At 37.7% G+C, this 72,089-nt stretch overlaps 2 long non-coding RNA genes across 2 annotated transcripts; one reads left to right on the top strand and one right to left on the bottom strand.

The window, feature by feature from the left end:
• The first annotated feature begins 16,653 nt into the window (after nucleotides 1-16,653).
• LOC138844857 (uncharacterized) lies at nucleotides 16,654-55,158 on the top strand. The gene is made up of 2 exons (XR_016219500.1): nucleotides 16,654-16,897; nucleotides 52,502-55,158. It is a non-coding gene; the product is annotated as an uncharacterized LOC138844857 (long non-coding RNA).
• Nucleotides 36,623-48,960, bottom strand: LOC149122486 (uncharacterized). Its single transcript, XR_016219499.1, has 3 exons — nucleotides 48,777-48,960; nucleotides 46,556-46,653; nucleotides 36,623-36,966 (listed from the first exon to the last, which is right to left on the bottom strand). It is a non-coding gene; the product is annotated as an uncharacterized LOC149122486 (long non-coding RNA).
• Nucleotides 55,159-72,089: the final 16,931 nt, after the last annotated feature.

The following is a 72,089-nucleotide window of genomic DNA, read 5'->3' as shown; positions in this document are numbered from 1 at the left end:
CTTTTATTTAATTTGCTTTTTTTGAAAACTTTTATTTAATAAATATAAATTTCAAAAGTACAACTCTTGGCTTATAGCGTTTTTTCCCCCATAACCTCCTTCCCACCAGCAAACCATCCCATCTCCTACTCCCTCTCCCATCCCACCCCTCATTAAGATTCATTTTCAATTATCTTTATATACAGAAGAACAACTCAGTATATACTATGTAAAGATTTCAGCAGATTACACCCACACAGACACACAAAGTATAAAGTACTGTTTGAATACTAGTTTTATCATGAATTTGCATAGTACAACACTTTAAGGGCAGAGATCCTACATGGGGAGTAAGTGCGTAGTGACTCCTGTTGTTGATTTAACAATTGACACTATGAGTTCAACTTTTTAAATCCCACATATAAGTGAAATCAGGCACATTTTCTCTTTCTTATGTCCCTCACTTATTCCATTGTTTTCCAGGTTCACCCAGATCATTGTAGATGGCAGAATTTCCTTCTTTATTAAGACTGAATGATACTCTATTGTGTATGTATCTGTTTTATACTGTGAATATTCTAGCATGAGTAATCTTTCAAAGAACATGGGAATGTAGACATCTCTTAAAGATTCAGATTTCATTGCATTTGGCTATATATCCAGAAGTGAAATTGTTGCTTTATATGGTACTTTCTATTTTTGATTTTTTTGAGGAACTTCCATACTGAGTGACTTCATCAATTTATAGTCCCACCAACAATACATGAAGATTCCCTTTTATCTACAAAACTTGTTATCCTTTGTCTTTTTGGTAATTGACATCCTGAAAGGTATGAGGTTACATCTCATTGTCATTTTGATTTGCACATCACTGATGATTAGTGACACTGAACATGTTTTTAAAAAGTCTCTTAAAATCCTTTGCCAATTTCAATTGGCAAACATTGTTTTTGGCTATTGAGTTATGAGTTCCTTATGTATTTTGAATGTTAGCCCCTTTTTGGATTTGTTTCAATTACTATAGTTTTTAAAGTTAATATGAAATAAGAAAGTATGATACTTTCAACGTTGTTGTTCTTGCTCAAGATTTGCATATATTTGTGTGTGTGTGTGTTTCATTTAAATTTTAGAAACCTTTTGTAATTTTGATAGGGATTTTATCAATTCTGTAGATCATTTTAGGTAGTGAGGGATTTTAATGATATTGATTCTTCCAAGAATATTGGCTGTACTTCTAGCTATTTGTGTCTTCTTCAGTTTCTTTCCCCATTGTTTCATAGTTCTCAGTGTATAGATATGTACCTTCTGGCTCAAATTTATCCTTAAGTATTTCATTCTTTTTGATACTATTGTAAACTCTATTTTTACAAATTTCTTTTGAAGGTACTTTGTTGTTAGTAAGTACAAATGCAGCTTATTTTTGTGGATAATTTTTTATCCTTCAAATTTGCTAAATTTATTTATTTATTTTTAACTGGAGGACTTTTTTGGTGCAATTTTTATGTTTTCTATATCATTTCTTTGCAGAAAGATTTTAGTTTTCTATGGCTGATGAAATAAATTACACAAACTTGGTGGCTTAAAGCAATGTACCCTTCCATCGGTCTGAAGGTCAGAAATTCAGACTCTGCTGTTGGGCAAGAATCACGGGGAAAGTGCTGGGTTTCCTTGAGAGTCTCTGGGGCAGACCTCGCTTCTTCCAGCCTCTGGTGGTTGCTGACATGCCTTCCCACGTGGCAGGTCTCTGCTTCCGTCTTCACATTGCCTCCTCCTCCTTCCATACATGTCGAATCTCCCAACGTCTCTCTTCTGTTAGAACACCTGCGATTACATTGGACCCCCTAGAAAATCTGGGATAATTTCCTCATCTCAGGCTCCCTGATCACATCTTTTATGACATAAGCTCTATTGACAGGTTCTGTGTTAGAACTAGTCCCACTACATCACGACATCACCTATCACAAATATTTCCTTACGTAGACAACACACACACACACACACACACACACATACACAGAGCAAATATTTGTAAAGTCTACCCTAAGAGAACCTTGGCATTTCAGTCATTTTTCAAAGACCAGAACAATTTTATCCAGGATTGCTAAGCAATATTCAAGAGTAACTAAAATGAACATGCAAAATAGCTATCTTATTAATATTTATGGACTATTTTGATTATTTTTAAATTTCAGTTTACACATTTGTCATTTTAAGTTGACATATACAAAAATCTTAGTTTTTTTCAAAACTATAGCATGATGAACACCATGCTTGTTTTCAAATAGAGCTATGTATTTGGATAACAAATTGTTTTCAATATCAATTATGTGTTAGGCCCGCTTTTAATTTTTACCCAAAGATCCTGGCAAGTGTTACCAATTGTTTTTCATAAATTTCAATATAAATGAATTAGATTGACTTGTCAACATCCCTTATAATCATGACTTGAATTAGCATATTCTTACTGAAAATGTTTTATTGAATGCTATGTATGTCTCAGTGTTTTGCCATCTTTGATAAATAAAGGATCATAAACTATTGTCAAGAAATTACAGAGCAGTGAAGAACCAGAGAGGTGATCTAGACACAGACCCTTGGTCAGCACAACAGATCTAAAACAGGGCATGTGCTAGTTTGGCTCATTTGTCTTATAAGACCTTATTTTGTGTTTACTCTTTCATGGAATACATGGGATTTAACATTCATGAAGAAATGGCCCACGTGAAGTAGCAATTTAGCCAGGCAAGGGGGAGTGAGGTTTTGGATTCACTAAGCATGAGCTGATTTCTTGACTCAGTCACATTGTAAGAATGGGCAAATCATTTATTTAGCTCAAGGGACTAAGCTTCCCACTCTATGACAATGGGTATCAGAATCAAGAAAATGTACCTAAGGCACATATTATGTGGTTAGAGACTACGCCTATGAATGCAATAACATTTAAAATATGACAATCTGTTGTTTTTAAGGGACTGAGAAGATCCTAGGAGAGTCTTCAGCTTTTAAAGACTGAAGAAAAGGCACGTGTGTGGATAAAGGACACTGCACCTGCTTTCCCATCTGCACACGTGTGCACACACACCAACAGGAGAAGGAAGAGGATATTTACAATGGGTGACCCCGGCATGGTTTGTTTTCATGACAGTGAGAAGTACTCCTGACTGCATTAAAAAGAATGTTGGATAATACTGGGAAATAATGTTTCATATTTAGAGTAGGGTCCAAGTACTATAGATCTTGAACATCAGGCACAAATGGTTACTGGCAATATGACAGGAGATGGGGGACCACTGGAGATTCTTGAGCAAAAGAGTGACATGATGGAAATAGTCAATAATTTGCATATATAGTGAAAGAGTTTAAAGAATACTAACCAAATGAAATTGGGAACTGAGAAAATACATCTTCTCAAACAGACAATTTAATGGAAAATTGTGACAGGATCCAAATAAAAAACATAACCAAAAAAAGGCTTTGCAGAATATTGATTTAATGCATCACTTAAGCAAGAGAATATCTCAAACCTGCATTATCTATGCTCTATTTCCTTGTACCTTGGACAGCTTATCTATTTACCTCCCTTCACAGAACAGACACAGTTTTCTACATGAATTGTTTGCTTATGATGTATAGTATTTAACAGTATGATAAACCACATCTCAACGGGAATTCAGCACTTTTAGAAGTTATGTGTTCTTTAATATGCCATGGGTTAGAATATCATGAATAAAAATGACTAAAATTAAATCCAGGCCAGCAGAAGATAACTGCCATCAACATCATCTGTTGAAAACTTAGCGCTGCCAAGGAAATCACTCTCAACATGCACAAAAGTTTGTAAATTGCAATTTGACCCCATTGTATAAATTTCAATAGTCATCTGAAACATAGAAAGAACCCATTTAAAATAATTATGTTGATTCTAAATTGTGCATTCAAATGATATGTTCAGTTCACAGTTTAGGGATATGACAAGAATATATGCCACAAAATGAAGATGAAATGTTGAAGTTAGTTATCAAGCCTATTGTTAATTTTCAAATGTAGGTGAGGAAAATTTACCTCTTTAAAAGGGCTAAAGTAAAAAATACAAAAATTGTATGGTTATATCTATATAGTTACTGTATTAGAGGAAAAATTAGCCTTTATTACCATGAGAATCCTGTGGAAATCCTTTAAGATATAAAAATGGATGTCATTCCCCATTAAAATGAAGCAAGTGCCTTATTTGGTCAAGGCAGCATGCATAATTTAATTAGATGCTCTAATATTCTGGAAAATGGCATGAAAGGGCAGCTCAAATGTGTGTAACAGTTCCGAATTTTCGAGGCCTTTTACGTAAATAGTATGTGTTCTTTCAGAACACTTCCTCACAGCATCACTTCTGCTTTCAACTACAAAGCCATCTTAGTAAATTTCCTCTCCTGTAACTGCTAGGCACAGTAGACTCTGGAGCACCTGAGGGTGAAAGTAGAGAGGAGCAGAGCTTGATGAGTTTTATAACAAAGACCCGAATGGACCAAGGCTTGCAGCAATCCTGAGCTAGTGGAACCACAAGGGATGTGGCGTTGCAGGTTGCATAGTGAGAGAAATCTTTCCCATTGAGAATCGGGGTAGGGAGGAGGATTGATCTTCATGAATTGGCTTCATGAATGCAAGCCAGTAAGAAAAGTGGTACCTTACTATTTGTGGTATTTGGACAAACCTCCATTTATCACTGGAAGTCAGAATCTGATGAACTACATCAGTGTCACTGGAGTTCCCCTCACTTCTGTGGAAACTGGTTTGGCCATAGCTCAAGGAAAGGCTCAGTGCATACGAACTGATGTAGATGAATTAAAAATGTTGATAAAAAGCTAACATTAGAACCTAATGCAATCAGACTACTGGCAGGCACCACAGAACGCGAAAAGTATCAAATAGGAACAGTCATAAAGAGACATCTGCAAAGCAGGGGTCTTGATAGTTTTGGTGTTAATGTTGACTGGGCTTTTATTTTCTTAATGTAAAAGATTGTTTTCCTTGGCTCATATATATAGTATAATATATATAGTTTATATAATATATTTATAAACCCAATAAATTAAATAAGCCTAAGAATCAATACCATATTTGTTATTTTAAAATATTCATTTATTGTTATTTCAGAGGCAGAGGGATACAGACCAATAGAGTACCCATCCACTGGCTCACAACCAAAATAAATGCCCACAAAAAAAATGTGTTGACTGGCTGATTCAATCAAACTATGCATATTGTAAATGAAAAAAGTATTTAGGATTCACATGGTGCCTGAACCAAAAATTAGGTCAATTTATCAGTTATTCCAGAAAAGCTGGAAGTAACTCAGAGAGAGGGGGTTGTTTTCTTTTTTCTTTTTTTCTCTTGAAAGGCAGTGTATTTAATAAGAAGTAAAGTGAAGCCTATTAATGTATGATATGATAGTAAGGATTACAAGTTGCTCCAAAATCTGTCTTGTCCAAATGTTTCTTTCTGGAACCAACCCATGTCAGGTCTCAATTCATAGAATCCTATGTCTTTGGGGATTGAAAAAGAGCCAGAGCCAAGTCAGCACTGAGACTGAAATCTGATGATGACTTTGTAGAAAACTCAAAGATGTTTACCATCCATCCATATCTTTATGCTCTTCATTACTCTGAATTCTTGCTAAAGATTGAGACTTTTTAGTTTGTACTTTATATTCTTGCTGAACAAGGACTTCTTAGTCTATAGGATGGAGTGAACTCTCTTAATCATAATTTCAGATTTCCAAGACAAGGAATTTGATTAACGGTGCTTAGATCAAGCTGCAAACTGGGACTTGATTCATTGTGGCTGGCTAATAGGAACGTGACTGCCCCAGTTGTGAACATGTGGGTGGAAAATCATACTGGGGTTTCCTGGAAATGAGATCTTAGAAAGCGATCCAATAGGTATCTACTATGTTTGTCTATCTCAAGCTGCTGGCGGAAATGCCTTCCAGTGTGATTTCAATGCTTTTCCTTGCTGCCATGTCCAGAAACGCCTCCATATACCCTTTGCTGGAATGAGTCAATGGATTATTATTGAACCATAATTTTCAACAGAAGTGCCAACTCTACATTCATCTTAGTATCAAACTTGAGTTCCACCAGTCTCTGTTTTGCATGCTTCACTTCTGTTAATGCCCACCAGATAGTAGTTTTCATCCCCACTGTCTCAGGAGAATTTTTTTTTTCATTTACTTTTCATTCTCTGAGCCCATCTCCAAAACTAAAACTGGAAGTTTTCAAGCTAATCATTTGTTAAAGCAACCAACTGATGTTACTATTCCTCACCTGTACTCCTTTTAAAACTAAGTTTCCCTTGAACAATTACTAAAATGTGCAAGTAGAGAAAATGAGTTTTGGGGGATGGAGAATGACTGTGTTTTCTATATTTCTTTCAATAATGTTATTGTCCCGATTTATATATTAATTTAAGACAAGTCACTGATAGGCCTCTCAATGTCTTTCAAGGCGATCTTTGAAATAGTGCATCCAATAACATATTTTCTAATTGATATATTCACTGCTGCTTCCAGAACTGTAAAATTTCAAGCTTCACTAGTAGAACTTTCTACTTAAATTATTAATTCAATTCAATTTAAATTTTCATAAGTTATTAAAGAAGATTGCATGTGAGTTGCCAATTTTCAGATTTGGCAAGTTCTAATTCTAGACAGTGTTAATGTGCAGCCTTGGGGTATTAACTTCCCTTAAGTAAAGCATGAAATAATTTCTTTCATCCAAGACAAAATGTGGATGGCAGATGCTTTTCAAAGGGTTTAATTAATTATCTCAATTTTAGACCACCCAAGACTTAGAAATAGAGTTGGAATTGAATCTATAGCTATAAGCTCAAAAGTAACAAAGTCTAACAGTTTTCATAATTGAAGAATGTAATAGATAATTTGTTATGTCTTTGGAAGCCCATATATTCGTCTAAGTTAAGAAGCTAAAGTTGTGGAATAAACTAGTGTTTCTTGTGCTTTCTCCTCTAGTTTTATAGGGACAGTAAGATAATTTCCTAAAGTTAATTGAATGTAAGGTACTTACTTTTATTAAGTAAAGTGAAAAGTCAATGATTATCACTACTTGAATAGTTTTGAAGAGAAATAAGAAATAACAGCAGAGGTGTTAGAAAAAGCAGACCCAGATCTTCTGTATATAAAGATAATTGAAAATGAATCTTGATGTGAATGGGATGGGAGAGGGAGTGGGAGAGGGGATGGTTGTGAGTGGGAGGGAGGTTATAGGGGTAAAAAGCCGCTATAATCCAAAAGTTGTACTTTGGAAATTTATATTTACTAAATAAAAGTTAATAAAGAGAATGCTCATCAGAAGCTTCCATGAATGTGGTACAGTCCCTCAAAAAGTGTTAAAAGTAGTTCCGCATTGACATTTTTGCGTCTCACAGCCCTTGCTTACTCAGTTTCAATCAAAGTAACCCAAAGAGGCTAAGTTCACCTTATGTGTGATGTCAGAAGAAACAAATTCAGAATCAGAATGAAGTAGGTAGGTATTCAGTGGTGTTATTCGAGGATCATAAAATAAACTCCAATTTTATAAAAACATTTTCTCTCAAAGTAGTTGTAGCACCTAAAATTTTCAAAACTGGATACCAGAATAGGATAAGCGTTTTACCTAATTATATTTATTCTTACTGGTGCTGTCTAGTAGAACATGAAAATGTTGTTTAATAAAATTGTTCACGTAAAACACTGAGCAAAAGAAAAGTAGCACATTGTTCTCTAATTTCAGCACAGAAACACAGCAACGAACAAAAACAAAAGAAAATTAGTTATTATAGTTTTGAGAATAAAATTAAGAGGTAAGTGAGAGCATACCAGGGATGAAGTTGTAGATGAAAGACAAATGTGATACCTTGAATAAATAAATAAGGAACAGGAATTAAGACTTGGATGGGCGTTTGATTAGGTTGTTTTCAGCTTAACTTCTATGGATACTCTTTTGGTCATGTATAGCTGATAAAGATATAAGAATTGCTGGATCCTTTTTTAAAGGTATCATCTGAAGTTCAACAACCATATGAGATACATGTGGTCGGATTATAGCAAGATATCACAGAGGGTGAATGTTGGCATGGGTAGGGAGAGAAAGGAGGGAAAATAGGAGGATAGAAGAACTCTCATTTGGGCGGTCATGAGGCCATCATTAAATGGTGGATCTCTAAAGTTATGTCCTAATGTAAGACTTTTTTTTTTTGACAGGCAGAGTGGATAGTGAGAGAGAGAAAGGTCTTCCTTTGCCATTGGTTCACCCTCTAATGGCCGCCGCGGCCAACGCACTGCAGCCGGCGCATCGCACTGATCTGAAGCCAGAGCCAGGTGCTCTTCCTGGTCTCCCATGGGGTGCAGGGCCCAAGGACTTGGGCCATCCTCCACTGCACTCCCAGGCCACAGCAGAGAGCTAGCCTGGAAGAGGGGCAACCGGGACGGAATCCGGCGCCCCGACCGGGACTAGAACCCGGTAGCCAGCGCCGCAAGGCGGAGGATTAGCCTAGTGAGCCGCGGCGCCAGCCCCTAATGCAAGACTTCTAAGTGGTATCTAGAGCCTTGCTAACAAGTCAGCGATACAAGCGTCACCTCGGAGATTGTCAGGTATGCAAAGATGCAAACCTACAGAATCAAATCTGCATTTTAATAAGGTCACATGTGCTTCATAAGCACATTAATTTTGAAGAAATATTGCTGCTTGGTGTCAAGGTATAAGAGCTCAAAGAATGTATTGGAAAGCAAATTTAAACTGTTAATAAAATCATTGTTCCTGGATGCAAATGGGATTTTGTTATTTTAATCTAAGGCTAGCAATATCGATAGTTTGTTTCAGTCAATTTAGTTCTAACGATATCTGCTCATAGGTTGTATGGTATCTACACTGATATGATCAAGGAAGCATTGGAAATTGAGAGATTTAACACAAGGCGGACACACCTCCCTTTCTCACATGCTGCCAAAATAACAACAAGAGAATGAAAACCAAACTGTTGAGTGACTCTGTTCCCTATGAATCATATCCATATTTGGGAAACACGCTGTCTCAGTTGGTGAACCTTTACTTACTTGTAGGAAATGTGATGGTCATGCTCAAACAACAAGACAGCAAACCAAGAAAAATTAAAAGCATTTAAGCTATTTGGAGGTAAAAATCTAGGTTCATCAACAGATTTGTTTCCTAAAGAGTTCCACAGAACAAAAGAGACAGCTTCTCAAGCATGTTTGGCTCCACTCCCTGCGATGTGACCACACATCCTGGTGTGTGCTCATTGTAAATTCAGAATGGCTGGGAAATTTCCTGCTCAGATAGCTCTCATTTTCATCTGATTCCAATTTTCCCAAGACTCAGACCACCCATGGCAAACCAACAAATTTACTACCAAAAGTTAGTTTTATGACACAATTTGCTTATAACTGTGTGAATGACATACATTTCTAAGCACCCCTCTCTCCTACAGAACACAAATGTTTTAGACCAAGTCACAAATCTTAATCTAATAATATATTCACATGTCCAGGGCATAAAACATTGTTACTGCCATCATTGTTGTGAAAGTTGGAAAGGCAGAGACTTGGTGGTGCTCTTATATTGTGATCTTCCTAAAATCATAATGTTTTCCAGATCTCAGTTTTTGAGTATGTGTTTTTTTTTATTTGGAAGACAGAGTTAGAGAGAGAGGTAGATACAGAGAGAGAGGTCTTCCATCCTCTGGTTCACTCTCCAGATGGCTGCAACGGCCAGAGCTGCGCTGATTTGAAGCCAGGAGCCAGGAGCTTCTTCCAGTCTCCCACGTGGGTGCAGGGGCCCAAGCACTTGGGCCATCTTCTGCTGCTTTCCCAGGCCATAGCAGAGAGCTGGATCGGAAGAGGGGCAGCTGGGACTCGAATCAGCGCCCATATGGGATGCCGGCTCTTCAGGCCAGGGTTTTAACCCACTGCACCGGCCCCTTGTGTATGTATTAAAGAAAAACAATATTTGTACCACCTTTCTCATTGTAGTTTTGTAAATATCATACCCAATAGTGAAAGTTAAAGAACTTTGAGCTATGTCAACTGTTCTAGAAATGTAAAAGATTGTTATTGGCAAGTGAATTTCTGTAACGAAATTTTAGGATTTATAATATGTTATGTATTCTGGGATTAATTAATAATATGTAATTCAGGATGACCAATTCTGCCATCAATAACATTCATTGTTCAATAGATTTTCTTTCAGAAAGCTGAATGTAGAAATTGACCTTTTTAATGTAGAAAGAAGTATTTTTATGGAGCAAAAGCAGGGACTTTTTAAAATTCATTTTAATGGTATTGAATAGTGATTTTTAAAAGCCCCATGGAAGGATTAGCTCTGTGGTACAATGGATGAAGTCACCACTGGGGATGCCCATATCCCATACCAGAGTGCTGGTTTGAGTCCCAGCTACTTTGCTTCCTTCCTAGCTCCCTGCTAATGGATCTGGGAAAGCAGCAGATGATGGTCCATGCCACCCATGTGGGAGACATGTGCGAGATGTGGATGAAGTTCAAGTCTCCTGACTTCTACCTAGACCAGCCTCAGTTGTTTGAGCATTTGAGGAATGGACCAGTAGATGGAAGATCTGTACCCCCCCTCATTTCTCTCTCTCTCTCTCTCTCTCTCTATATATATATATATAATCCTCTTTCCCTTCCTCTTTGCCTCTTTCTTTCAGTCTGATTTTCAAATAATGAGTAATCAGTATAGCTTATAAAATTCATATAGATAAAGCTTCAAAGGATTGAGGAATATAATCTTATAAATAATTTATTAATCTTATTTTATTTTCATTGCTACCACATTAAGTAACTTACTCATTTTCTCATCCAATTCCTTTGTAACTGAATATAGTTAATCACTGTTATCCACTGTATTTAGGATCTATGCATTCAATTTTTTACCACAAATACAAAAAATTTCAGCCAAAATTAGAATGTTAGTTCAACAAATTTTAGTATCAATATATTTTGATTAACTTGAACATTGAGTTTTAAATTTTGGCAAAAATACAATAGAGTTTCACTATCTTTTCACTATTTTTTATTGTGACATTTAAGTGCTTTTGGCTCTTAAATACACTACATGACTTCTTTTATAATTATTGAGGCATTCACTTGTTCAACAAATTTATCAATACCTAGGACATGTAATGCAGTGTTTTAATCACTGAAGAAAAATGACAACAATATTCTCTCAGGAGGTTTATATTCACATGGGAAGGGAGAAATAATAGACAAGTAACTAAACAAGTGAGATATTTCCTGACAAGTCCTATTAATAAAAACAAAACCATGTAATGAGTTAGATAGGTAGTAAGGAGGTGTGCTTCCAGAAGGAACGTTTTTCTGAGCGCTGACACTTGAAGAAATACACAAGTAAGAAGCCAGCACATTCAGAATGAGGGAAGGGCATTCTAGGCGGAGGAAACATCTAATCATACCTTGTAGAATGTCTGAAACACAAAAAAGGCCAGTGTGATTACAGTGCTGTGAAGTAGGAGTGGATAAAAATAAGATCAGTGTGTTAGGCAGGAACGACAATAGGGTGCTGAGTCTATAGATCAGAGTAATGAATCAGGCTAATAAAAATACCATGGGAAGCCATTGGAGAAGTCTGAACAAGAAAAGGGCATAATGCATTTTCTGTATTAAAAGCTACCTGCTTTTTAGAGAACATATTGTGGTTGAATTGAGCACATGTATGGAATTGAAGTTGAGATAGAAGATGATTACCTTAATGCAGGTGAGAGATCCAGTGGTTCGGATGTTCACAGTAGCAAAAATGATGGTAGGAAGTAATTGCATTCAAGATCTGTTATGAAGATAAACCCCAGCATATTCACTCAGCCACAGCTATGCAGAAGAGAAAAAGAGGGAACCAAGAGTTATGTCTTGGTTTCATACTGAGTAATAGTTTGAATGGGGGGTCACTAACTGACTTAAGGAAACAGTGCAGAGGAACAGAATGGTGAAAGAAGAGAGGCAAACTCAAGAAAATGAGAAAGCCATGTGACTTGACAAAATTTATTATTTCTGTTAGTTCTTACATGCACAAACCCCTGGAAGAGGAAGAAGCTATCTAAGAAAACTCTAGATTTTCTAGAATTCCTTTAGAATATCATGACCACTGCTTTTAGGCCAGGGGAAAAGAATCAAGTCCCTCTGAGGATGTTAGTGGAAAAAAGGAAGAAAGATATTTGATCCATTCCTTCTTCATATCCTAGGAATATGTTAGTTCCTTTGGGAGTTCTCCTGGCCATTGGACAATGTGGAGCCCCACTGAAACCTAAGTTTTACTGGAATATTTGAAAGGTTGTGATGGTAAACTTATGGTACTCAACTTTCAGTGATTTTTAGCAGGATTTGTAAATTATGAAATAATGAAATATTTTCATGTGGTTTTCTGTATAAAATATGGGATTATAAAAGAAGGCTCTTCAGGAACTTTGAGGTTTTGCCTTTAAAAAATGAAGTCTGCTGAAGGGTTTTAAATGCAGGAGTAAAATAATCAGGTTGCCCCTTTAAAATATTCATTTGACTGCCACTTTGAGGAAGGATTGTTGTGATAGTGGAGATAATGAAGTAGAGCGAAGCAAGACCAGAGACAAAGGAGACCATTAACTATGATGCCAGCTGAAGCAGACGTACCAGCATCCGTGGGACATCTGAGAGGAACAGTGCTCTGCGATCTGCAGTTTGGATGGTTGGAAAAAGTCTGAGTTGCAGACAGAGATGGCAGAATCACTGGCAGAGAGTTGTAATTGAAGCCATGGAGGTTAACAGGATGCCTGAATATCTGTGCAGTGAGAGGAGCACAGGGCGTGTGGGATTCGGAAAAACGCAAATGTATGAGACAACTGAACACTCGGTTCACAGAAGAGAAGCAGAAGGCAGGGAAAGACAGGACAAAAAGAATTCGTGAGGTCCAAAGGAGAGAACGCTTCGGAGTGGTCAATGCAGAAATGTTTTCGAGAAGCCACATGATAAGAATGCAAATGTCATGGGCTCTGGCAGCAAGATGCACTTGGTGGTCTTGTCAGAAAACAGAATGGAGACCAAAATTTGGTTGATAGGTAGAGAAATGAGAGCAAGGAAGTCGAAATAGTGAATATCACTAATAGTGATCAGAGTAATGAATCCGAGAGATCTCAGGAAGGGGAAAGACGAGATTGGGGACCTGGAACCTGTGAAAGGAACTCTCAGATTCAAAGAGAAGAGATTTTTAAAAGCTAATAAAAATGAATTAGTGCACAGGGAGCTGTTGGCAACTTCAGAAAGACAGAAACATCTGAGAAAACATTTCTGAGTAGGTGGAAGGAGTAGCCATCCATGTACACAGTGAGTGCTCTGCCTTGAACCAGTTGAAGTACAACTTTTCCATTGTAACGGGGAGGTGTGAAAAAAGGATGAATCTACACTTTGGAAAGTTTATTGGTTCTCATGAGATTTAGGAGGCAGTGCAATCTCACGAGAACAAGGGGGAAGAAGAGATAAAACACTAGATTAAAAATTTATGGAAAGTGATAAAAAGAGCCACACAGAGAAACATAGATCCTCAAAACAGCACCGTGTAACTAGTCACATCTGGAGACTAGCAGCTCAGGGTAACATCCTTCATAGACTTGTGAGAATTTTATGCAGCAGCTTTTAGAAAGCCTAGTTGGATAGCAGGATCGATCACAAATTGGATTCTGAATGGTGAGACTGATAGGGGGAAGGGTCGGCTGCAGAAGAGAAAAACAAGCCTATGAAGTTGAGGCCAGACACTGTAGGAGACTGTAAGCCATGGATGCTAATAGAGAATGGATTATGGGAGCAAAGGGAAGGAAAAAGGAAAGAGGCTGATAGATATGGAGAAAATGGATTAAAAATACTGGGGATACCAGAGAGGTTGAAAAGCCAGTGACAGAGTTGGAAGAATTGACGATGGTGTTTGGAAAATAGATGGCTTAATCTTACAGTTAAAAAATGTTCTGAGCTCTAGAGAATGAGCCTGTGTGATGAGAGTGGAAGAACTGAGATCAGTGAACTGAGATGTTAGGTTGTTGAATATGTTGCCCCTGTGAACATTCAGTAAACCAGGGTATGGCGGCACTCAAAATGCAAAGGGAATCTGAGAGTCAGATGTCTGGTCTCCGATGAATGAGGACTGAAGAAGTTAGATGACTGCAGAGAGGGCTTCGGGAAATGCACGCTAATACTGGAACTTGAGTGTAGCCAGTATCAAGTGTTGGATGTGCTTGATTTAGACCAATATTGAGGAGAGTCTGGGGTCTCACAGTAATTTCCCTACTGGTTTTCCGGTGTCAGATTGACTTATTTAGACTCTATTTTGAAATTTTTAAACATGTTAACATTATCAGATTAATTTCCATTCTAATGAGTACTAGTGAATAGCTCACTGCAAGAATGAAAAAAAGTCATTTTCCTCATGTCTTCTATGATATATACATTAGTGTGTATTTATAAAAATGATGAGCTATAGCCCAGTCCTTAAGATATTTACAATAGAGTAGAAAATGTATTTGATGAAAATATGGATGACAGAATATAGTTGCATATGAGAGAGTAGACCCAGAAGTATTCTCCGCAGTGTGAAGTGCTGGATAATGTAGGAAAGTGAGTACTACTTATGGAAAGAAAATAAGAGGACTAAAAATTATCTTTAATTCTACCCTGGACCCACTTAACATACCCTAGCTTAACCTATTGAAAAGTCTCAAGGCAGCAATGTGTGCCTTGGGAAGCACCCATGAAGATGTAGTCATACCTTCCTTCCTTCCTTCATTACCTCCAGTCTACAAACAAACCACACGAGGGTGGAGGCAGTGAGAAGTTCATTTTAATTTGTATGACTCAGGCTGTAGGATGGGTTTACTTCAGGAAATTCTGTGTAGATTCTTGACACTTCCCTAGCTGAGATGGGGTTTTGGACACCATTTTTGAAAGGGCCCAGGGCTTGTCTTACCTTAGTATTTAATGAGTTTCAGACTTTCACGGAGGCTTATGGCCCAAACTGGTGTTCTGGGAGAGTGTGTTCCTTCCACGGAGGTGGCAGCTCCTATGGTTGCAATGCCCCTTCCAAAGCCTCTTGTAGGAGCCCAGTTGTAAATACGGGTTCACAGCTGCCCGGAATGCGTATATCCAGTCCTGTGTGGACCATGTAGTGGTATGATCTGAGCCTCAAACAAACACGCTTAGATGACCACAGTACATGCTACATTGCTGCCAAAATGTGTTATACCAGAAAGAAAATAACCCAACCTGATCCACCCAAGCTGAGACTGGAGGTGGGATGTAAAATAAATGGAAGCAGCTGTGAGTCACAAGGCAGCGAGCCTCATTCCCTCATCTGTGAAATGGGGACAACAAAGGAACTCCCTAGTAGTTGCAGTGATTGAACGAGACGAGGTGAAGGGCCCCACCGTTACCTGGGTACAAAATGAAGGTACCTGCAAGTGACATCTGTTATTATTTTGCAAGGCAACATACCTAGTTGAAAAAGTAGACGTGAAATCTGTCACAGATAAGTTTAAATCCAAGCCTTACTGTGTTATCAATATATCTGAGCGTTTGCCACTGAGAAATGAAGTAACACTGACACTGTAGGTCGCGATGACGATTAAATCCTAGGAGAAAGTGACGGGCTCTTAGGAGGGATGGAGGAAAGTGCAAACTGCTGTTAATTTCAATGTGTCCTCCATTTACTTTGCACAACTCTCAGTATCTGCGTCAAGACAGTGCCTGTGAGAGCCCATCTTTCTCACACTGAACATTGGGAATAGGGGATTCGGTGACCTCTGAGCTAACGTAAACCTCGGAATTGTTGCAAATGCACTGAAGATTCTTTAAGGAATCAAGGGAAATAAATAATCTTGGGATAACTAAAAAATAGCTGATGGTTTTTGGACACTCTGCGTCACCAAAAGAGGTAAATTAAAGGACGGCTTCGAGTGGAAAAGTGTATTTCCTCTCTATCCTGAATTAGCTGAAACCCCCTTTTAAATTAATTTCATATTATTTGCATTTTAATGTTTTCTGGTATCATTTTCGCCCTGCTCTCTCCAAACTATAGTAAGTTCTCAAAAAAAAGTGAACTGTGTCCCTGGTGTCACCTATGAGTTTAGAACTGTAATAGAGCCTCTTTATGTATTAACATAAAATTTGAAAACTCATCATTGAAAAGAAAACCACATTTCTGTGCCTCCCACCAAGGCTGAGTTCGGCAAAGGAATGTGATGATAATTTACTTTCTGTCACCTCCAAAGTTAACCGAGGGGGTTGGGGCAAGTAATAATTTCCTGACAGGCAAACAGGCAAATCACAGAGAAAACTGCAGGGCAAAGGAATAAAAAAAAAAAAAAAAGGGAAAAAAAATCTTGAAAAGGCTGGGCTTCCAATCTCCTCCCACCAGTCTCTGTGAAGGATGACTTCAGCCCCTTTCTTAACTAATTCTGTCGCTGTAAAAACCTACAGTCATCCTTCCACACATGAAAGACAACTAACCTCAGAGGAGAACCTAGATGCTTTCAGTTTTAACTCTTCACCAATAGTGGAAAAGGCAGAATGCCTAAGCTCTGTCTTGGTGGCCAATAGGATAGCCGTGTATCTCTCACATGACTCGCTGCCCCTGTCTCACATGGGCTGTAATTTAGTTCAATTCAGAACTGCAGATAGTACAGCTTCCACAGGAGCGAGGAATGCCTGCACACAAGGGGCTGAGTTCCCAGTGACTTTCCGAAGCACTTTTCCACCTTCCTCCGGCATGAAAACCGATTCTGCACCTGCACCGGGGACAGCCTGGCAGAAGCCTCTGCTCTTCCTCCGGGAAAACAAGGAACTAGAGCAAATGACCATTTTGAAATTGTAAGTATACCTTTCTTTCCGTCAAGTGTACTGATTAAAAATAGTTTTATGTTCTCAGCACCAAAAAATGTGCGGATTTTTTTCTAGCCTAGTCTTCTCTGAGTGTGAAAGGGCATTCAATGGGCAGGAAAATATTCCAGGGGTAATTGTTGCATGCTTTATTATGTTAAAGATAAAGAATTGAAAATAAAAGTCAGGCATTCCAAAGAGTAGCTGCAGGAGGCTGCACACCGGAACATTGCTCCAGTGAGCTGCATTGTTCGTAAGGATAAATGAAGGCACACACATATGTACCTAGTTCACTTCTTCTCGCTCTTTATGTCTAATCAGATTTGATCTGTCCCCAGGAAAAATAAAAGACAAACTTTGCCGACTCCCCTGACAAGGGCACTGTAGACTGTCCAGACATCTGACAGTTATTATAATGAGCTGTGAAAGACTGCAAAGACACTTGGAGGCAAATAGCTCTTAAATTCTGAACAATGGCTTCAAGCCAGCGCTCTCCTTCTATTTATTTTTTTTAACCACCTCTTTTCATTTTATAATAATGATAGAATCTGAGTTGGTCTTAGTGTTTTCCTCCACAAAATGTGAAATGCAGTCCTCGTGGCAGGGAAGGTGACTGAAGTGTCCAGTGTTTAGAAGGAAAAGACAGCTTTCTGTCTTCGGATCCAGCCTTCCGTGTATAAAGATTTTTTTTTTTAAATTCCTAATAGGGTGGAGTGAGGATGTGGGGGTGGGGAGGAAACACGGGGAAGCTTCTTTATAGAAGAATGCTAGAAGAATAAAATAATCTGCGGTTTCTTGTCCTTCGTTAGCAGGCAAAAGATACGGTTAGCATCTAAGTTGCGTTCACGGTTCAGATTTTTTGAAGGAGTTTCAAATAGAAGCGGCATAAATCAGGTTTTTTTAATTTATAAAATAATTGGAAACAAATGGGAGAAAATGTTTCTGTATCACTGCTTTCTTGTAATAGCCAGCTAGGGTAATCTAGCAATGCCTTATGCCTTTACTTCCAGAATCATCCAAATCCTTAAAAAGTTATAAGCTAAGTCTCATTGGAAATTAAAAGGCAAATCAAATCAGGGTGATTATGACTGATCAAGATTTTGAAGGACAATGCCTCTAACCAAAAGAGTTTGTAAGAAAACATTACCCTCCCCATTCTTAAGAGAGAATATTAACTCCATCAATTATTGAAAGGAATTATTCAAAGGCTCCAGACATAACTAATTATGGCTTAAAGAGAGCTGCCAGAGCAGAGCTCGTGTGCTAATTATAAAAGTCCGAGACGTTAGGATTCATTTTTTAAGGATGGGTTTGGACACACATTTTCGCATAATCTTTTAAAAATACACCATTTTTTTTTCTTTGTCTGCTCTCATGTTATCTACACCTCCCCCCACCACCGCCCACTGTGTGCTGAGACACCTGAAGGCTAGACATAATGATCAACAGAGCTCCAGCCCGTCTGGACTCTGGCCAGGTTTTTTTTTTTTTTCCCCTTCTACAATCAAGGAGCCTGCACGCAATGCATGCCGAGCCTATTCCACTGCTGTGTGCAGATCCGGGATGGAAGTCTTACACATACTGCGGAAAGATTAAAGACAACAATATCCCCTTTCTCTTACCCTAGACAGCCTCAATTTTTAACCCTTTCACTACTTTTGAAACCAAGACGTCTTCTCCGTTCAAAGGCGGGTCTCAAGGGACCGTGCAACTCCTGCACCATATTCTACAGATGCACATGCCTCATTCGGTGGAGAAATCTCATCTCAGCAGATCCCATCGGGGTATTTTAGGATTAACAGCGTGCTAACTAAACAAAACCTAATTTGCTTGTGCCGGGGTGGCCTTTTTGAATGAACTTAAACTGTATGGAATCTGGAAAAAGTCAAAGGTCTGTAGAAAGGTTCTTGCAAATCTTGCAGAAGGTTATATACCATTTCTGATGATGCTGTTCTTTTAAGCCTAACCCTCACACACACACACACACACACACAACACACACACACATACGCACACACACCCAAAACACACGCGAGATAACACGCGCGCGCGCACACACACACACACACACACACACTGAGCCCGGCGATTATATCATTCTATCACAAGAGAAACCCAGATTAGCTGGTGATGTCATCATCTATAAAATTTTGCCTTTGTGGGCAACATTTTCAATCACCTAATCGCCAGTGTCTGTTGGGTGTGTGCCCATAGGAAGTTCACATGTTGGCAGGGTTAACCGACACCCACAGGAAAGGAGTATTTTATTTGTAGCTCTGTCTCTTCAAGATGTGTTTATGGGGCAGTATGGGTGTGTTTATCAAGATGCATGTAGTCAGGCAGAGTTTCCTCGTTCTAGGAAACCTTGTCAATATGCTGGTTGACCATTTCAGAGGTGACTCAATTTCAGTCGGAATAGGATATAGAAAGGATGAGCATTTTGAAATCATCTAGATAAAAATGCTACAATAGCAGTATTTCTTATGACTTGGTGTTTCTTATTTTCTGTTTAAAATGTTAGAGCCCTTCAAGCCTTTTTATTATTAACTTGTTCCTTAAGGGAAGAATAATTTTGTACAAGTAACTTAGAAGTAATGTTCATTTCATGTGCTTTTATAGGACCACATCTCTGAATTGCATGATAATTGGGTTAATTTCTTGTGCTTCGGTATACTGTTTCTATTTATTGTTCAACTCCATGGGTCTTACATTATATAATTACTCACCAAACAAGGGTTCAGATTTTTATTAACATATGTTTTTAAGCACATGATTTTATGTTTCTTGAATCAAGTAAAGTTTAATACCCTGACCAAGACAGGGTATTGCCACACTGGAATTGTAAATATAGGATGACTGTGTACACATACTACTTCTCAACTGCCAAAGTTTTATATATAATTGAAATTAATATTCACTAACATAGAATGAGTACACTTACTAGCTCCTGTATACCATGTGTTTGATTCATAATTTTTTGAATTTTAAAATTTGTTCTTAATACTTCTTTATTCTTACATCTTAAAAAGGAATTAATTTTCAAAAGATTTCAGGGGATGTGAGTGTGAACAGCACTATTTATATGTCAACATACAAAGTAAAGAGATTCGTTTTGCCAGGATATTGTGTGACTGTTTTAAAACAAGTGAAAAAATATTTCGTTCTTTTTTGCTTTCATGTTGCTATTCAGCTTAAAGAATTCACACATTTTGTACTTAGAAAAAAGTAAGTTAGGTGGCATTCTATGAGCTAACAGGCTGCTGTGAGCTAATAAATAACTTTTTCGAGAAATTCTTGGGCCCAACACTACAATTTTTACAGACACAGTTTTTCCAACATATAGTGGAGTTCTTGCCCCATGATGAATTATCTAATTTCTTATCAAAGATAAAAAGTGAGTAAATAGTTGGATTTAAATTTCACCTACTTTGTAAGAACAATACAGGGCACTGCCCACTAAGGATACAGGTTGCTAAAAAGGCATCTTTCAAAGACAAGCAGATAATGGACTTGATTGAAATAGTTGAACTACGTAACGCCAATTCAAGAACAAATGGTTTTTCAGAGCATAACAGAGAAAGAACAGTTCACTATAGTACAGTTTATTCTTCTTACACAATGCTAATGATTTATTTGAAATGGCAGAACAACCATAATAGATACACAAAAACAACGATGAATGTATCATGTCAGAGATATACAAAGATTCTTGCATTCCATATATTAGAATATTCTAAATCCAATTATTATTTGAAGACTTATTTAAAATCTGTACTTAGGTAGAGCATATATTGAGGTTATGATCATGTTTGTACATGCATATATGTGTATATATGTATGTATTTAATATATTTAAAGGTCCTATGACCTGAAATAATTGCTGTAATTATGTAATAACCAGTGTTTTTTTAAAACACTCTAGAATATTGACACATTTTAATACAATGAAATTTAGATGGCAGTGTCAACCAGCTATGTCATTTCTGTCTGGCAGAGAGATATGCTCAGATACTGAATCATAAATGTACTGATGTTGGAATTATGACAGATGCCCCATTTCAGAAAATACCTTAATCATATAAAAAAGATAGGAGTCTATTTCAGCCAACAGTATAAAATAATATATGTATTTTTAAAAACCATTCTGTTCCTGACCACCATGAAGATGATTTCTATAAGCAGACTCAACACTCATAATCTCTCTTTATGAAAAAAAAAAAAAAAAAGCGAGAGAGATTGGTGTTTTTGAGCTTAGCCTTTAGGCACAGGGCCTGAGTTACTGTGCATAGAACTCAAGTCAGTTGATAAAAGAAGGGGAACTGGTTTGGCTGCTTCATGCTTCAGATTTTGTTCTCCGCCCCCTCCCCAACACACACACACACACACACACACGCATACGCACAGAAGCCTACATGCAGACAACACTTAACATTAATCGAGGGAAAACTATCCAAGTTGTTTTCACAATTGCACAATTGTCAAAAGCTGCACGATCCTGTTGACACCCCATGCAGGAGAAGTGTTGGGAGAGTGATTGAATATCTCACTGTCTGAAACTCCGTCAAACTCCATGAGGGGCTGGGGTCAAATGGGCTCATGAATCCCAGATAGGAAATGAACTGTGCATTGCATATTCGGAGGTTGAAAAAGAAACATTTGGGATGTTTTACGGTAAACAGATTTGGGTTTGATTTTTGGCACACCCTTTTAAACACGAAGCCTGCAGTTCAGCTGAAATAACTTTCTATATGTATAGCTAAGACCAGATGGCCACGTGCTCCTTTCTTATTTAGATGAGACTTTTCCTTTCAATAACATCTTTCTTCCTGACCTGCTTAAAAATTCCAGCGAATGAAATCAGCACAGGATTTTCAATTCTAATTGCCCATGTGCAGAGGGAGGGCCAGTAGAGGAATCACTAGAGGCATTGTAGAGGGCCCTGCCTCAGTTTGGTCTTTGTGTCTTATCCTTTCTAGCTGATCTAAACTAATCGGAAGCATTTAATTTTTATTAATATTAATTTAGCTGCAAGATTAGTCAGTGATGAAAATTATTTGAGTTGGCTGTTTCTGTCATTTCATCACAAATAGCCAAAAAAAAATTCACTTATACAGTCATTCACTTATACAATCTCCACCGGGCGGTAAGCAATTTATTGGTTAAAAAATATATTAAATATGGGCATAATGGTTCAATGATAACACTAACTTTATTGACCTGTCCTTAAATAAATCATCATTATTAGAAGATACTCCAATATATGCTTTTTAAATTTACCATGAAAATATTCACCGTCTAAAATTCTTGGTTCATTATACGTATAGTCATTTTTAAAGAAAAATATTTTTGCTGGAGATTTCATTTGAACTTGATAAGTGAACTGAATCAAGAATGGAAGCTGATCTACGTGTTCAGTATAGCTCAGCAAATTCTTTATGCTATGGAAGTCAGCATCCAGGTTTCTCCCTTTTCCTCCTTTTTGACAGATTCTTGACTCAAAAAATTATCCTTATAATTTATTACTGAGAGAACCCAAGGTGTTCAATTTTTAAAAGGTGAATTCTCAATTGGTAGAGATGTTAGATGAAGACAAGTTACCCTGATGCTGGTGTTGACACTAATGAACCAAAGGTACATCTGTTAAAAATAAGAAAACTCCAAATTATGCGTATCATTGAAAGATATTGAAGTGGCCTCACAGAGTCATTATTCTTTGCTTATTCTTCTTCAAATAACCTTTATCTCAAGTAAACCTACTAGTTGTCAAAAATGTGATGCCACGTGTGAAAAACCACACTAGTAGTATGGTTTGAAAAACCGTAAGATCAATTAAAATTTCTTTGCATCAAAATTACACAAAAGTTAAATTGTCTTAGCCCAAGGGATTAACAACTATGAAACATGTGCTAAATCACCAGCATATGAACTCAATTCATTATGAGTTGTAAAATTTTAAATTTCTGAGATCGAATTTAGATACGGATATACAGGTATCTGTGAGGCAACTTATGCTACCAAAATTTGAGAACACTCTTTATGCCTCTAAGTGCCTGTGTGGATCAATACTTCTCATCCTGGATGATATCCTCTCATTCATGAATTATAAAAATCTATTAGAAAAATAAATATATAGCAACGAGTTAGCCAATTCTTGTACTTCTACCCGAAATGAGTAAAGTGCTCTGAAGAACTTCAAAAAACCAAAGTATAAACAAAAACCCCAAGCACAATATGGAGTCTAAAGCTTGGCTTTACTTTTAAAGTGATAGATTTTAATTAGCAATGAATCAAATCCTGTAGACAGGTGGTGATAAACTATGGAATCTTGGGAAAATGTATTGCAATTACATTGGCATTATAATTTTAGACGTCTGAAACTGAGAAGCCAAAAGCAGATTTAAATAAGGAATAGAACCCTGAGCTACTCCCATTTTCCTCTTTTGCCATATTACTCTAAAAATATTTTGTCAGGCCTCAATTCTTCAAGATCACAGATGATCAGAAATATATAAGGACTATTTTTAAAAACCTATCTCTCAGTGGGCTTTGATATGTTCACCTGTGTGGGGTCATGGGTGAGATTCAGCACCCTGCCTGCCTTCCTGTATCCTGACTCTTTGGGTGAACCGCACAGGAGAAATTCTACGCAGCTATGGAAGCTCTGCGAGATGTCTGCCCAGCCCGCCCCCGTCCTCCTTCCTGCCCTGTGAGAGTGTGATGATCCGTGGGAGGCAGATCTTTGAGAAACCCAGGCCCCCTCGGACTCTCCTGGGGCACTGTGTCTGTTTGCACGCTCCCCCTAAGGGACCTTGCCACAGTTTCTCACCGGGCCTGCTAGTTCTCAGCCATTTCTGCTTACTAAGGACTTTGCCTCACTCCTTAATTGCGTGGCTTATGGGTCGCACCGAGAGCTGTTTTGTTTTGTTTTAATTTTATATTTTTAACTGTAAAGGGAGTGGGGTTAAAGGGCAAGGCATGACATCTGAAGGATAAATGCAGAGGCAGATGCAAATGTCTTTGGTCTTCTGCAAACAGGCGGTGTTGTAAATGGAGTAATGCAGTTACAGAGAGTCTGATTGGGCAGCTCTGTCTTCTTGCTCAAGGAGTGAGCGCTCTAGAGTGGAAGGCGACTCTTAGCCAATGCACTTGTGGGGCATTCCTGACTCATTCTTGCGGTTCATACTTGATTTGATATATTTCCTGTGAGGAATTTACTAGTTCGACTTAAAGGGACTACTTTTTTCAGCAAAACACAAGTAGGAAAAGAGACCATGTCCACACGAATGAGAGTATAAACTGGATCAAATCGTGTGAAATTAGGAGACCATCTCAAAGAATTGGTTCTAGGTATTTTCATCATACATCTGGGTTATCCAGAAATCCATATGGAAGTGTAAACCTCAGTGTGGTAGGAAACCAAAAGTAAACGTTTCTCTGAGGATTTTAATTATAAATCTAAGTGTAAGATGTATACATAAAGCAGCATTTCACTCTTTTGTATAATTGATTGCCTCCTTACTGTTAGGCATCTATTATTCAAACATTATTCAAAATATCCTGGGAGAAATGAAAGACTCAACACTACTCAGGTTATTATAACCCACTTCACAAAGTGCCCCTTGCCCTGAAAGGAATGACCGATTTAAGCTAAGGACAGTGACTGTGAGGAAATCCATTCCCTGGTTAGTCTGAGGACAGAAAGGGTTAATTTTGTAATGCTCTGGGTGCTGGGGAGGTGGTGGGTGGGAGGGAGCTGGGAAAAAAAAAAAAAACACACACACAACAACAAAAAACCTGGAAGGTAAAAACCAAAGGGAAGACTAGGCTGCTAGTGATGTGGTTGTGTTTATGGATTATACTACATGTTGAGAAGAGGAAAATCAGAGTTGTAAGGTGACGCTGCGGGGGTCCCCTGGACTTTTCCCTGAGTCTAAAGTCTGTGGAGTCCATGCTTATTAAGGTCTGGTTCTGACCTTTGCCCTCCTCACTCCTCCCTGTTCCAGGTGCAGCATTTTTGCAAGTGCTCTGCCTTTATTGGGCACTGCATGCAAGCCTCATAACATAAAAAAAAAAATCCAGTGGTTAATGCTGGCCACACTGTTTTTAAAAAGTTTTGAAAAGCTCTCCAAGTTTTACACCCACCTCATAAATGGTGCATATAGCTCCTCTCCATGATATAGCTTCAGATATTAAAATACAAGTTGCATTTAAACCAGATTGGTATATTTGCTGTTATAGTGAATTTTGTAAGAATATATCTAATACATGATTTTTATCTAATGAATTATCTTTGATATGGAAATAGAAAACTTTATATAATCATTTCTTTTAAATTTTCCTACTATCACTCTAGAAAAGGAAAGCCATTCAACAAACATACCCACTTTTCTACCATCAAGGGTCAGTGTTTTTTAATATTGTGCTCTATTTATTCCAGACCATTCAAATTATATATACAGTTGAAAACCCCAGTCTCCATTCCATTTCCTGAGTTACCTCTAGCTATAGAAGCAATCAGTATCTGAATGGGTGGTAGAACATCTTCTGTATGTTCATTTATACCCTTCAACAGTGACATATATCAAAAACAATTCTAAAAAAAATGAAGTATTAATTATGAGATTCCAAATTAATAATAAAATTTATCTTAATAAATAAATAAAATTTAATACAATTTAGCTTAATAAAAATTTATCTTAAAATTACTGGACTTTTTGCAAATGAACATACTCACTGAAAACTACTTACTTGCTTATTTTTAGTTTAAAAGCCATAATGTTGATTAATATCCATTTAAATTAAAAGACTCTCCTTCCCTCAGTTGATTTCCATGGTTGCAGGAACTGAGAAAATATATCTCCTACCTCCCTTTTATTCAAACTCTTTAGAATTGAATCTCTTACATTTTAACTCTTTTCTTAATATACAAGGTTTTGTTAATCTGATTGAAACATTATGTTTTAGCACTGTCTCAATTTCTTCCATTTTTATTATTTTTTATAAATGGTCCTGTGATATACTTACTTCATGCCTGTGTATTAATTTTTTTGTATTCCACCCTTTTGTTGTCTATTTTATGTTGATGCTTATTTATAAATATTCTGGGAAACCACACAGATGGCCTTGAGTTTGATTTGCTAAGATGATATAGGCAGTAGCATAGAGGAATGAGCATTGACTTTAAGATGGTTTTTGCCTATTCATTTGATTTCCCCTAAGAAAAAAAAAAGACCAAATGCATTTCTGAAAAAGTGTACTGAAACCAAGATCCTCATTTGAATAAGTATTACTAGATATTTGCATAAACTATGTGGTGGTCATTGCCACACAGACCGACCTCTTAACAACACTCGTGTCTGCCAGGAGAGCCAATCTGCAGGAACTCCTTCACTCTCCTGTGCTTTCCCAGACTTGATCCGCAGAGAGAAGTTCAGTGGTACCCAGAGTAGATGGATTTTTCCCATATAGTTCCCTTCATAATTAGATTATTTGGACAGCAACAGATGAAGCAACATATTAGGTCAACTTAAATCTTAATTCAAAAACCTTAGTCCCTAAAGGAAAAGATGCAACCAAAGTACGTTGGTTAAATACTTGAGCTTGCTGCCCGCCTAAACTATTTTCTACTTGCATTTCTGTACTACATGTTATTTCAAGATTGGACAATTAATATCACATTTACTCCAGGCAATGATTGGGCTAACATGGTCTAAAGATGAAGACAGATGAGTGTGAAAACTCCATTTTTTTCTTCAAATTCAAACCAGAGTACATTGTAGCCCTCAGTAAAAATAAATCCTGATCTTTTATGTACATGAACAAATAAAAACCAATTACAAAAATTTCGGCTATGCTATTGCTTGGGATGTTATAAGTTATTTAAAACTGTTTCTCCTGTAAGTTTTATATGACAAATCATTTATTCAAAATCATCATGTCTTTTCTATAAAATACATTTGAGAATATGGAAAGCTGCCCTTTCAAGACTCATATTATAATTTGGCCAGAAGAACTGCAAATGTTGTCATTAAATTATTGTTGAACTTATTCTTTATTTTCTTTTTCTCTGCCATTTGTCATCTTCATTAGCCTTTAAGCTACCAGTATTATTCTCCCCCAGATAATTAGAGTCAGTGTCACATATTTGGGTTTTGTTCCTTATTGTTTCTCCAAAACTCTGGTCAATTCAGCTATATCTTTTTCAGAATCCTTGGCTATTTTTCATTATGGTAAGACAGTAAATAAGAAAATCACAGGATGAGGAGTTAGAAGATAGGTTACTGAATAGTTGGGTGTCTCTCTTCCAACCTCACTTTCATAATCAGTCTCTGGGCATTGTAGGGTTCATAGACTTGCAGGGGTCTAGACCATGCCTCTGCATGGTGAACTCAGAGTGAGTCCCTTACCAAATGCTGACTTGTAAGCTCTCAAAATATTCTCCATACATATGCCAAGTGGTCCATCTTTTTTAAGATTACAATCTTCCTTCCACTTACTCTAGATTATCCTCTTTAAGTATTTCATTTCACTTTTCAAGCTCCTTCATATATAACTTTGATTTCTAAATGTGACTCCTATTGAATAGAATCTGCTGACTCTTCATTGGAATTTGCGGTTTCCTGTATGAAGTCTTCCATGTAAAATCATACAGCTCAAGTGGATTTTACGTAATTCAGCTAATGCCTTTTACTCAGAAGTCAAGTGCAGTCGTGAAACAACATGGCCATTTATTTGTAAAGACCTTTGTTGGGGGGTGGGAATCATTCTGCACAACTTTGTAATGATGTAGAATCATTGGATACCACAACAGAAGGGAGAATTCTCTGCAGGCGTCTTATTAATGCTTATGACTGAAACCACATGGTGAGACTCTGGGAATCCCCAAGCGCTGACTTAGACGTTAATACCGAGAGTCACAGAGTGAACATCCTCAAGGTATTACCAGATTTATTCTATTTGAATTAGCTCTGCTGCTAATTTTATTATAGGAAACTGGGTTTTTGAGTGACTGTTGAGGAAATCTGCACACACTTTTACCCTGAATTTTATCAATTCAAGTTTATTCATATTTTTTTACATATGAGCAACTTAAACTATGAATTATTTGCTAATTCAGACTATGATATAGATTGAACGAATTTGTAACTGGTGAGCGCTTACTGAAGTCCTATCAGGAATAACTTCAATTTCAAATGGCTTAAGCGGAGATACTATTAAAATCCCCAAAATCAACAGTATCATACAACTAATGATAGCCGATAAGGAAAATATCACATCAAGTTAGATAATAAACATAAAATGAATTATAAAAATGTACTTGAAATATAGTTATAGCTATAGTAAGAATATGTTTCTCATGAAGTCTATATAAACAATATAACTAATGTGTTGAGGAAACGTTAATCACAAGTATCATATCATCTGAAAAAAGAAAACTAGAGAACAATTTTAAAAAAAAAGATTATTCACTTATTTGAAAGGTAGAACTACAGGGGTGGGGGCGCAGAGAGAGGTCTTCCATCTGCTGGTTCACTTCCCAAATGGCCGCAATGGCCAGAACTGGACCAATCCAAAACCAGGAGCCGGGAGCTTCTTCTGGTTCCCCCAAGTGGGTACAAGGACCCAAGATCCTGGGCCATCTTCTGCTACTTTCCCAGGCACATTAGCAGGGCTTGCAAGTGGAGCAGCTAGGCCAGACACTCATATGGGATGCTGGCAGCACCGCAGGTGGCAGCTTTACCTTTTCCACAGCACCGGCCCCAGAAACCAATTTCTCAAATGAATCAATTTATCCACCAGACTATCTCTGCCTCTAGAGTATCCTATAAGCAGAATAAATAGAAATTGGATTCCTCTTGTAGCTATCCATAGAGTACAAAAATCAAATGTCATCGATCTAGCCATAATATGAAATAATAGAAAATTCTGTGATTTTATTCATCCTTTTTTAAAAAATTGTCAGTTTATTCAAATAGTCATATAAGAGTAATATTTAGACAGGGGGAATGAAGGAGAAAATATAAGCAGCAATAGATCATATTAAATCATAAAGTAATTTCTTAGTTGAAAATGTTCATTATTTGGTGAAGATCAGGTAGACTTTCAGTAATATTTGCTCATCTCAGATCTGGATATTGTTTGTCATTGTAGGAGGACGGGATGCATCTATACCATATACACATATTCATGCATAATACATTGTCAGCAAAAACATTTGGACTCAATAGGAAAAACTTTAGTTCTATAATTACTGTCAAAGTTAACTTGCAATTTTGGATCTGAATTACAGTTGCAACATTTTCTGAACTGGATGTTCAACTGCAAGAACTAACTTAAAAAAACATCAGCCTGATTAATATGTGTAAGATAAAATATAACATTTTATTATCAAAATGTGGATTCACTATGTTTTCATTTAAGGCAATTTTTCTTTGATCAGAGTCAAACCTCAGATTCCAAAAATTTGATGATAAAGTTTGCAAAATAATGGGACATTATTTAGCAGGAAAGACCCTCAGAGATTACTAAACGACAAAGGGGAACCAAAGCCCTAGGAAACAAGCAAGTCATGCAAATGCTTGGAGTAAATTATGTGGAGTGATGAGTCTATCTCTTTCAATTTCATGGCTGTCTTCTTTAAAATGACTGGAGAAAGAGGAACAGAGGGCACCATGGGTCTATTTGATTCACAACAACATGAATTATGATAAAAGTTCTGCTAGGAATAAAGTTATTTGCTCTAATAAGAAACTTTGCACTTCCTAAAGAAGCACTTCACTCCTTTGTTGTTCAGTTGCCTCATAACAGCACCTACCTTTCATATCCCAGAATAGTAAGGGTATTTACTAAGTGCTTACTACCAGTGAATCATAGTTCCATGTATATTGTACCCAATGTTCACCAAAATTTCTGTGAGATAATTACAACCAATATCCTGTTTTGAAAATAAGGAAATTTCGAGAGAGAGTACCAAACAGTAAGTCCCAAATGCTGTACTGTCCATGGGATATGGTTAAGATTTGAACCACAGTTGAGATGTCATCCCACATCCAACTGCTTTGACTCATGGGCTTTCTCCCGATTTTTCTATATGGAATAATAGGTGGGAGAAGAATGTCAAGGTAACAAAGCATGTTTTAAATGCAAGATTGTGTCCACTCTAGAAAGGATATCAGCCCCTTCTGACATTATCATGGTCAATCAATACCTCGACATCCAGGTCAAATATCTCTAATGAGTTCCATCACAAGAAAGACTGAGATAAAACATATAGAAGCACCATGAGAAAAGCCATTTATTGTACTAATTTATTGAAAATTTCTGTATACTGAACTCTATTGAAATCCATGACAATAAGATTTGACCTGTGTGTATAGAACACTTTTTATTCCTGCATCAATTATACTCGTATTTGTTTTATGAAATAAGTTTGTTCTCAGTCATATTTCCCCTGATCCATTAGTTTTATGTTTATCTCATTTACCTATTCAACATGTTATATTCTGCCTCAAAAAAGTATATCAAATGATTGAAATTTTAAAAAATCAATCTCATAACATTTTAGTAAATATGCTGAGCTTGGCTACAGCTTCCTTCCAAATGAGTATAACCACCAATAATCCTGACAAAGGGACAATATTGGATCCAAGGGTAGTGCTGTCAGTCATACAATCTAGCTGTTTTACAATCAAGCTCAATTGTTTATTGACGACCAGCTCTGAGAAAGGCATGGGGCATCAACATAATTCATGTTCTCATGGTTTAAACAAGAAAATCTAGACAGTCTCACTCTTGGTTCAAAGTTAATAGAATCTGCATGAATTATAAAGATGTTCATAGAAATCTGAAAGTCTCACACTTTACTTGTTTTTGACATTTTCTAAAGTTTCCATGATACTATATGTTGGTTTAGTTGTAGACTTGGTTGGACTCACAAGACCTGTTATCTTGTGACTCTAAGCGTTAATCAACTGAATGTTTCTAGACTGAAACTCTGACTCAAATCCACTTCTCCCTTGGAGAAAAAATATAAATCATTACCTAAAAATTTCCTAGTTAGTTCTCAACTTTCTAAAAAGAACAAATCATTCATAATTTTAGGTCAGATAGTAAAATTTGCTATAGAAACTCATTCTGGAAACATGAGAGCATTTTTTATTATATTCTATATCTGATAGAATTCCTACTGCATAGATTTTTTTTCATTCACTTGAAGGTGTCTTTGAAGACATCCACTATTTTAAAGCTTGTATCTTGTGAGTCTATGTGTGATCTCAGCCTACTGTGGTAGGGCTTTACCTAAAGGTCAAGGACAGCATAATAGCAGGGACTTGAGCTAGTATGGCAATGTTTCCTTCAGCAGTGTTGCCCTCCAGTCTAGGAAACTCTTCAGTGAATTGGACATTGTCTTCTAAAATCATGTTGACTATCCTGAAGAAGTTCCATTATTGATCCATGAAAAAGAATGCTGCAATTCGTCTTTCAAATGTTATTAAATAGTCACTTCAAAGGCCATTAAAGAAACTCTTACTCTTAATTTTATAGTTCAGTAGTTTTTCACAATTTTCATCTAGTTTTTGCTTTACTCTTCATAAGCGACTTTTAGTCATTCATTGAAATATTCACACATCATCGTGGATGTTGTACTATATAAATAAAGAGTAAAGGGAATGTTGACCAAATTGCATAGTTTGTCAGCAAGGTGGAAAGACAGAGGCTGGATCACTGTGTTACTTTAATTCAATACCTACTTACTGAGCTCTTGTTTAAACACAGAATTGCACAGACAAGAGAATATCAAAAACATGAGAAAAATTGATTCCTCACCCACACTGATTCATAACCAACTTAATTCACAACAAAATGTGTAAGTACACAGGTCATTAAATCTCATTTAATTCAGAACACATGTTTTAAAAAGAAACTTCTGTATGTTTGCAAAACACTTTATCATTAAAAAATCTTAAATTTGAATATAGCTAGCTTCTATGTCTGCACAATCCTAAATGAGCAGTATTTCAAAAATTTACATTTTCAAAATTATCCTGATTAAGTAGTTTGCAAAAAATAATTGATGTTCATAGTGATGATCAGAGAAATAAGTGTCTTAAAGTTTTAGGTTTATAAAAGTGAATGCTGAATTATGTTTGGAATAGTTTTAAAATTTATTGATTGATTCTTAAATTCTTTGCGAATGGGAATCTAAGAATTCATCTAATATATCAGTACATTTTCATGAAAACATAGGCACTACTGTACTGGTATATGTTGTTCTGTGTACTTTGTAGGAGTATTTCGTTAAGTCATGTGTTTCCTGTTTGCATGTGTAGGATATAAAAAGGTGGTGTCGTTATTAGTTGACCAGAATCCTATTTTTCCCAGTTCTGGAACATGCACCTGTCACGGGAGGCAGGAAATCACCAAGCAGGGATGAACGTCTCCTGTGCCGTAGAACAGTAGCTTGTGTCATAAGGAGTTTGTTCCAATAAATCTACAGACATTGGGAAGAACTCAGATATACTCCAAATAACAACTGGATCTTTTTTTTAACTTCTATTTAGTAAATATAAATTTCAAAAGTACAAATTTTGGATTATAGCAATTTCCCCCCCCATAACCACCCTCCCACCCACAAACCAGCCCATCTCCCACTCCCTCTCCCATCCCATTCTTCATTAAGATTCATTTTTAATTATCTTTATCTTAAAATTCACTCCTGTCATTCTCTGTGTTCCAAGATCCATCTTCATCAAAACAGTGATGTCACTGAGGGTTTTAGGTAGGCACAGCGTAAGCACAATTAACAAAAGTACTAATCACATACTTGGGGTCAGGGCAGCTCCACCTATGAGTGCCTCAAGAATATTCAAGGTCAAGACCTGGCTTCCCCTTGGGACTTATATATCCTAGACCGTGTAACCTTTCCAACAGGCCCTAACAACAAGAAAGTCATAGTCTCAGAACCATTTCAGAGCAGAAATGAGACAGATGAAGACAAAATCCCTTCCGTAAACTGAGATTTCTGGGATGCCTTCAACTTCTATAGTAATCATAGCTCAGGGACATGATTTGAGAGAACTGGCCATCTGACCACCTCCAACTGACCAGGGTGTTCTCTCACTTGTCACCTTTTGTTCCCAAAAAAATTATTTATTTATTTGAAAAGTAGAGTTACAGAGAGAGAGAGGGAGAAGGAGAGAGAGAGACAGAGAGAGAGAGAGAGAGAGAGAGCGAGCAAGCGAGCTTCCATCTACTGGGCCATTCCCCAAATGACTGCAATAGCCAGGGCTGGGCCAGGCAGAAGCCAGGAGCCTGGAACTCCATCCAGCTCTCCCATGTGGGTGGCAAGGGCCCAAGCACCTGCACCATCTTCTGCTTCCCCAGGCACATAAGCAGGGAGTTGGATTGGAAGTGGAGCAGCCAGGATGCAAACTGACACTCAAATGGGATGCCATGTAGCAGGCTGCCATGTTACATTTGGGCATGTGTTTGTTGGATCCTTCTTCTCATCATTGATACTCATACTAATTCTATATAATTATATTACTCATACTAATACTATACACTAATACTCGTACTAACTCATGCTAATTTCATCACTATCACCATTATTTTCTATTTTTTAAAAATTATTTATTTATTTGAATGGCAGTGTTACACAGAGAGGGAGAGACAGAGAAGACAGAAATCTTCCATCACTCCCCAAATGGCCGCCATGGCCAGAGCTGGGCTGGTACAAAAACAGTAGTCAGGAGCTTCCTCTGGGTCTCCCATGTGGGTGCAGGGGCCCAAGCACTTGGGTCATCTTCCACTGATTTCCCAGGTGCAGGGAGCTGGATTGGAAGTGTAGCAGCCGGGACTCAAACCGGTACCCACATGGGATGCCAGTGTCAAAGGCAGTGGCTTTACCTGCTCCGTCACAATATCGGCCCCTCTTTCTTTTGGGTGAGATTTACTATCTCTATCAATTAGTGACTTTGGAATTTTTTAAAGTTTTTTTAAACATTTTATTTCAGAACAGTTTTAAAATTTACCAAATAAAAATTGTTATATATTTATACAAAGAGTTCCTGTATACCCTCTCTCATTTCCCCACTAACATCTCAGATTAGTATCTTTGTCACAATGAACCATACCCAACTTCCCCTATTTTTTTAATCCAAACTCCTTTTATTGCTCTTTGCCTTCCCAGCCTCTACTATTGAGCATCCTGTGTTCAGATTGTGATGTTTTGTTTTTAATTTTCGCTCCCACATAAAAGGGAGAAAGTACATTATTTGTCTTTCAGTGTCTGGATTATTTCACTCAAAATGATGTCTTCCAGTCCCATCCATGTTTGCTGCAGATGATACAATTTCATTCCTTTTTACAGCTGAGTAGTATTCCATTTTATATATACCACATTTTCATCATCCAATATCTGATGATGGACAGCTTGGTTGATTCCACATTTTAGCTACTGTGAACATTGCTTCTAAAAATGATAGAGTTCGTATATCTGATACAATGAATTCATGTCTTTTGGGTATATACCTAGAAGTAGGATTTCTGGTTATTTTAAATAGATTGCTAATTTCTGTTTGTGTTTGTTTTTGTTTTAAGAAAGTACTCTTTTTCCACAGTGGCTGCACTAATTCACATTCTCACTAGAAAACTTACTTTAGGCCAGAGCTGCAGCTCACTAGGCTAATCCTCCGCCTGCGGCGCCGGCACCCCGGGTTCTAGTCCTGGTTGGGGCGCCAGTTCTCTCCCGGTTGCTCCTCTTCCAGTCCAGCTGTCTGCTGTGGCCCGGGAAGGCACTGGAGGATGGCCCAACTCCTTGGGCCCCTGTACCCTCATGGGAGACCAGGAGGAAGCACCTGGCTCCTGGCTTTGGATCAGCACAGCACGCCAGTCATAGCAGCCATTTGTGTGGTGAACCAACGTAGGGAAGACCTTTCTCTCTCTCTCACTGTCTAATTCTGCCTGTCAAAAAAAAAAAAAAAAAAAAAAAAAAAAAAAAAAAAAAAACTTACTTTATTTTTGTTTCTTGGAAAGGCAGAAAGAGACAGAGAGATCTTCCACATGCTGATTGATTGCACACAACAGCCAGCCTGAAACCAGGAGCCAGGAACTCACTCTGGGACACCCACATGGGTGACAGAGGCTTGAAGTAGTAGAACTATCACCTGCTGCCTCACAGGGTGCACATTAGGAGGTAGCTGATATCGGAGCGGAGCTGGGACTCAAACCCAGGCACTCTGATTCAGGAGGCAGCATCTAAGAGGCACCTTGCGCACTGCATCCAACGTCTACCCCCCATCACTGTTTAATTTCTTTCTGTGTGCCAGCAAATGGGAAGGGCCTTATGTTGACTGTTTTCTCATCGACAATTAACCTCAAGGATATTTGAGCCAGATGGCAGAATCATGCTCCCTAGTAATGGGCCACAATAGTTTTTTGTTCTTTCTTTTAGTGGACCTGGGAAAATGTGGTAAAGAAAACTGCTGACACATATATTAAGCAAAGATAGGTTTCAAGATAATGTGGGTGGAATTGTTTTTTACAAAGAGGATGACATTTCAAAGGGCTAGCAAAGTTCTTAGTTGTAGGAACTAAATGGGAGGCCTGCATGTCACGCTGGCTTGGAAATCCAGATGAAGCAGGCAAAGCATTCAAAACAATTATTCAAAACAATTGCCAACACTTGCATTGTGGTCATACACCTCCGGGTGGGCAATGCAGAGCTAAAGAGATTTCAGGGGCCACAAAAGGCAGGCCTTGGCATTCTGTGCTTTTCTCGGTTTTGTTGTTGTTGTTGTTGTTGTTTTGTGGAGATGAGACTGTTTTAGGATTCCCAGCGTCTGTCGTAACAGCTACCACAGTGCTCCCCAGAGCATGTCACCCTTTCCTGCTAACAAGGTGGCTGTCCTTGTCGAGTCTCTTGGTTCCATTGAGTCTTTGTGAGCCACCTCTGAAGTGTTGACCATGGCATTCAGGTTCTCAGATTATGTTCTATAACATACAATAGGACATTAAAGGCAGCCAGTGAGGGATTAAACATGACAATAGGTCTGATCTGATTTCATCATCATTTAAAAAAAAATCATCTATTATTTTTCACTTTATGTTTCTGTGTGGGAGCAAACTGTTGAAATACTTACTTAAGGTATACTAAGCTGATCTTCTGTATATTAAGATAATCGAAAATGAATCTTGATGTGAATGGAAGGGGAGAGGGAGTGGGAAAGGGGAGGGTTGTGGGTGGGAGGGACGGTATGGGGGGGGAAGCCATTGTAACACATGAGTCGTACTTTGGAAATTTATATTCATTAAATAAAAGATTAAAAAAAAAAAAAGGCAGCCAGTGAAAGAGTTTGGACTGAACTGCGATGGCTGAGTGGTTGAACTTTAGATGCCAGTGTGGGGTACAGGCTCCAATTACTAGAGCCTCAATGAGGAGGTGCATTGGGTCTTAATGGTTTTTTCTCCGTGGAGAAAGAAATACCACCACGGAATTGCTGGGAACCCTGAAAGAGAATACAAGACAAGGGTAGAATCCATAGCCTCTTCGTCAACGCCTTTTGTTTCGTGATGTCATCATGAGTTCAGCGGTCTTACCATGGTGGTGGGTCTGGCAAATAGCACAACCATGACAAAACATAGAATGAAGTTGTTACTGTGATGTGTTTCATTTTAAGTAGTATATTCCCTACAAAGAAAGATATAATGCAGGTGTTTGCCATCAAAAGCCCTAAACTTTATTCATTTGACTTATTACACTAATTTAGCTACAGATTATCATTTTACCTCAGAGATACAAAATAATAGCACATATAAATGAATAAATTGGTCCAGGTTGTTCAAACAGAAAAATTGGAATATGTCAGCCTAGGCTCCACCACTCACATACTTCCGAGTCACAAATAGAACAAGAAAGGGACATCTTCACCGTAGCACGCAGAATCCAACGTGATGGCAACCCTTCACTGCCACGCAGGCATCCCAGACAGCGTTGTTTGTTTCAAGCTTGAGGCTCTCAAGGCAGTCCAGAAATAGCCCCCTGAGGTCCTCATCTGTTTCTGAAATAAAGAGACAGTCAGATCATCATCTCCGCCCCTGCCTCAGGGGCTCATTCTGATGAATGTGGCACCGGCTTCCAGGCACAGGGGCTGAATCTGCATGGCAGAGAGAGGGGCATCTGAGAGCAATCTCATCCCACAGGCAGAATAGCTCCTCAGGGAGAGGGGCGGAGAGAGTAAAGGAGGGAAAAGGATGCAAGGAGATAATGCAGGCCCACGTGCTCAGCTTCTCCTTCCATGCCTGGCCGATGGAGAATGAATCAGAGAGCTAAGAGTGCTGCATTAGGAAGCATTCAAAGTGAGGAGCAGGAAACTAGCATTTTTCCACAAAGACATATCTAAAAGAAATTAAAGGCACTATGGGGTGGACATTTAGCCCAGTGTTTAGGATGCTGGTTAAGGCACTCAAGACTCACATCAGTTTGATTACTGCTCCTGCTCCTGGCTCCAGCTTTCTGCTCATGCAGACCCTGGGAGGCAGCGGTGACAGCTCAGATAACTGCATCCTGCCACCTACTTAGGGGATCTGGGTTATGTTCCTGGCTCCCGGCTTCAGGCCTAGTCCGGCCCTGGCTGTTGGAGGGTATTTACAAAGTGAGCTAATGGAAGGGAGTTCTCTCTCTCTCTCTCTCTCTCTCTCTCTTTTTCTCTTTCACTCTAAAACTCATATAAGTTAATTTAAAGAAAAATAGCCAACAGTGGAATACAAACTAGAAATAAAGGACAATTTTGAAGTAAACGTGGATTTAATATTCTATTCTTTACCCGAATTAATATAAATAAAGGCAGCGAACAAATAACCTACACATATATGGTAATAAGGAGAGAATTGTTCACAGGGAAGAATTACCAGTGGTTGAACTGATTGATAGAAATTTCCAGTGGTCTTCCACCCAAACCAGCCATAAGAGAATTGCCTCTCATCCTCCTGTCTACTCCTCTGAACTACTTCAACTGTGGTTTCACCACCAAATTAAGCAGATCCTTTGAGATAGAACATTCAATTCAGCATTTCTATAAAGGCGCCTTGTATATTTTCTTAATTACTGAAAATATTTTAAAACTAGGACATGGAAAGTATCTAGAAAAATATTTGTCATGTGAAAAAAATCTGCCTGAGATCCACATTAGATAAAAGTCTTGTAATAATGATTAAAGGTTCATCATCTCATCACAAGTAGAGAACACCTGCCGTGCCATTTCACCATACAGCATTCAGTAAATTTTGCAGAGAGTACAAACAATGTTCCTCAAAATGATAATGGAGGATTGGAATTATCGTATGCTTTTCCTTCATCATCTTCTGTTTTGGGACCTTCCAGTGAAATCAAGTCTTTGTCTTCCAGGACAACTAACAGTGGGATGCCTTTGGCATAACAGCAGCAATAACCTTCAGTGCTGACCCCTTTCAACACAGACATACTAGAGATGTGGACTGACTACTGGGAAAGCCAGCCTTGTGTATTGAAATAATTTAGTAAAATTAGTAAATCTGACACACACACACACACACACACACACACACAACATATTTCTATGGGCCTAGTTCTGAAACAAAGAGAAAGTCTGGTTATATTGCCATTTATAAATTGACATTTATAAATTCACCATCCCGTTATCAGGGATCTGATTACAGTCACATTTATACACTATCCCACACTCAATCTGAAATTCACTATTTCTGTGGATCATTTTATTCTGGGAATCCCAAGTAGCTCCTGGGAACCATGGTTCATTGACACAACCAGTTCACTGAGCACTTGCAACATATCAGACAATCAACAGTCATTTGAAGATTAGAAGCAAAAGTGTGCCAGGACCTAATTGGCATTTCAGAAAGATAACTCAGGCATCAGTTAAGGTGAGGTAACTTCTCCTATAATTGCCAGAGATGATCTGTGGGCTTCGGGCACAACACAACTTGTATTTTTCCAAAGCTGGTTATTCTACAAGCAGAAGACCCAAAACAAGGAGGCATTTCTTTTCCACAGGATCTTTGTCTTTATTTACATAATTGGGGCACACGCTTAAGTCAGTGCAGCTTCAGGCCAGATATAATTTTAATATTTGAAAGTATCAAAAGCAAGTGCAGCCCATGTAAGGACCCTCGGTTGTTGGCCTTTAACTTCCTGTGGACACACACCTAATCATGAAGGCCTCCAGCTCTCACACTCCACATAACTGCTCTATCCTGCTCCAGATGCACTTTGCGTGGGACTATTGATATTTTTCATGCAGAAAAGAAATTACATCAAGGGAAACAGACTTTCAGATGTGGAAAATGGAGAATGCTGACACTGCAGCTAAAAGCAGTGTTCCCTTTTTGGCCTTGTCTTGGCTAGTCATGCAACCAACGAAAGTTCAAGAAAGTACATGAAGCCGTCAACTGTACATGAGAAGGAAAATGCTGACTCTCACTAAAACCACACAAATGGAAGAGCAGTTCCACCTTTAAGTTTCTTAGCAGGTTAGCCATGTTTATGTTCTGAGCACACATCTTGTTTATGTATAAGCACACAAAAACATGAAAAATACTTCATAGTGCACATGTAGCCATGTATCTCCCCATTTAAGCAAAGATCAGAGGATAGGAATATGTCCAAATATTAACCTAGTATGTGTAGCACATATCCTGTCTACACTGAATATAAAGAATGTTTTAAAATGTATGTAACTTTGTTCTGCAAAGGTTCAAAGTTTCATGAATACATTCTGTATAATAGAATGTGAATTCTTACTGACTTTTCTAACCTGCTTTGATAAGTGAGATTTTCATTTCAAGCTATAAGACTACAAAAATGGCAGGCATTTTAAAAATTTTTAAGTGCATATTTTCAGGTGCATCTTATACAAGTGCATTTGAATTGAGATTATTCGGTATATTAGTAATAGTGGACTTTGACATGGAGACTTTAAGGGCATAAACAATCATAGCCCAAGATTTCCCATTATTATGTGAACCCATTGTTTGGTTTTCCATATACCTCCCAAGTTTGCTTATGTTATTTCCTCCTATTGAAATGATTTTTCCTTATTTTCTGAATGTCTAATTGGAGTCCAACTCAAATGCCAGGTTCTCCAATATGCCTCCACTACCCATCACTACTGAACTTAATTTCTTCTTAAAATTTTAAGATTTTTCTGCTCTACTCCTTACTCACCATTTTGTTCCTTGTGTTATTGTCTTTTCATGCTTACAAGATCCGTCCTTGAAGGTAGGGTTTCAATAGCTCAACAGAGTGTTCTTGATCTCACAGGTGCAAAGGGAATATTTCTTGAAATGCTGAATTAATGCATAACGTCTTGGGAAAATCCTTGCAGAAATCCAAGAGCTTATTCTAGAACTAAAATATCTACAGAAATTTTAAGATTTTTAAGTTGTTTCTGATAAATTATATTATTCAAACTGACCTTTTAAAAAACAGGCGATTGAAGGAACTCAGTTAGGAGTTGCTGAATTTTTATTATACAAATTGCATTTCCTTTGATTGCATATGATTTGCAAATCTATGCTTAAATAATAAATGACCAATTCAGATACATTGCTCACTTTTACAGATTTTGACAGGAGTTTGCCCTAGGTATTAACTTTTAAAAAGTACGGATAATGAACCCATAAAAGAATAAACCCTGAGAAACAAATGAATTACATAAAACAGATACTCCATGACCAAAAGAGGTGAATACAGGTGTCATCTTAGATCTTAACTATCATGGGGCTGGTTGCTCTCCACTCTCTCTTTTATTTGACAAATATGTGTTGAGACTGGCATTCTTCTACTTGCTAGGGAGACAATGGAAAACAGACACATTTCCTGCTCACGGCAAACATATATCCATCAGGTCACAATAATCACTAGGAAGAGAATGAAAAGAATGATCGAAGTGGGGTATGGAAGTTTGAATAAGGCATTCAGGAAATGCCTCTACATTAAGACAGTGCTTGAGCTGAGCCCTGAATTAAAGGGTGGCGGGATTAATAGGAATATCAAAAGAAGAGCTTCTGAGATCAAGGACAGAGCAAATATAAATGCCCAAGGCCTGAAAAGCCCATTTGAGTTCTTCAGAGCAAACACAGAGACAGTGACAGGAGATACAGTGAGAGAGTGAGGTGAGAAGATCGTGAATGGTCCTGCAGGCCCTGATTAAGATTAAAGATTTTATTCTGAGGAGGATGGGAAGCTATTGGAGAGTTTAAGCAGTGGACATACGTGATTTGACTGTAACATTAAGAGTCACTCTGGCTCCTGTGTGAAGAGTACATTGGCCAGGAATGGTTGTAACGAGTAAGGATGAAGCATTAGTCTATTGAGGATAGCCTGGCCATGAGCCAGGCGAGAGACACAGGTGCCTGGGGTGAAGGCAAGAACAATGGAGATGGTGAAGAAAAGCTGGATTCTGGATATATGTTACGTTAGAGCCAAGATTGCATTATTCTTAAAGACTTTTGCCAAGTGAGATTCTACCAGATATAGACTAAAGATGAGTCTCTAATTTGAGGGGCCCCCATTATGTCATATTTATAATGATAATTATTCCCACACTTACTCTCTAGGGAGCTCATCTGTTAGGATTAATGCCAGCTTTCAGAGAGGCCTTAGTGACATGCTTTGTGTCACAAGTCAAGCCAGATCCCACAGCACCAAAGCTACTTTTCCTTTCACTAAATTTCACATTTTCCCTGTTTTTTTTTTTTTCTGAATACTCAAGAGATATTTTGCTTTAAGTATGCAAGATATTTTTAGTATTAGAGGAAAATTCTAAATATCGACTAAATGTTCAGCTTCACATAAACGTTTTAGTGTCTTATTTTCAAAAGATTAATTTAGTCCATGTTCTTTGGTTAAAGATTTGCTTTATACTAGATTGTTGCGGTACCTTTTTCTGGCAAATTTTCTAGCAGAAATAAAGTAACAATTGGCAACAATCATACTTAAATAATTCAAAAAAGATTAGTGTGGTGATTTTTAGCAATGTTTTGAATTTTGTAGACTAAAAACAGATATGCAATAATCCCTTTTTGAACAATTTTAACAAGCATGCTATATCAACAAATATTGACATTCTATTAGTGGTATTTTCTGTTGCTTTTTAAAAAACATGTTCATCTAAAATTTAAATATTACTGAAAGCATACCTAAAGATATCATTTACCAGACCATTTCTAAAAGTAAAGGAGTTTTTGTTTCTAGTTCTAATCATTTATGTATTTGTGTATTTCGAAACATTGACAAATAACCTATTTTTAACAATTCTGCCATGTTTCCTGATCAGCATGCATTTATTCTACCACACTGGCCAATCAGCTTACAAGTTTTGTTATTGACAGCATTGTGCTAAAGAATACTTTTCATTAGAACATTAGAGTTCTATCCTTTTCTCCCGAGGCTTGAATAAGAATTAAAGATTCTCGGGGGTTCTTAGTTGCTGTTAGGTTTAGAACCCTGGAGCATGCTGTGATGCCCAGGTTTTAATCAGCAAGCATGGACGCTGACATGAATAAGGCTTCCCCCACACGTGGATATGAGCCATTTTTCCTTCACCGGATTCTTTTCTACATTATTTCCCTAAGACCTACACCTGATTCAAATAGATCCTTGGCTTCTTGACTCAAGCCTTCATTTCTCTTTTTCCCACCTCCTTCTTCGGGAAATTTATTGAGAACTTCTGTGCAGTGCATTTATGAATAGCATCTAAAATGCTTGCTATTCTGGTCGAAAGGGAGAAAAGATTTCAGAGATCCTACCCTGTTTTCTGAGGCCCTAACTCCTGAAGATTCACTCAAGTTGAATGATTGAAGCAAAGAAAAAACCTACCATTATCCTTGAGACACTAAATAATTGATAGTCTGGGGACTCCTACCAATTGCTTATTCTTTAAGAAAAAAAAGGGACCATTTTTAATCCCCCCCCCCAAAAAAAAAAGAACCCTTTTTCCCATCAAAGATAGTTCTGCCATGTCTTTTAAGGACTTTTCTCTTAGTGGTCTTTTCATTTCACTCCTCAGTGTTCTGCTAATCTTTGATTGTAGGGAAACTTGCATATAAGTACGGAAGAAGGAAGAGAGGAAGAGACAGGAAGCGAACACTTCCTGTGTCTAGGATTGCTCATATTTACTGGATTAAAGATGCACTAACATACAGAAAAACATCATCTCTATTTGAGTGTATAGCACCACCAAGGACAATCCAGGTGATCCTGTGTATTTATTGGGAATAATGTCATTGGTTAAATGGAGCTAAGTTCACTTGCAGAAAGAAAACACAGGTTACATAAATGTGAAGAGGCACAAGTGGCTTGTCTTGGCCTACAAGATGCCATAATGGAGCCACGCAGATTTACAAAAAGTAGGATGGAGTAATTTATCCCTTCACATTGGCTGGTGCTCAATTCTATCTTTTGGAAATAGGATTCATTCAAAGTCAGGCATGCTTAAACCCTAATGGCAAATTTTAGATGTTTTCCAAAGATTATATAAGAGTAGAAATTAGAGTGCATTATCCTCTGTCTTCTATTTAGTCTCATTCTGTTCTGTTTCCAATGAAGACAGTAAATATGATGAGAGAGTATAATGAAATGGTTACTTGGTTGTTTTGTTAGGATTCAGGGTCCAGAATTGTCTAATCCCATTAACAAGAAGAGTACTCTGTCCCTTAAAACCACAAACATCTCAAACATTTAAGTTTATTAAGATTATAATTACCATAAGAAATATTTTCTCATGGAGCTTTAAACCATAACCAAGTAATTCTTCTTCAAATTATAAATGAAAACCTAGCAACATAATATAAAAAGTAAAATTCTCTTGTTTAGACTATACTGACAAGAAGTTTCAAAATCTATAGTCATAACTTTGTGAGACCTCATTATTTTTTTTAAATTGCTGCATTGTATATAATGAAAATTGTGCCCTGACTGCTAATGGACAACTTAATACATTATCCCTCATAGTAAAAAAAAAAAAAAAAAAATTGTGTACGGTGCTACAAGAAAAATAAATAAATATTGAGCGGTTTGGCTTCATAAATATTTTTAAAGGGAGAATTTTTATTATCTGAAATTACAGGATTTAAACTCATGTAGCAAGTTTGGCTTGGTCACTGTTTTCTACCACAGAATTTATAAGAGAAAGTGCAAAATATACCAAAAAGAAAATAAAATCTGTGGTTTTCCTGTTCAATAAATCTTTCTCCCCAGATGTATAAATGACTGTGGATTTTATTCCTACCCCTATCCTGTGATATGTGGAAGCCAATGAAGAGATAGGATCTGCCAAAGAGAAAGGACGCACACCCTGTTTCTAGGAGCAATGGATGCTTGTTTAGGGAAGGAAGAAACAGAGAAGCAGGCAGAACTGACTTGTGTCCTATTCTCTGTGTACAGATTGGCATAACTCTTTATCACACTTCCCTAAAAGTGAGCTGAAAATGTAAGAGATATTGTATCCCATGCAGATAGAAAGGTAGAATTAAGCAGGATTAGTTCCCTAAAGGTACATGCACATTATTCTAGTTTTTTTTGTTTTCATAGAGAATTTATGTTCCACATTTAAGGATTCAATAAACCCTCTATCTGGCAGCAAGTAAAATTCAACAAAACATATCATGTATACTTACGTTTTCTAAGCAATCTGTAAGTAAGTCCATAAGTTCTTAAAAATCAAGAATCAACATCATTCAAGATTTTATTTAAATAAAAATGCAACAAGCAAAATTATTTTTATTTTTAAATATCCACAGATTCTGTAAAGCAGAAGTAAATCAATTTCTGAATATTTTATGGGTTGGATATATTATGAATGCTCCACTTGTTAAACCACCAAGACAAATGTTGTGCTTTTACTTTCTAAAATTACAATTTATAAACATAATTTTCCCTCTAGCAAAGCAGATTTAATTTCTCTTTATAAGTGGTAGTAGGCAAAAGAAGAAAGAATGCTAATTGGAAGGCAGTATTAGTTCGTTATTTAGTCCTTGTTTTTTTTTTAAAGATTTATTTATTGTAAGAGAAAAACCAGGTTGATTTTTACATCTTAGACGTGTTCTGTTGTTTATTTTAGAAGGACCAGCATTCCTGATATTTATAGAAAATGTGCATGCCTATTCTTGACCTATATTTATACTGCAAATAAAATTGTGTTACTTCAGTGTAGGTCCCATCACACCCATCATTTATTCACATTTGAAAAAAACTTTTTTAAACTGCTCTTCAATCTTAATAATTTCTGCTGTTAGCACATTATTAGGAAAATAACATGTTTTGCTCCCCTGGGCTCTGGGTATATTACAGGTTGCAGTGTTTAGAAGGATGACAATGACAGGAAATATATTGGAACGTTCTAACTAAAGCACACAGAAATGTAAGACAAAGAGATCTTCAGAGCCTGCTTGAAGTTTGAAAGAACTTCCTTGTTTGGGGAAGTATGGAAAGTCCGACATTTTGCTTGATGATAACAATAAATCTGACGAAGAAGCAGGGAAGGGAGTGTTGAAAGTGCTAAGTTCCCTGTCAAAGAATTCTACCAATACTCCAACCACTGCCTAGGGCTTGCAGAACCCTGTTGATGGGCCCTCCCAGCCCATACCTGACAGTCAACTCAGAAATAAATCTCCCTGCTTGGCACTGTTCAGGCAACCAGCAAGAAAGTCCACAGGGGCTATGCAAGGGGTTCGAAGGCAGATCTCCCCAAGCAGTCAAGCAATACTTTTGTCAGCTGGCATTCATACTCATACATTTTATTTCTCGTGAATGAGGGCTCCTCAGAGACAACCTGCAAATGACTAAATACATACACAACAAGGGGGAAGGCAAAATTCTGGCATCAGAATTTCCGTCTTCACTGAGGCAGGTTACTAAAAAGCCAGTGGAAAGTGGAAGAGTGGGACAGAGAGCCCATCAAACACATGGTTGTGGTGCGACGGGCAGAAGATTCATGTACCACACACAAGCCACTTGAACATGGACATGGCCGTGGGGAGATTTGCACAGGTCGCACTCAGAACTTTGCTTTATGTATTGTAGCTCTTCAGCCAAAATGTTGGTGCAAGCCCAGTGGCACGCATGCTAGAGACACAGACCTCATTTTCAAGAAATTAAATTTTAGTTAGTGCCTTCCTACACAAGCTAGATGCTTTGCTGACTCTGATGATTTGCACAGGGTTCACTGTTGTTCTCTTTATAAATATATCCTTTCCCTAATAGGTTCTTTTAAAGACGAGTACATTGTGCTCTACTGGAGCCAAAGAAAGGGGCCCGAGTTGGGGGTGGGGGCAATGTGCTTTCTGTTGGGCACTGGGAATTCTATTCAACGAACCCTACCCTACCTGAGAATCAAGCCTGTCCAGGTCTTGGCTGGCTCTGGATCATAACCTTGAACAATGTAATTCATCTCATCTGCACCATTTTATGACAAGTCATTTCCAACAGCAACTGTAAATATCAGGATATGCATGCCCTATAATGAATCTGCCTGTGAAAATGAACCTTTACTTACTTGCTTTGCATTTGAAACATTCTCATATGAAATATATAGTTAGTAGTTAAATATTTATAGTTTATACCCAAAAAATTTTCGAAGGAGATCTTTATACCTGAAATGTTTGGAGACTTTCTTTTTTCAGAGCATTCGTTCTCCAATGACATCATTCTGGTAACCAACCTCAGGGGTTTGGCTTTTTCTGCAGGGATCCTAACAGAACACAAGTGCATAGGTATTTCTTGTAATTCAGGATTCATTAACTATATTTAACAAAAGCTCTCCTAGTAACTCTCCATCTTATACTTAATAAAAAGTCATATAGGCACACTTTAAATTTAACCACTTCAAATTTTTTATGTATTTTTTAACTCACTGGCAAACACATCACAATTGTTTGGCTTTCTCTTCCAATTAGCAAGCCTCCATTCTGATCATTTTTTTTAATTAAGCTGTTCCTTTAAATTCAAAATATTCCTTCCAGCTTCCATGGTAAATACAACCTGCTGGAAATAAATTGCAGCATTTATTTCTTTTCCTTACATATGTGTAAAACCTGAAGCACTTCATATTTATTTGTAGTTGGAGCCACTCAGCTGTAAGTAAAAGCTCCCTGCCTTGAACATTCTCTGCAGATTTGGCTAAGAAAACACTGAATTCTGTTTTCAGCCCTTGGGTCAGCTTCATGGATGTAAATCCCATATGGATGTAAATCCCATGTAGATGCTGTCACACAGAGATATTTAGCGCAGATAGCTATATATAGCACGTGGTCAAAAATGGCCACCCAGGACACATTCTACTCTTGTTTTTGTAAGGGTTTATAAAGATAGGATTTACTGAGAACCCATCAGAAAGGTAGAAAATTCCTGCTATGCCACACAGTTAAACTTTCTTTTTATGTTACAGTAGTCAAATGTGTCCTTTAATTTTTCAGTTTAGTACACCATTAAAGCAAAGCCCTAATTTTTCCATCATTTGTTATTCTCCTGTTCATTCTACAAAATCTGAAAAAAGGTTTGATTAAACTTAGTTTTACATTTAGCAATCCTCCAATAATCAACTTTAACACTGAATTTAAAAAAAGAAGAGGAAGAATTGAGTAATTCAGTTCTAAAAAGTAACTGTAAATTAAACAGCTAATTCTGTTTTTAAAAATCAAAAACTGAAAGTGGAGCTCAGTGTTTCTAAGAAGCAGAGACATCTGCTCAGTTTGCTGCTGCCAAGGTCACTACTGAGATCAGAGCCACCGCCCCACAGTACAATTGGAAGATGAGGACGCATTACTTCCAGGGCGAGCCTTTGTCCAGAGCTTTAGGCACAAGTGGGTCAAGTTGCCCAGTGATCTGTCTAATTAATGACTCTTGGCATTTAGTTTGCCTGATACCTCATGAATATATCCTACCCGACACTCATCCCTGACCCCCCTCCTAAAAAAATAAAACAACAACAACAACAACAACAACAAAAATAAACCTTACTTACACCTGCACTATCCAGTCAGGAGTTCTCATTTCTAGAAGTGTGCAACAAGAATAGGCTTTTTAAAAAATCTCATGATCTATACATTTTAAAATTGTGCTCTTTCAGGTTGACTTGAAGTCTGCAAAATCTATATCCCTGGAATTAATGCCTCTCTGCCCAAATGTTATACATATAAATAGCCCGAGATCACTTTCAAAGACTGAGCAGAGGGGGAAATGATTACATTCTACAAGTATGTGTTTAAGTGGTCAGAAATGTAAAATTAATAATCATTACTCCGGGGTTTTATGTGAGCCTGTGCTGCCTAAGTGTATCTGAACTGAACCACTCTTCTGGCGCAACCATACAATGCAGCATTGTTTCTCATGTTTCTGTGTATATGTTACTCTTTCAGTTTCATTTGTCCCCTGAAGTCTGTTTACCCAGGCTTCCTGTTATTAATTATGGGAAACAGGTTTTCTTGAAATATAGGAGAGACTCTTTTAACTCTTGTCCAGACACTTCAAGGCAAGATATTGATGATTCCTTTAATGTCTGCCCTGTGCCGGAAACAGAGTTAAAATACATTATGCTTGACCCAGCTTACAACTTCTTTCCTCTCACAGAAAAAAAAGACAAGAAAAAGAAATAATAACAAAACAAATCTGAGCAGCTTCTTTCCCAGTTACTAGACACTGAGATACAAAGTTGGGTGCTTCCGTCATCTGTCACGACAATTACCAGATCACAGTGTGACTTTGAACCCTAATAAGCCCACAAAAACAAGTTGCAAAGACTGACTCAAATAGCAGAGCCAAGACAATAAGATGTATTCTAATGTAAATATACCCATAAGGAGACAAAGTACTGACCTGATTATTGGTGTATTAGAAAGCTTTTCATATAGAAACATCTGGTCAGTCCCTCTAGCTGGCTCCTGTGTTTCTCTCTCTCTCTCTCTCTCTCTCTGAAATGGAAGCAAATACACTTGAATGCATTAAAATCAGAATGAAGCCAAAACATCTGGAAGTTTTAGGAGAACAGCAACACGGTTATGGGGAGGGAGGAGATATCCAGATTAAAAAATGCAGATGTTTAATTGGGATGTCAGTTTTGTTATAAGGAAATAAGAGCAGAAATAACCAGGAGCCACTGGTGGAAAATTAAAATAGTTTCATGAGCTCTTGCCAAGCTAAAAGCAATGAAATTGGTAACGCAATATGGACAGGGGCTTTCAAAACTGAGATCTGAAAATGTTACCATGTGCAATTTTGTAAATTAGCCATTTCCAAAAAATCTTTTTCATTAAAGCACAATAAAAGTTTTTGAGACCCTCTCTCTTTGGTCATTAACATCCGGCAGTTATTCGGGGGGTTTGGCTTTCATCAATGACAAGCTCATTCCCCCACCCCACTCACCCCCTTTCTAAGACCCTCTAATACTGCTGAGTGGCCAGAAATTACAGATGCAAGAAAAGCTGACAAATGACTGCTAGGCCCCTCCCCCTCCCGCCCCCGCCCCGTGCCTCAACAGTCAAAGCCCCTGCCGGAACATGCTTGAAAGACAAAGACACAAAGATCCCATTTTCTCAGTGAAAATAGATTTCATGTGTAAAACACTAGTGAGAAAAAATTGAAAGCTGACACATATGTGCAATTTCAGAGAGGCAGGGCTGAATATTTCAAGAAGATTGAAATTGCATTTGATTGCATCAAAGCCTAACAAATGTTGTTGAACCTAAAAGTCTTTTCAGTCTGTAAAAAAGACATTCAGTGGCAAGATATTTTATTTTCTTAAGCGCATGGTTAGAGAGGAAAAGGAATCTTGGGCTCAGTAGAAAGATGTTGATTACATACTACTGTTGCATAAAGAATTAACACTTCTGGCTCGCATCACAGGCTCTACAAAATAAGGGGGGAAAGATTTTTTTTTAATCCCTATTGAATCAAAGGGTTCGGTAAGATAATATTAAATCCTTATGAGTGTGTTTCATATAAAAAGAATCCCTTCCCAGGAGCCCCAGGGTATCATTACTGGAGAGGCAGCAAGTGGTTTATTAGAGATTCAGACCTCGGCATCTGAGCTTTGCCAGGCATGCAAGTTTTAGCTTGTGTGCCCAGGGCCTTGCCTTCTTCAGTCTCTTCTGGCTTCTAACAGTGCGGGCCATCTTGTCAACCTCCACACCACGCCTGCAGTGTGTAGGGCAAAGGCTAGGCCTGGGAGACAGAGAGAGAGAGATCCTCACTTATCAAGGAAGATTACGCTTTTCTTCCTGCCTACCTGCCCACCCAGTCCATTCCATAGCACTGTGTTCCTAATAGGTGGACTCAAAACTTGCAAAGAAAAACCTTGGCTTAATATGTTTTAGAAAGTGTTAGACCATTAAGAGGTTAAAATATAATTAATAGTAGCTGTCAAGGGTAATAGACCAAGAAATTGCACTGGGGATATTTTAATTAAAAAAAAAGTTTTACAACAAATTAAAAAAAAATTGAGAACACATTTTCTACTCTCCCAACTTCTTCCAAGCTTTTGCAAATCTTGAATTTCTTTAGCCAATAGGAACATCAGAGAGAGTGAGAAAATTACTTCATAAACTATCAGGAGATGACTGAAATAAAAATGAGAATATTAAATAAACCCTCTGGCCATTAAAATGCTTTACATAAACTCTTTATTCCTCCAAGCGTATTCATGTAAGGATACATTCTAGCTGCCACTTCCAGCCTCAGGAGGATGCAGTATAGCATTTAAGCAAAAAATTTGCAACATTAACTAATGAAACATGTTTTATTTGGGGTTTTAAGAATCTTCAAACTAAGTGCTCAAAGAATTCATCTGTTTGCTTGTTAAAAGAAGGCACTTTCCGGGTTCTAGGCCCAGTTGCTCCTCTTCCAGTCCAGCTCTCTGCTGTGGCCTGGGAAGGCATAGGAGGATAGCCCAAGTGCTTGGGCACCTGTACCCACATGGGGTACCAGGAGGAAGGACCTGGCTCCTGGCTTCAGATCAGCATAGTGCGGTCCATAGCGGCCATTTGGGGAGTGAACCAATGGAAGGAAGACCTTTCTCTCTGTCTCTCTCTCTCACTAACTCTATCTGTCAAACAAAATAAGAAAGAAAGAAAGAAAGAAAGAAAGAAAGAAAGAAAGAAAGAAAGAAAGAGAGAAAGAGAGAAAGAGAGAAAGAGAGAAAGAGAGAAAGAGAGAAAGAGAGAAAGAGAGAAAGAGAGAAAGAGAGAAAGAGAGAAAGAGAGAGGAAGGAAGGAAGGAAGGAAGGAAGGAAGGAAGGAAGGAAGGAAGGAAGGAAGGAAGAAAAGAAATGAAATCAGCCCAGAGCTATGTGGACGGAACACAACCTAACAGTTGATTGTTATAGTTGTTCAATTTTCAGAATGTCTCAACATTCTGTAACATTATATCTAATGCTCTGTGATAAAACATTATCTTAAAATAGTAGTTGTGACATGCATGTATTTATATTAATTCTCCTTCCTCTTGTTAGTCATTAAATGGATGTGCGCAGAACAGCTAAGTGAGCCAGGGGTGAATCAGCATGGTGTGAAATTCCAGGCAGAAAATGCAGTATTGCTAGCCCCCGACACACACATTGGCTCACCCCCTGCCTCTACCTCGGAAGATAGGAATTGAGGGGAATACGAAACATGAAGTGCAACACACTGATCCCAGTTTCAGCCAACAGGGTCATTCACGCCTCTTTACATGTGCTTCCTAATCAGTCCCTGGAGTTTCACACCAGGTGCCAATGAACATAGACTATCATGGAAGAAAATATATTGTAATATGGAAGGTATTCAAGAAAAATACTTCTGAAATGAAAAAGTAATAGAAATACATTCCTGAAAAGAGAATGCATAGTGACTCACCGAAGCTCAACAAATCTATACATTTTCAACCACATAATATATATGTAATATACAAGAGAGATTGTATTTTTATACAAAATATACAATAAAACTATTTTTATAAAAGGTATTAGAATTCTCTAACTCTACATGAAAAAGAAAAAATACAATTACTTGTCTTCATTTAAGCCTAATGGAAAGGGGAAAACTACAGTCATCACATTAAATATTTTCTCACTTGAAAACTCAACTATTATACTAGAATGAGATAAAAGTATCATAATCTATTAGATAAAATAGTCCTCTTAAATAAGTTAGATTATTAAAAACAAAGCAAATACATTTAAAATGTTTGGGAATAAAAATCCAAATTTTGTTAATAATTGCATTAATGTTATTTAATATTTATAAACATTTTTTACAAATGGAATATGCATTTAAAGGGAAACCAGTCCTTCCAATTAATTGGTATACTGGAGGTATTTCAAACCTATTTAGTTTCTTTTTTCAGGATTTTTGTGTTGTTATTTTACAAAGTTTTGATTCGCAGAGGATAAAAACCTTGATTAATGTTTTCTGGGTCAAATCAGTATCTAAAAATATAGAATGTGAAAGGCAAATCCCTACAGACTGCTAGACTGGAAACTACCCCCATAAAAGGATGAAAAATAAATTTTAGCTTATTTTCTTATCATAGACTGAGTTTCACGTAATACCTGTTTTTGTTTTGCATAGGGATCTTGGCAAAATTGCCAACAGATCCATTAAGGCAGTTGGATCTACATCTTCGATGACAGTTCCATCAAAGTTGGGGAAACATGTCATGACTTCAAGGAAGAATGACGCTTGGTTGGTTAGACCCTAAAATTAGGACATGACTAAGGTACGTCATTTCTTTGAGTTCCATCAAAATGCTTTGCTCTTTTCATCACAGATAATTTCTTTTTCTTTTCAAATCTCTCTCTCTCTCTCTCTTTCTCTCCCCCTCTTCTTTTTCTTCCTCTCATTAGCAGATGTCTTTTATAATTGATGCTGTTTGCTGTCCTTTCATCAAAGGCATGCCACATCATTTAGGCAAACCAGCAGACAGGGTACCTAAATACACATTAGAGGGGCCGGCAGCCAGAAGACGTTTTGACTGTCTCATCAGGCAGTTAGAATAAGCATTTTGGTGCCACTGAATGCAGTGCTGTATTCAAATAGTAGCTTTCATCTTCACTTTTCTAAATATAAAAGTCAACCTTGAAGCCCTTTGAAGGACCCAGCCAAACAACACGCATATAAAAGCAGATCAGTAAGGCTTGGGAAAACATCCTCATGTCAAATTTGTAGGATATCTTAGTTTGTTATTGTTGTTCTTTTCCAGAAAGACCCACAGGTAAATGATGGCTCCAAGAAGACACATGACAGTGTCATTTAGGAGAGTCACGATTGTGTGCGCTGGTTGCCATTTTATGTTCTCAGCAGAAGTACAGATACAGATATATAGATATAAAACTAGTTATATAGAACTAGTTATATAGTTGAATGTGTGCAGATATATATATATATATATATATATATATATAGTTTCCAGGAATGTCTACTTTTCTCTGTATGCAAAGCATATTTAAAGTGTCCCTCCAAAGCTATACTCATTTTTTTTTCTAAAGAAAGAAAGCAAAAGAGAAAACAACACCAATAGCAAAAGAAAACCTTTGTCAAGTGGTCAGACAGACTGGAACTAGAGGATTATAGGTAAGGGGGTAAAATGCAGGGTTGAAAGCTATAATTTCTGGTTCTGTGGTGGCAACCAAATCAGCTGCTGGAAGGGAATACAAAGACCCGGCTCCTTGAGGCCAGAGGATGGGGATAGGACACTTGCAGTCTGGCAGGCATGTCCCAGCATGCAAGTTGTGCTACGTGGTGGTGAATCCTGGTCAGATCCCTTCCCACTTAGTTCTTGTCCCTCTGCCCCTGGTCAAATCCCTTCCCACTTAGTTCTTGTCTCTGTCGTCCTGCCTGGGTCCCTTACTCTCCATCTGAATTTATCTTGGTTGTTACTGATTCCAGTTAACTTTTCTTCATCTTCTTTCTTTTCCTTTTCTCTCTCTCTCTCCCTCTCCCTCTCTCTTTTCTTAATTTAATTAATTTGATTATATTTGATTTCTTTAATTTTTTCTCTCTTTCTTTTCATAATTTGGCCTTATCTTTATATTTTCATTGCACTCGACAGAATCATGGAGCTGGTAGAAAGCATGGAAACTGCCTGTCATACAACTCAATGTTGTGTGATGCAGAGACTGAAGCCCAGAAAATAATCTGTTCTAAGTTATTCAGTTTGTTTATAAGTGCAATTGGCTTAATTATAGTTTTGCATATATTTACACAAAGAAAATATTTGCTCTAAAACTATTTCTGGGAAATGTTTGAGGAGAAAGTAATCATCAAAATATGTGCACAGTTAAATGTATCTATCATTCAACATCAGCAAGAATATGTATTGAAATTGTCTGTGATGTCATTCATAGGAAGAAACCTGCCTTAATTGCTAATGTATCCTCTGACTTCTGTGTATGCATAAAGTAGGTAAGCAAACCCAAATTCTGTGCAAAAATGAATATTATTTTTGTGTACACATACAATTTCCATTTGACTTATTTTTATTATTCATAACTCACAGTTTTGTAGTCTTAACCACAAGAAAGGGATTACTCAGAGGACAAAAAGGTAAGGTATCTGACAAATTGTGTCGGAAATTTCAGAAGGTTTGTTTTCTCTACGACTGGTATTGTGTTTTTTAAAATTGTTTGGGAACAAACCTTGTGTCTCCTGTATGAGTATTCCTGTAAGAACTGCAGAAGAGCTATGGAAGCAAAACCAGATAGAGTTAGATCCTATGAGCAGGAGGAACTGATGACATTCTATAGAAAACATACCTTGTGTTTTTATACATAATAGACATAATATTTTAAGTGTATTAAAATATTAATAATCATTTATACTAAACAAAATTTTTAAAGTTTTAATTCTGCCCCTCATCTGGTTTTGTAGTTTTTCTAGGAAAGGCAAACAATTTAAAACAAAATCACTCTTATGCAAATATTTGAAATGTCACACAAAAATTTTTGTGGCGATTTTACTGGAAATGAGTATTTGTGTAACTTAAACAAGTGGAGTGTCTTTCCTCCAAAAAGCTTGCCACACTGCCTGAATGTTAACAATGCAAGTTTTAGATATACTTAGAAATCATAATTAGGGTAACTTCTTAGTTTGAAACAGATTTTGAGTCAAGTATTTAAAAGATGAACATTTTCATGAAATAGTAATCATAGATGGTTTCAGTAGTCAATACTGTCTACTACTTACTTAAACTGTGTGCTTCAGTATTAAAACACTACATGAAATAGAAATAATTATTTAATAAAAAAGAATTGAAGATTTGAACCAGAATTTTGTTGCAGTCTGCAGGTTTATGTTTCATGGTCCCTAAGTTTGACTAAACATCATAAGATCTGAATTGTCTCCATTATTTTTACAACTTAAACAATAATATAGAAATATAGAGTACTTGTACTATATCATCATGAATTTGGACTTAGGGAAAATTGTTTCCCCTTACCCAGAATGGTACCCAGAAATCAGCACAAATGAGAATGAGCGTAATTCTCTTTTCCTGGTACTTCCGGAAGATGAGTCTGTGAGAGCTGAGCCTGATATTTGTTGTCTCATGCCATATGAAGAGACCCATGACTGATGGCAGAGCTTGTAGGTGTGTGTGGTGTTGGTCGATGCCTCAACTCTGCATAGATGATCAGGCTTCCTGCCAAATTGTATATCCTAGAAGCTTCAGGGGCAGGAAGTGCAGCAGTGTCACCTGCTCGTACTCTCCAAATAGCACTGCAGGATGGCACTCAGTGAAAATTCAAACCAGATTGGATAAAAATGCATCTGCTGTTTTTATACTGCAGATGAATTATAAATATATAGCAGCATTTGTCCATTGTTAACTTTATGTTGCAAAGTTATACTAAATTTAAAATGGCTTCATCAGCTATGGAAGCCTCTAAACACCCTTTGGATAATAAAGAGAAAGCTATAGCATATATTGTGGAATTTATGGAAGGCAAGCTGAAGACATATATGAATCAAAAGTATAGTTTTACTTAGAAAGTGTGCTGTGCTTTTGTATTTTATCAACTATTTAATCATAAAGATGGTTTAGAATGAAATGAAGTATCAGTATAAAAACGTATGTGATTTCCTACTCATAGATCAACACCAATACATTTACATGTGTGTATGTCCCTTTTAGAGATAGCTATACTTATCAGAGGGCCTCAAAAAATTCATGGAAATGGTATATTTTGAAAAAGCTATACATAGTTTTTAAAAAATTTTGCACCAAAATAAATTGATCCTTTCAAAAATGGTTTAATTATTTTTTTGAAAGAGTTAGAGGGAGGGAGACAGAGAGAGAGAGAGAGAGAGAGAGATTTTCCATCTACTGGTTGACTCCCAAAATGGCCTCAACAGCCAGGGCAGGACCAGGCCCAAGCCAGGCCTCAGGAGCCTCCTCAGGGTCTCCCGCATGGGTGCAGGTGTCCAAGGACTTGAGCCATCCTCCACTGCTTTGCCAGTTGCATTAACAGGGAACTGGGTTGGAAGTGAAGCAGTGGGGACTCAAACTGGTACCCATATGGGATGCTGGCATCACAGACAGAAGCTTTATCCACTATGCCACAATGCCAGCCCCCTCTGATGGAGAGCCACCTGTCTAGGCAGCTTTGTGGTCTTTAATTCTATGCGAAATGAGTTACACTGATTCTTTCATTAACTTTAGTAGAAACATCCCATATAGAACTTATATGTCCCAAGTGAAGAATAACTTCAGGGTGCAAATGTTTCTGCTGAGAACAAAAAATAGCTGATTTGCCCTTCATTCGTTCTTCCAAACTCTTGGAGATCTCCTTCTCGAAGACCTTGTCCCCGGTCTTGAGTGGAGGCACTAAAACATAAACGTACCAATATTTCTTTTTAATATTTGAAATTTTAATAAGTTCTCTGGATCCCTAAAAGGTGAGAGAGCAGGTTTGTCGTTTTTCTATTTTTTTAAAGATTTATTTACTTATTTGAAAGTCAGAGTTATACAGAGAGAGGAGAGGCAAAGAGAGAGAGGTCTTCCATCTGCTGGTTCACTCCCCAATTGGCTGATCCGAAGCCAGGAGCCAGGGACTTCTGGGACTCCCACACAAGTGCAGGGGTCCAAGGCCTTGGGCCATCTTCTTCCTGCTTTCCCAGGCCACAGCAGAGAGCTGGATTGGAAGTGGAGCAGCCAGGACTAGAACTGGTGCCCATATGGGATGCCAGCACTTCAGGCCAGGACATTAACCTGCTGTGCCACAGCGCCAGCCCTGAGGTTTGCCTTTTATTTAGACCCTGAATTGGACAGTAAGAGTAGACACGAATGCAGTTTCTTTCAGGCATTAATTGTAATATTACTCAACAAATCACCAGGAGTTGTAGTGTTAACTTTAGACGTGAAACTGGTGAGGCTCTAAAGCTCCAACTCGTAGTAACTATGTAATTATTCACAGGAAAATGGTGTCTGCTTGTAGTTTAAATGTTTTCTTCTTTGTGAAATAACTGTAAGTAATGGTGCTTCCTTTCTATATGTTGCTTTTCATTTACATTGCAGTCAGATATTTCCCTGGTAATAAATACCGTGACAAGCAAGGAGACTAGTTGATATGAGCACTTACTGATGCAGGTGGATTTGATTATATTCAGATTGCAAGGAAATTTTAGCTCCCTTTAACAATGAACTATGTCACTATTTCTTGCAACAGTTACTGAAGAAACTTTTAACTAATTCTTATTTTCTTTCTACTTATTTATCTTATATTTTTTAAAATGTATTTACTTATTTTATTTGACAGAGAGGGACCTCCGTGTTACATCTGCTGGTTCACTCTCCAAATGCTCACAGTGGTTAGGGCTGGGCTAGGCTGAAGCCAGGGGTCGGGAACTCAGTTTGAGTCTCTCATGTGGGTAGCAGGAACTTGAGTATTTGGGGCATCATCTGCCCCTGAGGCACATTACCAGAAAACTGGATGAGAAGCAGAAGTTGGACTCAATCCCAGGTACTCCGTTATGGGATGCCAGTGCCCTACAAGGCAGGTTAACTCCCTGTGCCACAATGCCTGCCCCAACTATCATGGAATTTATTTTGGTAGGGTGAGATGGGGTCAAAGTTTCCCAAATTTTAGCTGTATCAGAATTACTTGGATGACTTTATAAGGCAGATTGCTAGGATTCATGCCCAGTTTCTGATTCAGTAGATGGAGCCTGGAAGCGTGCATTTCTAGCAAGTTCTCAGGTGACCCCAGCGCACAGAGAATCTTTGTTCTGCAGGCATGTTTAATTTCAAGTGCGCCTCCTTAGTCTGACTTGCTAGCTTTCTCATGATACAAAATGGCAGAGTATGTGCATATAAGCAAACAATTTGTATGAACTTGTGTTTACTCATTTACAGTAGACAAAGTCATCTTTACTACCAGAAACAATGGCTTATGAAATGGTTGTTTTAGTGAAAGATAAAGAAATCTTAAAATAAAAAAAAGCAGATAAAGTACTCCAAATAGAGATTTTGATTAGCTGAAAACTATTTTTAATGCCCACTATGATTAGGCTGGCAAACACTTTGCTCTCAATATTTTGTTCCTAATTTTGCTTAATCATACTTATTCCACCTGCCACAAAAGAATTCATTGATCCCCCTCAGTGTTCATCTCCCTGATGTATACAACAACCCCTCTCGTCCTTCCTTTGATATTCATATTCGATACCTTAGATCTGTTTCAAGGCCCTGTGAATTCATTACTTTCACTTAAATTTTGGCAGATTCTTATTCAATTTAAGATATCATTGAACTACAGGGTATCTGATATATTGAATAAATTATCTAGGCTTCAAAAAAAGCTGTTTCAAAGTTAGGGCTACCTTGGATGGCCAAGGAAGCTGTGTGCCTCCATTGTATGGATGGTGTTGAGAATTCCACTCCCTGGAATCACATAGACACGTGTTCCTTAGGCAGACATATTAGGCCAGGTTTAATACGACAGGTGTAAAGTTCAAGACCTAAGTCCCAAATTCTTTGGGATGGAAGACATGATATAAGAATTGCACCTGTGATTTACAGCTATTTAGTTGACTGTGACTAGCTCAGTATGAGCCAATAGTAATTTGAGAATCCACAAAAGTTATGCAGAGCTTAGCATTTTGGTAAAAGGATATGGGATCTGGTATGAAGGAGATGAAAACTCTCTGTCTTCAGGGCTGGTAGATCAGAAACAGCCACTTTTCATAACTCTCGTGGTATCTACTACACTGTGTTGTTTGAGGTAAAACCAAAGCAACAATTATCCTGTTCACTTAGAAAAAATATTAAATTAATATCCACACTCAATATGGTAAGTAATGGAGACCCATAAAAAAGCACAAGCTGTTGTCAAACTGAATATTTTCAATTCCTTTCAATAATCCATGAATGAATGTGTTTGGTTTTGACAGTGAAATATGCTAAAATAATGTAGTCTGAAATTTGCCTGTAGAAATATGGAACCTTGAATCTAGCTTTTTCTTGAAAGCTTCCCGAATATCAGAGAAAGTTGAGAAAGAAATTATTCTAGGTTGACAATTGGGAAAATCACCATCTTGTCATTTCACTTCAGTCACTAATATCCAAAAATAACTTTAACCAGTGTTACAGATTCATTTCTGTCTGTCCAAATATTTTACGTCCTCTTAATTCAGTAGGTAAACTGTTGTGCTGGTACATGTATAGCTGAACTTTATTAGTCGACTCTTGGCATTTTAAGACCAACTTTCCCTCATAATGCCTGTTGACACCTGCAGATGTTTAGCAAACCCAATAATACAGCTTTCAGAGTACTTACTCTCTTTGTTTTCCAAACATTTTTCTGACACAAAATTTTCCAGAGTAAAAAGAATACACAGCCTGCCACACTTCATCACAAAGACCTCCAGTTTCTAATGTGCATATCCAAAGCACTGACATTAATGCCGCTCCCAGGGTTTTCAATGAGGAGGGTGATCCGTGATAACAAAATTGTATCCCTTCCTTCCTGCAATTACCTCACTATCCTTACAGCCCTGACATCTGGAAACCCACTGCTACTGTAGCAGCTGTGACTCCTGTCCTATAGCAGGAAGCTAACTGCACATTCCAAAGAGCCCCAATTGTTTTGATATTTTTCTGGCAGCTCCAACAGTTAGGACATTAGAGAACATACTGTTTTGTGCCAGCCATATTCTGGAACCATATTCAGAGGTATAAAGTGTTACAATTGGAACCACTCCTGGGTGTTGGATGTTGGCCTTCTCTTAATGATGTATGTAACTCTACATTGTGGACATATTCCAAATTTAGCCATTCTAAATATAATGTATGTTAGAGGAGGAACCTCATACTGCTCCTATCAAAGACTCTCAATGTTTTATTGTATGACCCTGTTTCTGCCATCATTTACTCAAATGAACAACATGGAAGAAGATTTACCCTGTACATGCCCCTACTTAAACTGTTGGGAGGGAACTGACAAGTCACTGTGCTCTGAATTTGTTCATACGATGGCTCAGATAACAAAGATTTTTAGATATTTATAAATTTGGAAGAAATCAAGAGAAGTACAGTTATTAAGTTTTGGGCAAACCCACTTGCAGTTTGGCTTCGCTCAGTGTCTGAAACTATCTTGTGTTTTTCAGCTGATAAAGTCTGTAAATTTTATATTCACATTGCTTTTATACATTAAAAATCAAAGGGAATGACTTCTGGATTGATAACTGTTCATTTATCTTTGAAAAGCTACAAATAATGATTATGTTCATTTTAAGAGCATTAGTGGTTTTTGTTCAACAAATTAAGAATGAAATGGGTTTTGGTAATGCCCTATAATTACTTTGCTAATCAAAATGATTGCCAATGAGAAACTAAACTGTTTTGCTGCAGAATAGGTTGAGGATTGCTCTGATTCATACCATAACATCACAAAAAATACAACTGTGTATTTAGTTTACACATTTTATTTTTTATTTCTGTTTTGTAATCTTTCCTACATTTCCTCCAAAATATGACAGTATTCTCCACCTATTTCTTATTTAATTCCAATTTAATTTAATATTTATCTAATTCCAATTTATTTTAATATTTTTCTTTAGATTACAATTTCTTTATTTCGTTCTCTCTTTACTTTCTGTCTCATGATTTAATAGTTGATTTTAAATGATTTAAAAGGACATATGCGGGCCAGCGCCACGGCTCACTAGGCTAATCCTCTGCCTTGTGGTGCCAGCACACGGGGTTCTAGTCCCGGTAGGGGCGCCGGATTCTGTCCCGGTTGCCCCTCTTCCAGGCCAGCTCTCTGCTATGTCCTGGGAGTGCAATGGAGGATGGCCCAGGTGCTTGGGCCCTGCACCCGCATGGGAGACCAGGAGAAGCACCTGGCTCCTGGCTTCAGATCAGCGCGATGTGCCGGCTGCAGCGCTGCGGCCGCGACGGCCATTGGAGGATGAACCAACGGCAAAAAAAGGAAGACGTTTCTCTCTCTCTCTCTTCTCTCTCTCACTGTCCACTCTGCCTGTCAAAAAAAAAAAAAAATATATATATATATATATGCTCTTCTTTCATGGACTATAATCTCTGATGCTCTCTTCTGGTTATAAACTGTTTGGTAGTACAGCTGAAATATATTTGGTATGCTACTGATTCTGTGTGTGCTTAAGCATTTTGTGAGTTTTATACAACCAGAAGACTTGTGCATTCTCCTATTATTTTAATACCCCAATGCATACTGAAGATTTAAAAACTTGTAACCATAAAATAAATACTTATTTAGACAGGAAATCTTGCTAGACAATCTGCCTTGGGTTTAAATTTGTAACCATTATAAATTATGGATTCCAGAAAGATGCTGGTATGCGTTTTGTTTAAAGCCATTTCAAAATCATGCACTAAATATACAGTGCTTTCTCTAGGATTGTTTTTTGTTGCTGTTCATGCTGCTTGCCTTTTTTATCTTGACCATAATTCACTTTTCATCAGCATGTGATGAGACAGATGATATTCTGGATCAGTCTGGGGTTATTCTTGATCATTCATAAGCAGATAAATTATTTTCAGAATCAATAAAGCAGAATTGATCACATGCGATGGTGTTTTTACACAATGTACTTCTCATTGCCAAAGGATCCACTCCCATTCCAGGGTCATGGCCACACCATTCTGTGGTCAGGACTTCCATTGGCACTGGGGAAATACAAGTATGTCTGGGCCAAGACTCCCATGGAGGTGACCCCCTAGGATCTTTACTCATAAGACACATATCACAACTGGGTGACAACAAACATGAGGTCTAATCTTTTCAACCAAAACATCTCAATTGGTCTCCAGTTTGACTGGTAGGGAAAAAAGCCTCTGTTTTGTTGAATACAAATCACTTCCAAATATTTAGACACACAAGGTCAATGAAGAGTTCAAGTACTTTAGTTTTGATTTTGTTTTCTTGCTGATGGGCGATTTGAACAAATGCCCAATGTGTTTGAATTATTTTCCTTAAAGCATAATTTATGCCAGATACGGTGCTTATTAACCCTTTTCTTGCCTTTTCTGATAGTTTTAAAGGACTTCTAACTTTCCAAAGATCTTGGGGTCAGAAAGTTGACTCAGAAAATTTTGTTACATCATGGTATGATAAAATATATCAATACAGAGAAAAATAAAAGAAATAGATGATTTGTGTATACAGCACCTTGCCTTCAAACTATTCACACTGACTTTACTGAAGTTTATTATCAAGGTTTTTCCACCTGAAACCATAAATTTTGACAGGATGGAAATGTTATTTGGGGTCATTCAACATCATCCCCCAAATTTTCACCCAAAAAGTAACTTAAGTGTAATGAGATAACTTTTCACTTTTCATGTGGCACATGACATATTATAGACATCATGAATCTAAAATGAAAACCTCTGACATCATACTTCCCTTTTGAAAACATAATCTGTGTACCTAAAATTATCTAATGCCAAAATGCTGTTAACATTTCACAAATTGTTCAAAAATTTAGAGATTTGATCCAGAGAGCATTCAGTGTGGCTTTGCAAATGCCGTAGTATAACTTGGATCATAGACTATTAGCTTCTGCATTTCCTCACATGGATCAAACATATGTGCCTGTGTTATGCTTGTTCTTATAAGAAAAAAAATATATTCTCTGTTGTTTAAAAAAAGGCATAAAAGAGAGAAGAAAACTACAGCCAAGTGCGACTAGTCTGTCCATGTCAAGACATTTGAAGTTAGAGTCCAGTTACTTTCAGCCCAGATGCATGTATTTTGGGCACATTTTTCGAGCACTGCATAATCGTAATGTAACCTAAAATAACAATGGAAGAAAACCAAGCTCCGATTGATAGAACGTACTTTACTTTTTATGTGGTGCTAACAAAATAACTTAGATGGAAAATGAAATCTGTCTTCATTTAAGACAGAAGCACAAAGACTTCCTTCTGGACAGCAGACTTTGGCATTGCAAGATCAAAGGAACAACTTTATCTGCACTGTGACTACAGACCAAAAGATTTTACAGTGTCCCTGTCTCCATGCGAGAGCTTATGTGTCTCAAATGGCATTTAAATTATAGCCCTCTGTAGCCAGGCAGTCAAAACACGTGTCCTCTGAAGGGGCACCATATTATAATCTGTCAGGATGTCCCACTTAAAAGCTCTTCTATACTGTACTTGCCCTCATTTTTCTCTCTTGCTAGAAAATTTGAGCAAATTGTCTTCTCAAATAGAGTTATGAGTCGACCTAACCAAGATGGACAAAAGGCACTCTTTACATTACTTTAACTTAATGGAATTAAAAACATTTATATGTATTTTCCCTTCCTTTTTTTTTCTGGAATACACCCCTCCACACACATTTTATTATTTTAGACTCTTTGTTTTCCATGTGGTATACAACATAGACACATATTACATGAAAAGAAATTGTGTCCATTAGAAGATTATAGGTACTTTTTCTCAAAACAAAGCATTTTATGTTAATCTGATACATAATAGAGTGACTGTTCTATATCGAGGAATTATATATCAGGAATCACTGAATTCTGGTGTAACACTCAGTACAGGGGGCGTGTTTCAGATGCCATTAAAGAGATGTCTTAATTTAAATATATACTTTAAACATAATGTTTATTATAGTGACAACAGCAAAGACTTCCTGAAAATTAGGATTACATTCAGAATATGCTTGCACGTATAAAACTGTTACATTTTCTGTAGCATTGAACTTTTTTCTAAGATGGATATAAGTGGTATAGGTAATCAACTCAGTATTAGATAGATAGATAGATAGATAAATAGATAGATAGATATTGATGAGGAATTGTAGGTTCTTAAAAGAGCAAAACCAGTTTTTTCCTCGGCTACACTTGTAACAAATGAAACAAACACAAACTTTGTTTCCATGCTTCGGACTTCACACATTTTCAAGAGTATATTTAAATAATTAGAAAAAACGGATTTTAAAATCACATATTCATTTTAAGATTGAGATGCAAGGTGCTTCTTGAAGAAGAGTAATTTTAACCCACTCATTATTTTTTAATTAAGGTGGTATGAATTTAGGTGAGCTTCAACTGAGAATATCTATACCAGAATATGTGTATCTCTTTTGAAAAGCTGTCAGTCACAACTGACTTGATTCTTAAATGTCCATACTATTTTCACAAATTCTTATTCCTATTATTTTTGTGTGAAAAACACTAACTTTAGAGTAGAAGCAATGGGAACTTCTGGGCGCTTAATAGGTTGGAAGAGTAGTCTTTTTCTCAACCTGGAAATGCCACAGTTCTTTCAACATATTTTATTTACCTGACAAACCAGGTAAGCAAAGTATAGGCGGCCAGCGCCGCGGCTCACTAGGCTAACCCTCCGCCTTGCGGCGCCGGCACACCGGATTCTAGTCCCGGTCGGGGCGCCGGATTCTGTCCCGGTTGCCCTTCTTCCAGGCCCGCTCTCTGCTGTGGCCAGGGAGTGCAGTGGAGGATGGCCCAAGTGCTTGGGCCCTGCACCCCATGGGAGACCAGGAGAAGCACCTGGCTCCTGCCATCGGATCAGCGCGGTGCGCCGGCCGCAGCGGCCATTGGAGGGTGAACCAACGGCAAAGGAAGACCTTTCTCTCTCTCTCACTGTCCACTCTGCCTGTCAAAAGAAAGAAAAAGAAAAAAAAAAAAAAAAAAAAAGAAAGTATAGGCTCTTTATTGAGAATGGGACCAACTTAATTCTCATGTATCACTTTCTCAATGAATCAGGATTGGATGTCTTCACACCTAGTAGACATTTGACCAAATATCATGACATATTTTATTGTCAGAATTTGAGGTAGCTAAATGGGGATATATAATGGAATGCTTTGATTAATTTTTTCTTTTATTGAGAGCAAAGAAAAGAAGAATGAAAATTTTTTCAGGGATAACAGAATAGAGTAGACAGAAACATTCTTGATGTGTGGGAAACCGTCATTTTATATCTCCATTCTCCTCTATCTCCCAAGCCCAGGATATATCCTAGAATTACTTGGGGCAGGGGGCTATTGTTTAAAAAATACAAAAGATTATAAGCAAAGCAACAAACATCTGTAAATCTGTTACCCACTTTAAGAACTAGGGCAGCAACAGAAGTGAGGGAGCCAGCTTTGTGCAACTGCCTTCTCCCTCACTTGCACAGGGCCTCTCCATACAGTCGTGTACAGCGCGTGCGTAAGAGATGTAAGAGATGTTTACCTCTACACAGGCCTGATACTAATCATGCCCCTTGAAGGGTATCATGCTCACCTACACAGATTGTGACAGTGGCTCTGCCAGTTTTCTGAGCTGTGGGATAGTCTGTGTGTCTGTGTGTCTGTGTGCACTATATACGATAGTTTTGCTTATTTTGAGCTTTAGCGAAATTATAATATCTTGAATACAGTAATAATAGAGTCAGCTTTTCTGAAGTTATATTTCTAAGAATCATGTACACTGCTGCTTATAATTACACACATATGCTTATTTACTTCACTTCTATACAGTGTCCCACTACATATTCTCAACTGAATTATTTGTTCTCTTGTTTGACGTGTGAGTGAGTTGTAATCTGCTCTGCAGGCGCACAGTTGCTGTCATAACTACTGTTATTTAAAATTTTTCTTTATTTATTTGAGAGGCAGAGACACAGAGTCAAGAATCAGTAGTTTAATCTCCAGATGCCCAGAATGGCTGGGGTTGTACCAGAGCCAAAGCAGGAAGCCAGTAACACAACAAGTGTGTGTGTGTGTGTGTGTGTGTGTGGCAAGAACCCAGCTCCTTGAGCCATCACCAGCAATTTCGAAGGTCAGCATTAGCAGGAAGCTGGAGTCAGGAACTAGCACTAGGAATTAACCCAGGCACCCCCATGTGGTTTGCAGAAGTCTTCACTGTTCAGCTAAATGCCAGCTCATGGGTAACCAGGTTGCAGATGTGTCTTGGCGCACCTGGACAAGAAATGTGCATATGTGAAAAGTGAAACTTAAAACTCTAGCAAGTGCATATAAAGATTATGATATGAAGCTAGAAAGACTTTTCTTTAGAAAACCTGAAAAGTCTCTCACACTTTCAGCATTTGTACAAGTGCTGTCTGTGGATAGGTATCAATTCCAATTTAAGTAGCTACATGAGTGGTTTTATAAAATACCTACCTGCCTTGCTAAATCAATCATTCTATCCAAATCCATTATCTAGCACAGGAGATAAAGCCAGAAACATCTTGGTTGTCTTGATATGGATTAAAAATGTTTATTTTAAACTTGGGAAGTGGGAATTAAGGTTAGAGGATACAGCCAAAGCAAATAAGGTTAATTTTACTGCTTTCTCACACAATTACAAATTATTTATGAAAACACTGAATATGAGCACCAACAACTAAGATTATAATTACAATCCTAAATATAAGGAAGCAGAGACATGTACAGAAGATTTTTAGATAGGATGTTTTTGTTGTGGATAAAACGTTCTTGATACAAAATTGATGGTCTGAACCATTTTAAAAGTGTGCACTTCAGGGCTGTTGGGCACATTTGCTGGCTTATGCAACCACCATTGCCAACTATCTCCAGAGATTTTTCATCTTCCTAAACTGAAACTTCCCACCCATTACATAACTACTCCCATCGCACCTCTCTCCATCCCCTCCCAACTTCCATTCTATTTCTGTGTCTATGAACTGGACTATTCTAGTTACCTCATATCAGTGAAATCATACTATATTTGTCTTTTTGTGATTGGCTTTTTTCATTCAGCACAATGTCTTCAAGGTTCATCCATATTATAGTAGCATAACTCCCCTTTGTAAGTGTAAGTACCCTCCATTGTGCTTATATACCGTGTCTTGCTTATCCATTCATCCCTGTATAGCCAGACGGCCCCGGGTTGCTCCTATCTATTGGTGACTCTAAATAATGTTGCTGTAAACACAGGTGTGCAAAGATATCTTGAGTTTCACTTTCCACTCTTTCTAGGCATGAAGATTCTTAAGAATTCCTGTAAGTTGATGTCCTGGCCAGCTGCCACATTAGGTGTTAAATAAAATCTTTTCTGCCAAACTTTAGACACACTTTTTGCATTTTTTCTAATAGTCTTCTGATGCCAAAATGTATTTGTTCCTTCAAGAAACAAAAGTTAAAATTGATATAACATTCAAGTTGCTCTACTTCAGTATCATAAACATTTAATAATTTTAGCGGCCATTGGGGGAGTGAAACAATGGAAGGAAGACCTTTCTCTCTGTCTCTTTCTCACTGTCTATAACACTCTCTCTGTCTCTCACTGTCTAACTCTGCCTGGCAAAAAATAAAAAAAAAAAGAATTTTATCTATAGACATGAAATACAAATTTGGAGAGAATATTTTACAGGCAATTTTTTCATGCCACTCCCATTAACAATAGAAATTTTCGTGGAATACTCATCCGAAAACACTTTATTGATATTTGAAAAAAATAATAATGTGATGGTTAATTGACAGATGATAGATAGATAGATAGATAGATAGATAGATAGATAGGGAGTCAGTCTGGCTCAACCCTTTGTGGCCCATTTTATCGGCTGTGAAACTAACATATTGAGAAGTTCAGTGTAATGAATCCTTCAATATGAAGTGGAAAAGTCAAAATTCAATCTCTGATCTTCATGATATCAAAATAAATTTTATCCAGTGTAGATTTTAACCTCCTTTAGCTAATTCTTGCCAAAACACCATGAAGTAGATTGGAGTGTTCATTTTTCTTTTGAAGAATAGATATCTGAAAGGTAAAATTATCTTGTAGGACTTCATAGCTGATAATGTGGTATAGTAAAAACTCAGGCCTTCCAGTTGTTCGTTTATATTTTTCCCATAAAGTATACTATCCAACTATTGTTGGAGTCAATATATCATATTTTTCCCCACATGATAAGTCAAAACTATACACATTGAAAACATTTTTATACAATTAGGAAAATTATGTAACTTACTCAGTGTCATGTTTTGTTAGGAAAATCAGTTACATTATAGATTTGTTGGATTTAAGGAAAATTGTCTCTTCCTGAGAAAGAGAGAGAAAGAGTGAGAGAGAGAGAGAGAGAGTCTTCCATCCACTGGTTCACTTCCCAGATAACCACAACAGCTAATGCTGTGTCAAGCCAAAGCCAGGAGTTTCTTCCGAGTCTTGCATGTGAGTGCAGGGACCAAGCATTTGGGCCATCTTCTTCTGCTTTCCCAGGCATATTAGCAGGAAGCTGGATTGGAAGTGGAGCAACTGGGACTCAAACCAGTGCCCATATGGGACACGGGCATCAAAGGTGGGGCTTTAACTGCTACACCACACCACAGAGCAGTCCTGTCCTCACCCACCACCAACAAATAGAAAAGTTCTCAATTATCTGTACTTTAATCTCATTGCTTTCAAGAATTATTGCAGGAAAGATTAGTGCTTTTGTTGTATTGAAAAGTACTTTTACTCTTTGACACAAATCCTACTTGTCCTGACCGGTGTAGTAGGAGTTGCTTAGGTGCTCCAGGTCAGGATCCCGCTGGGGTTGCCACCACAAGCTCCTCGTTATAAATAGCTCTAGACAACAACATGCATCTGTGTCTTCCAAAGTGCTAGTTTTTCATCCACAGAAAAGTTCAGTAATTGTCACCAGAACTGGTTGTACTTGAACTGCTTTTGTATTTTCATGAATAGAAATATCATTTCTACATTAACACACAGGGAGGAACCCCCAAAAAGGAACCACTCTTGTCATCTTCATTCATCTGGTTTCATGTCACAGAACCACACTTTCATTCTACACCGTCATCTGCAACTGTCATGAATTTACCCTTCTCTTCATGTGGCCAGAATTTCAATCCCTAGCACTTCATCATCTTTGCCCCTTTTATCACAATCTTCCAAACAGAAGAACGGCACAGTGTGTTTGAAAAGAAAGGCACAGACTATTTGAAGTAATTTTAAAAATTCAAAATTTATATAATAAATAATTCATAAAATATGAGTGAATGAAGCTCTTTAAAAAATCTCTGGCCTATATCTCTGTCAATTTCCATTAAGAAGACAGATATTACATCTCATTATTACAAGTACGTCTGTTACCTTCTATTACTGCTGGGCTTCGTTTCCATCTAGAAAGGTCTGTGAGTTAATGTTAACCCCATCAGTGATGCCTGTGCTGCAACGAGCCCTCAACAGTGTATGTAGAGTTCCTGGCTCCTACAGCACCAAATATTGGGTTAACTCTGCTTTTACCCAGTTAGTTTCACCTCCTCCACTTTTGCTATCATTAACAGAACAGATGAGAACTTAATGATTACCTAAGGCTAAAATAAAGAACAAATATTTTGTTGGTAAAATATAGTTGGAGGCCATCACAGCCAATTAAGCAGCTGTCTGCAGTGCCTGTATCCCATATGGGCACCTGTTTGAGTCCTGGCTGCACCACTTCCAATCCAGCTCCCTGCTAATGCACCTGGGAAAGCAGTGGAGGATGGCCCAAGTCCTTGGGCCCCTGTACCCACACGAGAGACCCAGAGCATGCTCCTGGCTTCTGGCTTCAGCCTGGCCCAGTGCTGACCGTTGCAGCCATTTGAGGAGTGAACCAACAGATGGAAGCTCTCTCTGTCTCTCTCTGTCTCTCCTTTCTCTCTCTGTAACCCTGCCTTCCAAAAAAAAAAAAAAAAAGGTAATTGGTAATAATGTTAATATATTTCTTGCAATAGCAAAGCAGAGTTCACTAACAAAAATAGATACATAGCTTTGGTTATTATTGATATGAATACTAATTTGGAAATGCAAACCTTCTAATTATTAGTATAACAGTTTTATTTACAAAGGAGAATGGTTGTTTTCACGTTTTCCTCACATAAGGGAACAAATTTTTGTTTTTATTCATCATTGATCAACTAATTGCATAGATACCTTTCTATACATATTAGGGTTATCTCTCATACACAGCTTTCCAAAAAGCATGCCACTGGCCACTGACGTATTCATTTGTTCTGGAAAAGTTGCCTCCTGACTCAGGCAGGCACTGCTCCAGGGAATTTGTTTCGGGTTGGGAGGTGGTCTTTTATAAGGGCATTCTCCCTCTGTCCTTCAAATAGCTGCTGTACAAACACATGCTAAAAGGCAGGTCCAGAATGTTTTTCAAACCTTGAAAATTTTGAAGGTCCCAAAGACATATATTCTAAAATATTAGCTGGACCGATGAGGAAAGGAACAGAACAAAGATGATGAAATAATGGAAGATTTTGCAGTTCTCATTGCAAGAAATAGGAAGGCTTGTTGGGAAAGAGAAAATAAAGCTTATAATTGACCTATGAATTCATGCCTAAGGAAATTCACTATGTTAAATAAGTCCATGGTAGCATTTTATTAAGTTTTTATTTAAATTTATTTTTATCTTCTGAAAGCCAGGGTGAGAGGGAGGGAGAGAGAGAGAGAGAGATCAATATTCCATCCACTGGTTCACTCCCCAGGTGTCTGCAACAGCCAAAGCTGAGGCTTACTAAAGCCAGGAGCCATAAAGTCTGTCTCCCTCGTGGCTGGCAGAGACCAAGTATTTGAGCCATCACCTGTTGCCTCCCAGAATTCATGTTAGTAGGAAGCTGGATCAGTGGCAGCAGAGGCAGACTTCAACTCAGGTACTCAGATTTGGGATGCAGGTGCCCTGAGTGGTCCCTTAGCCACTTCACCGTAACTCTTTCCCTACTTATATATAGACATATGTAATACATATTTACATTATATTACAAATATCATTACAATTATTCTCTTGCTTTTTAGAAACAGTATAATCCATTTTTGAATTTTACTTTTGAATACAGTACATGGTAGACACTATATTCATTTCTAGAATTAGATCATTCTTCATTATGGTGGTAATTTGATTTGGGTTAATTTGCTTAAATTAAAAAACTGAATTTATTACTATGAAATAACTTAAAACTTTAGATTTGAAATGGCTGAAGTTTTCTAATTTGATCGAAGTCTAGTTGCATCAATAATTTCTATGATATATCTTTGCCTTTCTTAACTGCTAAGAAATTGATCTCTGCTAAATTTTCACTTCATTTTACAGTCTATTGGCTAGAAGTTATATATTGATTTATTTTAGATGTAGTAGTGTGCTACTGACCATATGATTCATATGCAACTCTGAGGGAAAAACACAATCTCCAGTTGAAAAGAGCACTCATGGGGCCCAACACGTGAGTCATCAGGAGACGCAATAGTGTGCAATGGCTGGTGAATCACGGTCTCTACAGGAAGCTTCTTGGGATTTTCACACAAGTGGCTGCTGCGGAAACACAAGTAAGAATGAGAAGGGGGAAATGAGAGAAAGAAGGGAGGAAAAATAAGTGTGTGTTCAGGGGACTTCCTACAAACATATTTTTAAAAATGTCTCTCCCTCCCTCCCTTCCTCCCTCCCTCCCTCCTTTCCTCCCTCCCTCCCTTCCTTCCTCCCTCCCTCCTTTCCTCCCTCCCTCCCTTCCTTCCTCCCTTCCTCCCTTCCTCCCTTCCTCCCTTCCTCCCTTCCTCCCTTCCTCCCTTCCTCCCTTCCTCCCTTCCTCCCTTCCTCCCTTCCTTCCTTCCTTCCTTCCTTCCTTCCTTCCTCTCCTCCCTCCCTCCCTTCCCAAGGCAGAATGACAAAGGCAACAAAAGAGAGGGAAGTATCTTCTCATCTACTGGCTCACTCCCCAAATGACTA

The sequence above is a fragment of the Oryctolagus cuniculus genome, chromosome 13 (assembly GCF_051225735.1).
Source record: "Oryctolagus cuniculus isolate XC-2025 breed Fujian yellow rabbit chromosome 13, ASM5122573v1, whole genome shotgun sequence".
NCBI classification, from domain to species: Eukaryota; Metazoa; Chordata; class Mammalia; order Lagomorpha; family Leporidae; genus Oryctolagus; species Oryctolagus cuniculus.
The sequence above is the reverse complement of the archived record's forward strand: the minus strand, read 5'-3'. Positions and strand labels throughout refer to the sequence as shown.